Raw genomic sequence first — 72089 nt, 5'->3', positions numbered from 1 at the left:
CGCCATTGGCTATGTGAGCATATATCAATCAAGAACAATAGAAAAGATGTGTGCACGATGAAACTCCCCCACACTTAAGTTGTACATTGTCCCCAATGTACACATGCAAGCTCACTCATAATGTATATCAATGAAGAATATATGTGGGAGAAGCAATCAAAACAATACTCCCCTGACTCCTATTGTTGCGTTTGATGAAGCAAAATCCTTGGGAGTAATGTTCCGACGGGTTGTGAAGCTGACACGGCCAAGTGCCGAAGCACCTTGGCCGTGCCCATGACTAAGTCTCAATTCCCATGTTGACAAGACCATCTACACACATTCACGAGGGGGTTCAGTGAAGCTCAATAAAAACAAAATATCTCGAGTATATATAAAAGATAGACAATGAATACAACCCGAGATGCAAAATGAAAATAAACTCATAAGGAGAATCCTTTCTGAGTGAACAAGTCGAAAACTAAAATGCATAAAAGGAAAATAAAGTAAAGTCAAGTGTCGGTGTCGCCCTCGGGCTCCGGTGCTGCTGCTCGTGGTGCTAAATCGAAGGGTGCTGGCGGAAGTGGTGAGGGAGATGCCGGAGGAGGTGGTGGGGGAACTAGTGGCCCAGCCCATCAGTAGCCGCTGGATCATGTCGAAGCGGTCTAATATCTCATCATACTGCACTGCCTGGGTAGCTCGGAGCTCTGCTATCTCGGTCCGAATCTCACCCACATCGCTCTCGATCCTCTCAATACGGTCAAAAGCTCGAGGACCCTGTGCTGCGAGGGGTTTGGGAATCTGTCGGGAACCCTCCGCTCCTGGCGGTCTCTGGGGTAGCTGTAGCAATAATATAGACCCATGGCCCACATCTTCGTACCAACCCCATCATCCTGATCGTCTCAAACGCAAGAGGGGTAGGCACAAATATCCTCTCAGCACCATGTAAAGCATCCCCCAAACCCATTCCCAAAATGAGCCTTGTGATGTAAGGGCCAGCAAATAATAAACCCACTCTAGAAGACTGACCCTGGTACTTTAGAATATCTGCTAATATGCACCCCAAGTGAATCGGTACATTGCGGGCAATGGAGTCTAAAAAGAGCAAATCCTGCCTGGTCAGAGCAGTTGTTTTATCAGGTCGACCTAACACAGACCTACTGATAACTGCGTGCAAATACCTGTAGCTCAACTGGGATAGGCTAGTGGCCTTCGACATCCCCGGTTCATACTCCCCATGGCCACACACAATCCTATACACATGATGTCAAGTTACTGATACTGGAAAATTCTGCAGGCAACTGTCCATACTCCATTGTACCTGTATATGCGACATCGTACAGGCCCATCTGAATCAAAAACTCAGTGACGCTCATGGAAAATGGATGTTCGAATACCCACAACTGTATCGCCTCCGTAGTGTCAAATCTCCCATGCATCAGATGAAACTCAAAAGACGCTAAAACCACAAGCGTCAATGCGCGGTAAGCTGGCTCACTGATCATCAGTAGTCTCCTCCAGCTTCCTACTGGTAGCATCTCATCAATCTCATCAGCTAGCTCATCACCCCGCTGAATATCTCTTAGCACTTGCAAATCCACAAAACAAGTCTGACCAAAACCAAGTGCTGAAAGTTTGTCAAATCGAGTCTGATGCTCGGGATTTGAGAAATCCATGTGTATTGGTTTGGATGGGGTGACTCTGAGACGGTTAACTTCATTCTTCCTCACTCGAGGTGCCATATCTGGAGTAAAAAAAGAGGAAAACGATCAAAGAAGCTCAAAAATAGTATACTGCAGAATTCCACATGGGCTTGTGGAAATCACCCACGCCCGTGTGGACCTGCAGGGCGTGAAAAACCCGCATGGGTGCACAACAATTCTCAAGAATTCAACTTAAAACCGCGTCTAGACGCTTTCTAAACATGCACCATGCATTTTTAAATGAAAATTCATGCTCATGAAGATATTTAATCCACGAAAAACAAGAGTTGGCGAAGAAAAAAGGTTTCCGATGAAATAGATGCAAAAACTCTGAAAATCGGCACGATATGCGACGAAAAATCCTCCAAAACAACGGTGATCGGTCGAGAAGATAATCAGAAGTAGTTTTCAGGTGACTGGAGATGAGGAATGAGACGGTTCATAAGGTTTTCAAGGAAAAAATCGCGTCTCTTGGAATTCTATGCATTCACACGGGCGTGTGGAAATTGCCTACGCCCGTGGGCCCCATTACAAGAGAGCCACAGTAGCGCACGCACGGCCCTGTGCGCTCTCGGGAAAACACCCCTTCGACTCTGACAGCTCTCGCACGGGCGTGTGGAAAATACCCACGGCCATGCACCCGATCCACAGGGGCAGCCGCACGCCCATGTGGCTTCCCTGGACATCCGAGAAAAATGCCAAGTGTTTTACACGCCCGTGCGGAAATTCCGCACGGGCGTGGACATTCACATGCCCAACTCACAGGGGTAGCCGCACGCCCCTGTGTTTTCTCGGGGTGTAGAGAAGTCCTTTGCAGAGTTTCTCACGGGCGTGTGGAAATTACCCACTCCCGTGTGTGGTTCACAAGGTTGCCCAAAAGGGCAAGTCCACGCCCCTGTGTGCTCTCGGGATAATCTGCCCAACTCTGCAGGAATTCACACGCCCATGCGGAAATTACCCACGGGCGTGTGACAGTCGCATGGTCATTCACAGGGGCAGCCGCACACCCCTATGCCCTCTCTGGGTGAGCTCGCAATACAAATCCATGGGCGAGCGGAAATTCCACACGCCGGTGCGTCTTCACTGGATACCTTGGAAAAACCTGCAGGCTCTATAAAAGTTTCTTAACATGTTTACACACTCAGAGCCTGCCCTAGTATGCGAGTTTTACCTGGGAAAAACATGGAATAAAGCTCAAACGGCATAACTTCTCCAATTCCACATAAAAACACATGATTAATATTCAAAGTTCACAAGGAAATCTCAACACAAGCATCTAAAAATCAAGACACCAACACTTAACAATTTATTCATGCAAAACACTACATTATTCAACTAAGAAAAATAGTAACCACTTGGGTTGCCTCCCTAGAAGCGCTTGTTTAACGTCACTAACCTTGACGTACTTTGTCTTACCTCACGGGGGTTAATAGATGAAGGTTGCCCTCTTACCCATGGCTTTAAAGCATGATGTGCACAATCTCTTGAAAGTAGAGGGTGTATTATCGTGCTTGGGACCACTTAGCAATGACTCATCCAACTCCTTCCATTCACATACGTCTCCAACATCCTTGGAGTGTTTCCGGTGGTGTCTCCTAGCCTTCTTCATTTTCTGGAGCACCTTCTTCAGGATCCCCGGGGTAGATGGTATTTCTTCCGTCGCACCAAGCATCATTACTTCTTCATAATCCTCCTCTTGGTCGAACAAACCCTCGTATGGGTCCGGATTGAATATTTCCTGCATGTATTCATCAACAATCTCATCAGTAGTGTCTAGAAAGTATAAAGTATCATCAAAATCAAGGGAATGCCGCATGGCTTCAGCAAGGCAGTATGTGAGCTTGTCATGTCCAACTCTTAGTGTGAGCTCTTTGCCGTCCATGTCAATCAATGCTTTGGAAGTCTGCAAGAACGGTCTCCCACGTATCAAGGGTACATCCGCATCCTCATCGACATCTAGCACTACAAAGTCAACCGAAAAAATGTACTTGTCCACCTTGACAAGAACGTCTTCAATGATGCCTCTCGGATGTCGCACTGTTCGGTCCGCTAGTTGCAAGGTCATCCGAGTAGGCCTACGCTCGCCCAAGCCTAGCTTTTGAAAGAAAGTGTATGGCATGACGTTGATACTAGCCCCTGAGTCTGCCAATGCTATTTCCTCACCTAAATTGCCAATATTACACGGAATGATGAAGCTTCACGGGTCTTTCTTCTTGTTCGGCATGTTCTTTTGCAATACCGCAGAGCATGAAGCATCTAAAATCACTGAAGCACTTTTCTCCAACTTCCTCTTGTTAGTCAACAAATCTTTCAAGAACTTCGTATACTTAGGCATTTGGGCCAATGCCTCAACAAAAGGAATATTGATGTGGAGTTGCTTGAACAAACTCAGGAACTTCTTGTACTGTGGGGGTGCCACCTCTTACTCTCCCTTGGTCATTTTTCAATCTAGAGGGATAAGGGATTCTTGGCTTGAAATGTGGGGGTGCCACCTCTTTCTCTTTGCTTGTTCCCTCTTCTACCTCTATAACCTCGGGTGCGTGTTCTTGTGGCTTCTCACTCGGAAGCCTACCTTTAACCTCACGACCACTTCTCAAAGTGATCGCCTTCACGTGCTCTCTAGGGTTGGTCTCTTTATTGCTCGGCAAGCTTCCATGTGGCGTTTTGGAGAGAGACTTCGCAATTTTCCCCACCTGATTTTCAAGGTTATGCAAAGAGGCGGTGTGGTTGCGAAGTATAGTCTTGAGTGATTCAAACCTTGTATTTGCAGATTGCACAAATCTAGCCAAGTGCTTCTCTAAGTCAGTCCTTCCGGGTTTCCAAACCTGAGACTCTGTTTTCCACCTGAGGGGCTTGTTGTTGTTGGAAACCTAGTGGCCCCATGGCCTTTTGTGGACCCTGATTACTCCATGAGAAATTGGGATGATTCTTCCAACCCGAATTGTAGGTATTGCTATATGGGTTTCCTTGAGGTCTCATGCCATTACCTACAAAATCAACGTTCTCCACCGAAGAACCATCACCAATAGAGATTGGGCAATCGGAGGGAGAATGTCCTCCACCACACCCGTTGCAATTAGTCACGGCCGCCACTCTATTTGAAGTTAGAAGATCTAACTTCTTACTCAAATTTTCCACTTGAGCTGCCAATGAAGTTACTGCATCTATTTCATGGAGATTGGCAACCTTTTTCTTCTCCCTAGCATTCCATTGGTAGCTGTTTAACCCCATTTATTCAATTAACTGACGGGCCTCATCTGGGGTCTTGCTACCTAAGGTACCTCTTGCTACCGCATCCAAAAGTTGCCTTGTACTCAGATTCAAACCATTATAAAAAGTCTGAACAATCATCCACTTCCAGAATCCGTGTTGTGGGCACTTTCTCAGGAGCTCCTTGAACATTTCCCATGTCTCGAATAGAGACTCCAATTCCAACTGAACAAAGGATGAGATCTCATTCCTAAGCTTTGCATATTTTTCGGGAGGGAAATAACAGGCAAGAAAAGCTTCTACCATCTCCTCCCATGTGGTGATCGATGCTCTAGGTAATGAGTGTAGCCACTGTTTTGCTATCCCCTTTAGGGAAAATGGGAAGGCTCTCAACTTGATGGCATCATCCATCACTCCGTTTATCTTGAGCATATCACACACCTCAAGAAAACTCTCTATATGACTGTTTGGATCCTCATCGGCCAAACCGTTGAACTGTGCGGATTGCTATAACATGTGGATGAATGCCAGTTTCAACTCAAAGTTCTGAGCTGTAATCGGGGGACACACAATACTTGATTGTGTCCCCAACACTGAAGGTCTGGCATAATCGGATAATGTTCACTGTTGCTCATTCTGTTATGCCATGTTTTCAGATCCTTCCACTTCCAAATCAGCTAAATTAGACTGTTCTTGCACAGGCTTTTTCCATTTTCTTCTAAGTGTACGTTCAAGCTCAGGATCTCCTTCAATCAATATTGAGGGATTACCTCGGGTCATAACCTGGACCTACAATCAAAAAGAAAGAAAAAGAAATCAGAACGATGATAGAATAAGAAGATATGAAATAGAATGTATGGTGAAATAGCGAAGAAAACAAAGTGCAAAGTATCTCTAATCGCCGACTCCACGGCAATGGCGCCAAAAACTTGACAAGGTCACCTTCCTTATATCCCGCAAGTGCACGGGTTTGTCGAAGTAATAATCCCGGATGAGCAGGTATCGAATCCACAGGGAGTAGGGAATAAAAACACTTAATTCGCTTTTTAGCTATGTGAAAGATCAATAGTGATAAGTGTGACAATGATTCAATTCTCAAAGGTAAAAGCACCAAGTAAGAGGGCACGAGTAAAGGAGAAGGTAAGGCAATCGATAAAGATGGGGTACTCGGATAATGCTCCGCCTCGGATGATCGCTTCAAGTGCAAGAATCCTCTATTATGCTTCCTAATCAATGCAATAGTGAGTCGTGGAAATCCTTCATTACATAGTCCCAAATCTAAGGTGAACTATGCCTAACTCCATACATGTCCCGGAGGAGAAATCGAACAATCTCAACACCTCGCACTCGCATAGAGTTGCAATGAGCTCTAGGGATTCCAAGTGATAAATCTCTTCCTAATTATAGACCTAACCCTTTGGTCCAGGTGGAAGGTCCCTAATAACGATTAAGCCCTAGATACTAAGATCAACTCAACGCTTCACTCCGTTGCACTCGCAACTAAGCCCCAGCGGAGGGTCATCCCTTAGAACATTCACTCTGTTATGGCCGCAAAGAACTCGAGGAACGAAGGTAGAATCTATCACGTCAGAGGGGAAAGGGGACGCTCCTGTACCTCTCAACTCACCCTCTCAACCCTCTCCAACCTAGCTTTGTCTAACACTCATGGTGTGTCACTCACTCACAAGGTTACCAACAAGAACTCTCAACCCTAGTGTCACTTTGGGGGAAATGTTCATACAATCAAGCATTGAAGGTTGGAACTCATAATAAACATCAATTAATTGAAAGCATAATAAAGAGATTCAATAAAACGAATACATCCTAGGGTTCACAAATACCCAAGTACCCACTAGGGGTTTAGCTCTCCATGGAGCTAAGTGCAATCAAAAAAATAGAATGTAAATGCAATGAAAAAATCCATAGAAAAACCCCTCTCGATGGTCGTGTCGATGGTCTTGTGGAGAGTCCTCTACTCGTCGTCCAAGGATTCCCTCGTCCGGTATATGATACGCCTCGACGGAAGCTTCCCTACCAACCTTCTTCCTAAGGAATGAAGCTGTCGGAGCCATAGAACCTCTCCAAAACCCTAGCCAATACCCCTGAAAACCCTAGCCGAAGCCCTCTCTCAAGTTGGGGAAAAGATGGAGAAGAGAATGCTGAAATCAGGGCTGAATCTGCTTTAAATAAAGCTGGAATCGGGCGACTTCATGGGCCTATGGATTTTTCACACGCCCATGTGGAATTTCCACACGGGTGTGGATAATTTCCACATCCCCATGTGGATTCTCTGAATTCCTATTTTCTCGGCCGTCTGTGAACAGTGCTGTTACAGTATTCACGAATAGCTTCCCGAATCCATACTTTCACCGGGGTAACGCAAATGGGCACACGTACACGTCATGGATCACTTGCTTCTTCAATGATAGACAAGTTGGTGGAGCTCTTCTTCTATGTACATAAGTTGGAATGCTCGAGTGTGACTGCCCTTGTGCCCCTCCAAATGGATGGGCCAACTAGAATACGAGGAGGTTGGCACACACTCTAGCATCTCACACCCGACCTATGTCTTCGCGTTTGAACCTTAGCAAGGTTTCCTCCAAAATCGGTGCATTGTGTTCTACATTGGCTTCATTCCTTCATAATCATCCTCACAACCCCACCTACACGAAAGTAACATAAAAACACACATATTAGTGTAAAAACTTGAGAGAAGTAATGCTCAACATAAGGAATGAACGCTTCGCCTTCATATCGCACAAGCACTTATCAGTTTCCAGAGTGGATGATCATTCGTACTTTTTACAATGGTTTAAACCCAAGTACAAGACAGTTACTTGATGTAGAAGGAGGAGATACCTTAGGTAGCAAGACTCTCGGAGAAGCCCGGCTGTTAATTGAAGAAATGGGTTTGAATAGCTACCAATGGAATGCTAGGGAGAAGAAGAAAGTGGGCAGCATCCATGAGATTTATGCAGTTACATCATTGGCGGCCCAAGTGAAAGCATTGAGTAAGAAGTTAGATGCTCTAACTTCTCCTAGATTGGTGGCCGTAACTAGTTATGATAGATGCAGAGGGGGACATGCCCCATCCGATTGCCGTAGCCATTGGTGGTACATTCTCCGTTGAGCAAGTTGACTTTGTGGGTAATGCAATGAGAAACCAAGGCAATCCTTATAGCAACACCTATAATCCGGGTTGGAGGAACTACCCAAATTTTTCCTAGAATCGCCAAAGGCAATAAAAGGCCACAACACCACTGGGTTTCCAACAACAAGCCCCGAACATGGAGAAACCAAGTTTCAGGCTTAGAAACCCGAATGACCGACTTAGAGAAAGCCTTGACTAGATTTGTGCAATCATCAGATATACGGTTTCAATCGGTCGAGGCTATACTTCGCAACCACACCGCTTCATTGCACCGAGACTAACCTGAGAGAACATGTGAAGTCGATCACTTTGAGAAATGGTCGTGAGGTTGAAGGTAGGCTTCCAAGTAAGAAGACTAATTTTCAAGCACATGAAGTCATGGAGGTTGAGGAGAGAGCTAACAAAGAGAAAAAGGTGAAACAAGCCAAGAATCCCTTATCCTTCAATATTGAAGAGAGACCAAAATGATGAGCAATACAAGAAGTTCTTGGGTCTATTCAAACAATTGTATATTAACATTCCTTTTGTGAAGGCGTTGTCTCAAATACCTCGGTATGTAAATTTGTTAAATTACCTGTAGACCAACAAGAGGAAGTTGGAGAAGAGTGCATCGGTGATCATAGATGCCTCTTGTTCCGTGGTGTTGTAAAAGAATATGCCGAACAAGAGGAAACACCCTGGAAGCCTTGTGATTCTGTGCAGTATTGGCAATTTGGTTGAACAGATGGCATTAGCAGATTTAGGGCCAGTATCAACATCATGCCATACTCTTTCTTTCAGAAGCTAGGCTTGGGATGGTGACATGACCAAATATGTGTGTAAACCGCAAGTGCACGGGTGTCAAACTAATAATACCCTGGTGAGAGGGTAGTCGAATCCACAGGGAATAGTGCTTAGAACCACCAAGATTTGCTATTTAACTAGAATGAAAATATGTTGGAAGTGATATGAAAACAAACTCAATGCAAATGAAAATAAGAAATGATAAAGGAGGCGAAAGTAAAAGATAGGGGAGGCAATCGACGATAAATGGGGTACCCGGATATTGTTCCGCCTAGGACAATCGTTTCAAGTGCAAAACCCCCTATTATGCTTTCTAACTAATGCATTAATGAGTCGTGGCGATCCTTTAATACATTGTCCCAAATCTAAGGTCAACCATGCCTAACTCTAAACATGTCCCGGAGGAGAAATTGAACAACATCTCAACCTTGCACTCGTATAGAATTGTAATGAGTTCTAGGGATTCCAAGTGATAAACCCTATTCCTATGTATAGACCTAAAATTTTGGTCCAGGTGGAAGGTCGCTAACCACAATTAAGCCCAAGGTGCTAAAATCACTTCAACGCTTCACTCCGTTGTACTAGCAACTAAGCCCCAGCGGAAGGTCATGCATTAGCCCATTCACTCTACTATGGCTGGAAAGAACTCTTGGAATGTGTAGGTAGGATAGATCACACCGGAGGGGAAAGAGAACACTCTGCTACATCTCGACTCACCCTCTCAACCCTCTCCAATCTAGCTTTGTCTAACTCTCGTGGTGTGTCACTCACTCACAAGAGTTACCAACAAGAACTCTCAACCCTAGTGTCACTCTAGGGGAGTCTTCAAACAATCAACCCAATAAGATTGGAACTCACAATAAACATCAATTGATTGAAAACATAATAAAGAGATTCAATGAAATGAATACATCCTAGGCTTCACAAATACCCAAGTACCCACTAGGGGTTTAGCTCTCCATGTAGCAAAATACAATAGATAATGAAATCAAAAGTAAAGAGATGCAATCCATGAATAAAAAACCCCTTGTGTTCATGTCGAAGGTCTTGTGGATCGACCGCATCTTCTTCAAAGGTCCTCTCGTCAAACCTATGGTACACCTCGCCGGATCGGTGTCGACGAAAGCTCCCCCAATAGCTCTTTTCCGAAGGAAACGTTGTGTCAAAGGCCGTCAAACCTCTCCAAAGCCTTGCCAAACCCTCTCCAAACCCTAGCCGCCGGTGCCTCCAAATATGGCGAAAGGTGGAAGAATAGATAGGGGAAAAGATGGACAAAAGAATGCTGAAATCGGGGTTGAAATCAGTTTTTAAAAGGCTGGAATCGGGAATCTACATGCCCATGTGGGCGCCCCTGTGGATTTTCCACACGGGAATTCACATCCCAATGTGGGCGCTCCTGTGAATTTTTCACACAGGCGTGTGGAATTTCCACACGCCCGTGTGGATTCTCTGTTTTGTTGTTTTATTGGCCGGGTGTAAACAGTGCTGCTACAATATTTTTGCTACAATGTTTTCTACAATACCTTGCTATAGTACCATCCAGAAATACTCCCGAATCCATACTTTCATCGAGGTAGCGCAAACGAGGACACATTTACGTCGTGCATCGCCTTGCTTCTTTAATAACAGACATGTTGGTAGAGATCTTGTTCTATATGCACAAGTCAGAATGCTTGAATGTTACTGCCCTTGTGCCCCTCCAAATAGTTTTGCTAACTTGAGTACGAGGAGGTTGGCACACATTCTTGCATCTGGAACCCGATCTATGTCTTCGCGTTTGAACCTTAGCAAGATTTCCTTTTTAACCCACATTGGCTTCTTTATCTCATAATCGGCCTCACAACCCTACCTGCATGAAAGTAACATAAATACACCCATATTAGAGTTAAAACCCGAGAAAAGTAATGTTCAATACAAGGAAAGAACGCTTCGCATTCTTATTGCACAAGCACTTATCAAACTCCCCACAATTAATCTTTTGCTTGTACTCAAGAAAAGATTAAAACATTATGTGCATGGATGAAGGAAATATTGGAAGTGCTTATCCTTAGGTTCACCAAAGCATATAAAGAGGACATTCTACAAGTAAGGGAAATTTCAACACTAAATACTAAAAATCAATGCTCTAGCTAAAAACTTGAATTAAAAAGAACAACAAACCCGAAATCGTGTGAGTGTGTGAACTCACTCAAGTCAACCCAAAGTATACTCCTCGAAGTTCTACGTACAAGGGACTTATTTATCTACAAAAGTTAACAAAAATTCAAAAAGGGTAGTAGCTTCACACATCTTCTAAGGTAGCCCTTTCCAAAGCGGCCGCTAAGGTGGCTTTCACACTTTCGAGGTGGTAGCTCTTTCTACCAGGGTGGTAGCTTTCACACATCCCATGAGATAGCTCTTTCTCTCATTAGGGCATAACTAGTATCCGACTTATGAGAGTAGCTTCATACGTCATAGGTGGTAGCTCTTTCCACCCAACAAGCACAACTAAACAACAAAACTATTTTGTTCTTTCTTTTCATTTTTCCATTTTTTTTCAGAATTAACACAAGAAACAACTATAACTAGTCCTTTATACATCAAACATGAGTTTCCAAAAGAGTTCAAAGAGTGAATAGTGCAACAAGTGTCAATCAGGAAAAAATTCCTAGAAATTCAAACAAAAACTAGAGCATGAAAACTTTCAATGTTAAAAATTCTCCTAAACACAAGAATACAATCAATACAACTAAGGTGAACCACCATTGGTTATGTGAGCATGTATATCAATCAAAACTACTATAAAAGAGATGCGTGCACTATGAAACTCCCCCCCCCCAACCCCCCACACTTAAGTTGTACATTGTCCCCAATGTACACATGTAAGCTCATTCATAATGTAAATGAATTCAATTCAGATGTGAGAGAAGCAATCAAAACAATACTCCCCTAACTCCTAGTGTTGCATTTGATAGAGCTAAGTCCTTAGGAGTGTTGTTCCAACGGGTTGTGAAGCGCACACGGCCAAGTGCCGAAACACCTTGGTCGTACCCATGACAAAGTCTCAGTTCCCAGGATGACAAGACCATCTACACCCATACACGAGGGGGTTCAGTAAAGCTCAATAAAAATAAAACAACTCGAGTATATAAAAGATGAAACAATGAATACAACTCGAGACAGCGAAATAAAAGATAAACTCAGAAGGGGAGTCCTTTCTGAGTGTACATTCCAAAATAAAATGCAGAAGTAAAAGACGAAGAAAAAAAAATCAAGTGTTGATGTCATCCTCTGGCTCTGCTGCTGCTGCTGGTGATGAAGTACATGGTGGGTCAACCGGTGCTGCAATAGGGGATGGAGGTGCAAGAGATGCTGGGGGATTTCTCTTCCGCAGGATAAATGACGAGGCGATGTCTCGCTCTAAGATCTGCTGTAATATGTCAAAACGTGCTATGAACTCCATATACTATGGGGTCTGTGCATCCCTAATATAGGCAATCTCAGCTCGGGCCTCTGCTACCGCTGTCCGTATCACCCCCACAGCGCTCTTGAGCCTCTCAAAGTGATCCTGAGCTCGAGATGGTGAAAACATGCCCACAGGGGGTGGGTCCTCTGTCACCAGAGGTGCCTCGGTCTCCATAGGTGTTGACTGAGGCTCTAGGGCAGGCTGGGAAGCCTTGGCATCATCACCCTCCTCCTCGGCTATCTCTGGGACTAGTAGAACGAGTGCATAAGCCTCGTCCAAGCCCTACGTACCATGCTCATCAACCTCATCGTCTGAGAGATCAGGGGCGCAGGTATACTCGTCTTCTCTACCCCGCGAATCGCGCCCAAGAGACCTATACCCAGAGCTAATCTCATAATGTATGGACCCGAGAAGATCGCTCCCAATCTAGCATACTGGACCTAATGTCGAATTTACTCATCGACGATATGCCCTAGATTGATTGGTATGCGCTACATCATCAAATACAAGTACAGAAGCTCCTGCGGGCTCAGAACGCCAGTGGTATCACCACGGCCATTCACCGAGCTGCTCATGATGGCATGTAGATATCGATACGCAGGTCGGGAAAGACACGTGGCCTTGGACACCACCGGCTCATACTGGCCCTGACCACATAATGCTCTGTAAGCTCTCTGCAGGTTAAGGCTACAGGATAATCTTTAGGTAACTCAGAATACTCCCCAGCGACTATAAATGCCTCCACGTACAAGCCGAGCCGAACTGAAAACTAACTGATATTCAGACTATAGTAATGTCCAAGTGCTCTGAACTGAACTACATCGAGGTCGTCGAATCTCGCATAGGATCTGTCAAACTTGAATGTTGACAGAACCTCCAGTACAAGCTCCCGGATGGCTGGCTCTTTAATTGGTAATAACTGCCTCCAACCGAGTCATGTCCGAACTGAAGTCTCGACAGGTACTCAAAATGAGCCTGATTCTATGGGATAGTGAATCTCATGCTCTCCGACTCAGGAAAAGACTCTTGCGATCGCTTATCACCTTGCTTCTTTGACTTGGGTGCCATAATCTGCAAAATTAGAAAGAAAAACGATCAAACAAGTTAATTAAGCATAGTTGCAAAAATCCACACGGTCGTGCGGAATTTCCGCACGCCCGTGTGGATCTACCAGCCGTGAACAAATGCACGGCCATGCCTCAAATTCCATAAATGCACCATTACAACACTTTTACTTTGTTCTGAATATAAATAACCATTCTAATTGAAGAAACAAAGCATTATTGACTAGTTTCATTGATGAAAATCATGAATATGCGAAGGAAATCAAAGATAGGGATTACCATCGAGTTGAGATGAGAAAGCTTTGAAAATAGCCGGAAAACCAAGCAAAATCCTTCCAAATTGGCGATATGAGGTCGGGTAACAATATAGGAGTGCTCTCAGAAAAATGGAGGATAATAGGGTGAAGAGAAACGATAATCCTTTTAAAAGGACTCGCACCTCTTGGCATTCTGTACATTCACACTGGCATGCAAAAATTACCCACGCCCGAGCGTCTCCATAGGAAAGCCTCACAGGGGCAGATGCACGCCCCTCTGTGCTCTCAGGAAAGTACTCACTGCCTGTGAACGTTAATACACGGGCGTGTGAGAAATATCCACGCCCGTGTGCCTGAACTACAGGGGCAACTACACACCGCTGTGGCATCTCTGGACATCCAAGAAAATTTGCTAAGTGTTCAGCACGCCCGTGTTGAAATTCCTCACGGGTGTGGACAATCACAGGCCCAACTCACAGGGGCAAGCGCACACCCCTGTGACTTCTCGGAATGGAGAGAGCTTCTTTGTAGAGATTCAGACAGGCGTGCAGAACTTACCCAAGCCCGTGTGATTTTCACAAGGTCGCCCATAGGGACGAGTCCACGGCCCTGTGTGCTTTTGGGATAATCTGCCAATCTCTGCAGAATTCACACGCTCGTGTAGAAATTACCCACGGGCGTGCGAGAATCGCATGGTCTTTCAAAGGGGCGAGTCCACACCCATGTGCCTTCTATGGATGAGCTCACAATGCAAATTCATGGGCATGTGGAAATTCCACGCACTTAGCATTTTCTCGAGATGCCTTAGAAAATTCTGCAGGCTCTGCAGAAAATTTCTAAACATGTTTACACACTCAGAGCCTGCCCTAATATGCAAATTTTACCAGTGAAAAACATGAGAAATAGCTCAAACGGCCCAACTTCGCCAAATCCACATGAAAACACACGATGACAATTCATAACCCACAATAAAATCGCAGCATAAGTATATAAAAATCAAGACACCAACACTCAACACTTTATTCATGCACACACTAAACTACTAAACTACAAAAACAGTAACCACTTGGGTTGCCTACCAAGAAGCACTTGTTTAACATCACTTAGCTTGACGTACCTTCTCTTACCTCACGGGGGCTCATAGATGAAAGTTGCCTTCTTACCCATGGCTTTGAAGCATGAAGAGCAAAATCTCTTGAGGGTAGGGGTGAGTTATCGGGCTTGGGACCGCCTAGTAGTGATTCACCCAGTTTGTTCAGTGCACGCACGTCCCCAATAGCCTTGGAGTGTTTCCAGTGGCGTCTCCTAGCCCTCTTCAATTTTCGGAGCACCTTCTTTAAGATCCCTGAGGTAGATGGTAGTTCTTCCGTATAACCAAGCATCATTACTTCTTCATTGTCCTCCTCTTGGTCGAATAGACCCTCATACGGTCTACATTGAATATTTCCTACATGTATTCATCAACAATGTCATCAGTAGTGTCTAGAAAATACAAAGTATCATTGAAATCAAGAGAATGCCGCATGGCTTCAACAAGGCGGTATGTGAGCTTGTCATCTCCAACTCTCAAAGTTAGCTCTCCACCGTCCATGCCAATCAAGGCTTCAGAATTCCACAAAAATGACACCCAAGTATCAAGGGTACATCCGCATCCTCATCGACATCTAGCACCGCAAAGTCCACAGGAAATAAATACTTGTCTACCTTAACAAGCACATCTTCGATGATACCCGTCGGATGGCTCACCGTTCGGTCCGCCAATTCCAAAGTCATCCGAGTAGGCCTAGGCTCACCTAAGCCTAGCTTTCGAAAGAAGGTGTATGGCATGAACTTGATACTGGCCCCTGAGTCCGCCAATGCCATTTCTTCGCCTAGATTGCGAAAACTTGACATGACCAAATATGCATTTAAACTGCAAGTGCACAGGTCTCGAAGTAATAATTCCCTGGTGAGAGGATAGTCGAATCACAGGGAATAGTGCTTAGAGCCACCAAGATTGCTATTTAACTAGAATGAAAATATGTTGGAAGTGATGTGAAAACAAAGTCAACGCAAACAGTGCTGCTATGTGGGCGCCCCTGTGGATTTTTCACACAGGCGTGTGGAATTTCCACACGCCCTGTGTGGATTCTCTGTTTTGTTGTTTTATCGGCAAGGTGTAAACAGTGCTGCTATAGTGTTTTTACTACAGTTTTTCTACAAATACCCTGCTACAGTACCATCCATAAATACTCCCGAATCCATACTTTCATCGAGGTAATGCAAATGAGGACACATTTACGTCGTGGATCGCCATGCTTCTTTAATAACGGACATGTTGGTAGAGATCTTATTCTATATGCACAAGTCGGAATGCTTGAATGTGACTGCCCTTATGCCCCTCTAAATAGTTATGCTAACTCGAGTACGAGGAGGTTGGCACATATTCCTGCATCTGGAACCCGACCTATGTCTTCGCATTTGAACCTTAGCAAGAATTCCTCCAAAATTAGTGCATTATGACCTACATTGGCTTCTTTCTCTCATAATCGGCCTCTGATAAGTGCTTGTGCGATATGAATGTGAAGCGTTCATTCCTTATGTTGAGCATTACTTTTCTCAGGTTTTTACACTAATATGTGAGTTTTTATGTTACTTTCATGTAGGTAGGGTTGTGAGGCCAAGTATGAAGGAAAGAAGCCAATGTGGATTATAATGTACTGATTTTGGAGGAAATCTTGCTAAGGTTCAAACGCGAAGACATAGGTCAATGTGAGATGCTAGAGTTTGTGCCAACCTCCTCGTATTCGAGTTGGCACATCCATTTGGAGTAACAGAGTACTGTAGAAACACGGCAGAATTTACTGTAGCAGCACTGTTCACACCCTTCCGAGAAAACAGGAGTTTAGAGGATCCACACGGGCGTGTGGAAATTATCCACGCCTGTGTAGAAATTCCCCACGGGCGCGTGAAGCATCCACGCCCATGTAGTCGCCCGATTGCAGCCCTATTTAAAGCCGAATCAGCCCCGATTTTAGTATTCTTTTCTCCATCTTTTCCCCAACTTGAGAGAGGGCTTTGGCTAGGATTTTGAAGGGTATTGGCCAAGGTTTTGGAGAGGTTCTATGGCTCTGACATTGTCATTCCTTAGGAAGAAGGTTGGTAGAGGAGTTTCCGTCGAGGCGTATCCTATACCGGACGAGGGAATCCTTGGACGACGAGTAGAGGACTTTCCATAAGACCATCGACATGACTATCGAGGGGGTTTCTTTATAGATTCATTATTTTTACATTCTATTTCTTTGATTGTACTTAGCTCAATGGAGCGCTAAACCCCTAGTGGGTACTTGGGTATTGTGAACCCTAGGATGTATTCATTTCTTTGAATCTCTTTATTATACTTTCAATAAATTGATGTTTATTGTGAGTTCCAACCTTGAATGCTTGATTGTATGAACATTTTCCCTAGAGTGACACTAGGGTTGAGAGTTCTTGTTGGTAACCTTGCGAGTGAGTGACACACCGCGAGCGTTAGATAAAGCTAGGTTGGAGAGGGTTGAGAGGGTGAGTCGAGAGGTATAGGAGCGTCCCCTTTCCCCTCCTACGTGATAGATTCTACCTCCTTTCCTCGAGTTCTTTGTGTTCATAATAGAGTGAATAGTCTAAGGGATGAACTTCCGCTGGGGCTTAGTTGCAGCGTTAAGGTGATCTTAGTATCTACGGCTCAATTGTGGTTAGGGACCTTCCACCTGGACCAAAGGGTTAGGTCTATAATTAGGAAGAGATTTATCACTTGGAATCCCTAGAGCTCATTGCAACTCTATGCGAGTGCGAGGTGTTGAGATTGTTCGATTTCTCCTCCGGGACATGTATAGAGTTAGGCATAGTTGACCTTAGATTTGGGACTATGTAATTAAGGATTTCCACGACTCACCATTGCATTGATTAGGAAGCATAATAGAGGGTTCTTGAACTTGAAACAATTATCCTAGGCGGAGCATTATCTGGGTACCCCATCTTTATCGATTGCCTTATCCCCTTCTTTAATTTTGCTCTCTTACTTGTTGCTTTTATTGTTGAGAATTGAATCATTGTCATACTCATCATCATTGATCTTTCACATAGCTTAGAATAGAATTAAGTATTTTTGTTCCCTACTCCCTGTGGATTCGATACCCGCTCACCCGGGATTATTACTTCGACAAACCCGTGCACTTGCGAGATATACGCAAGGGGACCTTGTTAAATTTTGGCGCCGTTGCCGGGGAGTAGGCGTTTAGAGATACTTTGCACTTTGTTTTCTTAGCTATTTCACCATACATTCTATTTCATATCTTCTTATTCTATCATTGTTCTAACATTTCCTTATTCTTTTTATTGTAGAAAATGATTAACATGTTTGAGTCATTTGACACTATCATGAGAATGGTTGAACACGTGGAGCAGAAAGTCCAAACAATTGCATCACACGACATGACGTGTTATTCTCACCATGAGCAGTGTACAACTCAACAGCCAATAGAAGAATCGGTTGAAGAGTACATCGCCAGGATTCAAGGGCAAAACTATGAATTAGATAATGTGGTAAAGCAGTTTGAGGAATCCACGTCGGTGTCAATGAGCGACCATTTGGAGGAAAGTTTAGACAGAATCCTTGCTCAGTTTGATTCTTCCTATGAAGATCAAAGGCAGGAACTCTGTTCAGTTGGAGTTGCTATTTCAAAAGTGGAACTATGTGGAATGGACACGCTGATATCCATCACAGATTGTAAAGAAATAGATACCCAATTAAAAGAGGAGGAGAATAAGTGTGAACATGAGGTGAATGATTTCGAGGAGATTGATAAATTGAAGGAGGACAATTTACGCCCATCAATTGTTGAACCACCAGAACTTGAGCTGAAAACTCTTCCAACACATTTGGAATATGCATTCTTAATGGAGGACTCTAAAGTCCCTGTGATTGTAGCTTTAAACTTATCTGCGGAGCAGAAGGATAAGCTTGTTAGCATGCTGAAAAAGCACAAATCAGCTATTGCATGGAAGATCTCCAACATTATGGGTATAAACCCATCATTCTGCACTCATAAGATCCTAATGGAAGATGACTACAAATCTGTGATCCAACCTCAGCGAAGATTGAACCCGAATATGAAGGAAGTCGTTAAGGCGGAGGTAATAAAACTTTTGGATGCAGGAATTATCTATCCCATATCAGACAGCAAGTGGGTGAGCCCAACCTAAGTTGTCCCGAAAAAAGGAGGAATGACAGTAGTGAAGAATGAAAAGAATGAGTTAATCCCCACTAGGACAGTTACTGGTTGGTGAGTTTGCATTGACTATAGAAGACTGAATGATGTCACTAGGAAAGATCACTTTCCTTTGCCATTTATTGACAAAATGTTGGAATAACTAGCGGGGCATCATTTCTACTGTTTCCTTGATGGCATGTCGGGATACTTTCAAATCCCAATAGCTCCAGAAGATCAGGAGAAAACCATATTTACTTGCACGTATGGTACTTTTGCTTATAGAAGAATGCCTTTCGGGTTGTGTAATGCTCCTGCAACATTCCAGCGCTGCATGACGGCTATTTTTGTTGACTTTCTTGAAAATATTATGGAAGTTTTCATGGATAATTTTTCAGTGTTCGGGGACTCTTTCAATGCTTGCTTAAATAATTTGGAAAGAGTTTTAGTGAGATGTGAAGAGGCGAATCTCGTCCTCAACTGGGAGAAGTGTCACTTTATGGTGCAAGAAGGCATTGTCCTTGGACATAAGATTTCCCAGGCAGGTATGGAGGTGGATAAGGCGAAGATTGAGATAATTGAAAAGCTTCCTCCACCTACGAATGTTAAAGGGATCCGCAGTTTCTTGGGTCATGCAGGTTTTTACATAAGGTTCATTAAGGGACTTTTCGAAGATCTCCCAACCGTTAACAAAACTCTTGGAGAAGGATACTCCTTTTGATTTCAGAAATGACTGTCTGAATGCATTTAATGTGCTGAAAGAAATGTTAGTGCAAGCACCAATCCTGACAACACCGAAGTGGGATGAGCCGTTCGAAGTAATGTGTGATGCTAGTGATTATGCAGTGGGAGCGGTCTTTGGGTCAGAGAAGAAGCAAGCAATTTCAACTGATTTATTATGCTAGCAAGACTCTCACAAGTGCACAAGAGAATTACACCACTACTGAAAAGTAATTATTAGCAGTAGTGTTTGCTTTTGATAAATTCAGACCATATCTCATCCTATCTAATGTCACAGTGTTCACAGATCACTCTGCACTCCGTTATCTCATAAACAAGGCAGATACAAAACCGAGATTGATTCGCTGGATATTGTTATTGCAAGAATTTGATATGGAAATAAAAGATAAAAAGGGGACAGAGAATATGGTTGCAGATCATTTGTCGAGATTAGAAGATTGCGAAGGGCAAGAACCGTAAGCAAGGAAATTAATGATTTCTTCCTTGAAGAGCATCTATATGCGGTACAGGTATCGGAATCGAAAGATGTTCCATGGTTTGCAGATTTTGCGAATTATCTGTCAGGGAGGGTATTGAAGCAGGGTTTGAGCTTTCACCAAAAGAAGAAATTTTTCAGTGACCTTAAGAACTTTTTCTAGGGGGAAGACCCTTACCTGTTCCGTATTTGTGTAGATCAGGTGGTGCGAAGGTGTGTTTCTAGGGAGGAAGGTTGGAACATCATCGCGCATTGTCACTCAGGTCCAGTGGGGGGGAGGCATTATGCTTCAAGTCGAACTGCAGAGAAGGTTTTAGCCGCTGGGTTCTATTTGCCAACCTTATTCCAAGATGTTCATCAATTCGTTTTACGATGTGATAGTTGTCAAAGGGCTGGAAATTTATCATGAAGGGATGAGATGCCTCAAAATCCCATGCAATTCTGTGAGGTATTTGATGTGTGGGGGATTGATTTTATGGGACCATTTCCGAAGTCCAATGGAAATCAATACATTCTAGTAGCAGTTGATTATGTTTCCAAGTGGGTAGTGACAAGTACCCCTTGCTTATATCCCGCAAGTGCATGGGTTTGTCGAAGTAATAATCCCTGGTGAGCGGGGTCGAATCCACAGGGAGTAGGGAATGAAAATACTTAATTTGGTTCTTAGCTATGTGGAAGATCAATAGTGATTGGTGTGAAATTGATTCAATTCTCAATAATAAAATAAACAAGTAAGAGGGCAAGAATAAAGAAAAGGGTAAGGCAATCGATAAAGATGGGGTACTCGGATGATGCTTCACCTAGGAAAATTGTTTAAAGTGCAAGAACTCTCTCTATTATGCTTCCTAATCAATGCAATGGTGAGTCGTGGAAATCCTTACATACATAGTCCCAAATCTAAGGTCAACTATGCTTAACTCTACTCATGTCCCGGAGGAGAGATTAAATAACCTCTCAACCTCGCACTCGAATAAAGTTGCAATGGGCTCTAGGGATTCCAAGTGATAAATCGCTTCCTAATTATAGACCTAACCCTTTGGTCCAGGGGGAAGGTCCCTAGCCACAATTAAGCCCTAGATACTAAGATCCACTCAACGCTTCACTCCGTTGCACGCGCAACTAAGCCCCAGCGGAAGTTCATCCCTTAGACCATTCACTCCATTATGATCGCAAAGAACTAGAGGAATGGAGGTAGAATCTATCACGTCAGAGAGGAAAGGGGAAGCTCCTATACCTCTCGACTCACCCTCTCAACCCTCTCCAACCTAGCTTTGTCTAACGCTCGTGGTTTATCACTCACTCACAAGGTTACCAACAAGAACTCTCAACCCTAGTGTCACTCTAGGGGAAATGTTCATACAATCAAGCATTCAAGATTGGAACTCACAATAAACATCAATTTATTGAAAGCATAATAAAGAAGTTCAATGAAACGAGTACATCCTAGGATTCACAATCACCCAAGTACCCACTAGGGGTTTAGCTCTCCATAGAGCTAAGTACAATCAAAGAAATTGAATGTAAAAGCAATGAATCCATAAAGAAACCCTCTCGATGGTTGTGTCAATGGTCTTGTGGAAAGTCCTCTACTCGTCGTCCAAGGATTCCTTCGTCCGGTATAGGATACGCCTCGATCGAAGCTCCCCTACCAACCTTCTTCCTAATGGAATCACGATGTCAGAGCCGTAGAACCTCTCCAAAACCTTGGCCAATACCCCTCGAAACCCTAGCCGAAACCCTCTCACAAGTTGGGGAAAAGATGGAGAAAAGAATACTGAAATCGGCTTTAAATAGGGCTGGAATCGGGCGACTACACGGGCGTGTATGATGTCACACGCCCCTGTGGAATTTCCACACGGCCGTGGATAATTTCCACATGCCCGTGTGGATTCTCTGTTTCTTTGATTTCTTGGCCGGGCTGCTACAGTACTTGCTACAATGTTTTCCTAGGATACCCTGCTACAGTACTCTGCCGGAAGTACTCTCGAATTCCATACTTTCATTGGGGTAACGCAAACGGGCACATGTTTACGTCGTGAATCACTTGCTTCTTCAATGATGTACACGTTGGTGGATCTCTTGTTCTTATATGTATAAATCAGAATGCTCGAGTGTGACTGCCTTTGTGCCCCTCCAAATGAATGTGCTCACTCGAATACGAGGAGGTTGGCACACACTCTAGCATCTCACACATGACCTATGTCTTCGCGTTTGAACCTTAGCAAGATCTCCTCCAAAATAGGTGCATTATGATCTACATTGGCCTATTTCCTTCATACTCGGCCTCACAACCCTACCTGCATAAAAGTAACATAAAAAACACACATATTAATGTAAAAACCTGAGAAAAGTAATGCTCAACATAAGGAATGAACGCTTCGCATTCATATTGCACAAGCACTTATCAGGTAGAAGCCCAGGCTCTCTCAACTAATGATGCAAGAACAGTGATGAAGTTTTTGAAGAAGCTATTCACTCACTTTGGAACTCCAAGAATTATTATCAGGGATCGAGGAACCCATTTTTGTAATACACAATTGGCGAAAGTGTTAAAGCGTTATGGAGTTCATCATCGTCTTGCTACTCCTTACCATCCGCAAACAAGTGGGCAAGTGGAGGTTACAAACAGAGAGCTCAAGAGAATATTAACCAAATCAGTGGAACAAGGGAAATGAGATTGGTCTGAAAGGTTGGATGACACACTTTGGGATCATAGAATAGCATACAAAACCCCAATAAAGACCACTCCCTTCAATTTAGTGTATGGAAAATCTTATCATTTGCCTGTGAATTAGAGCACAAAGCATACTGGGCAATTAAAGTGATGAATTTTGACTTGTGCAAATCTGGAGAGCAATGAATATTACACCTCAATGAGTTAGATAAATGGAGGATGAAGGCATATGAGAATGCAAGGATATACAAGGAAAGAATTCGGAAGTGGCATGACAAGCATATTAAGATGCCGAAGGATTTCAAAGCAGGCGATCAGGTGTTACTATTCAACTCTCATCTACGTTTATTTCCGGAGAAACTAAAATCAAGGTGGTCTGCTCCATATACCATAACCGAAGTTTCATCCCATGGAGCCATTGAGATTAACCATCCGGAGAAGGGCACATTTAAGGTGAATGGACATAGGCTGAAACCATACTATGGTGGAGAGGTTTGCAGTGATAATAAAGAAGTACTTTTCCTGAATGAACCCTCGTGAGGTAAGACAAGGTACGTCAAGCTTAGTGACGTAAAACAAGCGCTTCTTTGGAGGAAACCCAAGTGTTTACTATTTTCTTAGCTTTAGTTCAGTTTGTTTGCATGAATAATTTGTTAAGTGTTGGTGTCTTAATTTTTTAGATGCTTGTGCTGAGATTTCCTTGTGAACATTGAATTTTAATCATGTGGTTTCATGTGGAATTGCCAAAGTTTGGTCGTTTGAGCTCTATTTCATGTTTTTCACTGGTAAAAAATTGGATAATAGAGCAGGCTCTGAGTGTGTAAACATGTTCAAAAATTTTCTGCAGAGCCTGCAGATTTTTCTAAGTCATCCAGAGAAAGCACACGGGCGTGTGGAATTTCCGTACGCCCGTGGATTTGCACTGCGAGCTCAACCAGAGAAGCCACAAGGGCGCGCGACTGCCCCTGTGAACGACCATGCGATTAGCACAGGCCCGTGGGTAATTTCCGCATGGACGTGTGAATTCCTACAGGGTTTGGCGAATTTTCCCGAGAGCACATAAGGGCGTGGACTTGCCCCTGTGGGCAACCTTGTGAACCATGCACGGGCGTGGGTAATTTCCACACACCCGTGCGAAACTCTGTAGAGGAGTTCTCTCCATCCCGAGAAAACACAGGGGCGTGCGGCTTCCCCTGTGAGTTGGGCATGTGAATGTCCACGCCCGTGTGGAGTTTCCACACGGGCGTGTATAACACTTGGTATTTTTCTCGGATGTCCGGAGAAGCCACAGGGGCATGCGTCTTCCCCTATGGGTCGGATGCACGGGCATGGGTATTTTCCATATGCCCGTACGATAGAGTTAGAGTCGAAGGGGTATTTTCCCGAGAGCGCACAGGGGTGTGCATGCGCCCCTGTGGCTCTTTTGTAATGAAGCGCATGGGTGTGGGTAATTACCGCAAGCCCGTGTGGATGCACAGAACATCAAGGGTCGCAAGTCCTTTTTAAAGAAGATTAGTTTCTCTCCCCCTTCACGACCTCTATTCATCTGAAAACAATCTCACATCGGTCTCTGATTTCATAACGCTACATTGATAGGATTTTTGTGAGGTTTTCCGGTCGGTTCGTCATTTTCTCATCCCATCTCGTCGGTAAGCTCTATTCATTGTTTTCTTTGCCAATTCATGGTTTCCATCAATTAATCTGGTTAATAATGCTTCGTTTCTTCAATTAGAAGGATGATTGATGTTTAGAACAAAGTTAGAAGTATTTTTAATTTGTATTGTTGAATTTTTGGAGTGTGACCGTGCGGTTTTCACGCCCCGTGGATCCACACGGGCATGCGGAAATTCCACACGACTGTGTGGATTTCTGCAGTATTATTTTATCAACTTGTTTGATCGATTCGTTTCAAACTTTGCAGATTATGGCACCTCAATCGAAGAAGCAAACTGATAAGAGGCCGCATGAGTCATCCCCTGAGCCTAAGGGCATGAGGTTTGCTATTCTAGAGCATCAGGTTCGCTATGAGCGCTTGTCGAGACTCCGCTTCGGACAAACTCAATTCCTGGACACAACTATACTGCGAGATCTACAGCAGGGAGATGAGTTCGCTGATGAGGTAGAGGATCTCGTTTCAGCAGGTGGTTGGCAGCAATTATTGAAGATTAGAGAGCCCACCATACGAGAGTTTGCACTGGAGGTACTATCATCATTCGAATTTGATAGATCTTACACAAGCTTTGACAGTTTGGATACCATTTAGTTCAGAGTATTTGGACACCACCATACGTTGAGCGTCACTCAGTTTTTGGTATGACTTGGCTTGTATGAGGAGACATTCATAGATACGGAGGAGTACGCTCAGTTACCGACTGATTATCCTGGTACTTTGACCCCGCAGAGAGCTTACAGAGTGCTATGTGGTCAAAGTCAGTATGAGCCGGGGGTGTCCAAGGCCACGTGCCTTTCCAGACCTACTTACAGATATTTACATGCCATCATGAGTAGGTCGGTGAGTATGCATGTAGATGGTCTTGTCTCCTCGAGAATTGAGACTTAGTCATGGGCACGGCCAAGGTGCTGAGGCACTTGGCCGTGTGAGCTTCACAACCCGTCCGAATACCACTCCCATGGAATTAGCTTCATCAATCGCAACACTAGGAGTCAGGGGAGTATTGTTTTGATTGCTTCTCCCACATTTGCTTTTGAATGAAATATATTTTGAGTGAGCTTGCATGTGTACATTGGGGACAATGTACAACTTAAGTGTGTGTGTGGGGGGGGGGGAGTTTCATAGTGCACACATCGTTTCTAGTGTTCTTGATTGTTATATACTCACATAGCCAATGGCGGTTCACCTTAGTTGCAAGGATTGTATTCTTGAGTTTAGGAGAATTTCTAACATTGAATGTTTTCATGCTCTAGTTCTTGCTTGAATTTCTAGGAATTTTTTTGACCCGATTTACACTTAGTGCACTACTCACTCTTTAAACTCTTTTGAAAACTCAAGTTCGATGTTAAAGGAACTAGTTATAGTTGTTTCTTGTGTTAAATTCTGAAAAATAAAAATAAAAAATAAAAAAAAAAAAAAATAGTTTTATTGTTTATTTGTGCTTGTTGTGTGGAAAGAGCTACCACCTATGAAGTATGAAGCTACTCTCATAAGTCGGATACTAGTTATGCCCTAATGAGAGAAAGAGCTATCTCATAGGAAGAGTGAAAGCTACTACTCCACTAGAAAGAGCTACCACCTCGAAAGTGTGAAAGCCACCTTAGTGGCCGCTTTGGAAAGGGCTACCTTAGAGGATGTGTGAAGCTACTACCATCTTTGAAATTGTTGTCACTTTTGTAGATAAATAAGTCCCTTGTACTTAGAACTTTGAGGAGTATACTTTGGGTTGACTTGAGTGAGTTCACACACGTACACGACTTCGGGTTTTGTTTTCCTTTTTGATACAAGTTTTTAGCTAGAGCATTGATTTTTCGTATTTAGTATTGAAATTTCCCTCACTTGTAGAATGCTCTCTTTGTATATTTTGGTAAACCTAAGGCCAAGCACTTTCAATATTTTCTTCATTGATGCACATAACGTTTTAATTTTTTGCTTGAGGACAAGCAAAAGCTTAAGTGTGGGGGAGTTTGATAAGTGCTTGTGCGATATGAATGCGAAGCGTTCATTCCTTATGTTGAGCATTACTTTTTCTCAGGTTTTTACACTAATATGTGTGTTTTTATGTTACTTTCGTGCAGGTAGGGTTGTGAGGCCAAGTATGAAGGAAAGAAGCTAATGTGGATTACAATGCACCGATTTTGGAGGAAATCTTGCTAAGTTTCAAACGCGAAGACATAGGTCGATGTGAGATGCTAGAGTGTGTGCTAACCTCCTCCTATTCGAGTTGGCACATCCATTTTGAGCGGCATAAAGGCAGTCACACTCGAGCATTCTGACCTATGCACATAGAACAAGAGCTTCACCAACGTGCCTATCATTGAAGAAGCAAGTGATCCACGATGTGAACGTGTGCCCATTTGCGTTACTCCGATGAAAGTATGGATTCGGGAAGCTATTCAGGATGGTTACTGTAGCAGTACTGTAGCAACATGGTAGAAATTACTATAGCAGCACTGTTCACAGCCGGCCGAGAAAACAGGAGTTCAGAGGATCCACACGGGCGTGTGGAAATTATCCACGCCCGTGTGGAAATTCCCCACGGGCGCGTGAAGCATCCACGCCCGTGTAGTTGCCCGATTCCAGCCCTATTTAAAGCCGAATCAGCCCTGATTTTAGTATTCTTTTCTCCATCTTTTCCCCAACTTGAGAGATGGCTTCGGCTAGGGTTTTGAGGGGTATTGGCCAAGGTTTTGGAGAGGTTCTACGGCTCCGACATCGTCATTCCTTAGGAAGAAGGTTGGTAGGGGAGCTTCCGTCAAGGCGTATCCTATACTAGACGAGGGAATCCTTCGACGATGAGTAGAGGACTTTCCACAAGATCATCAACACGACTATCGAGGGGATTTCTTTATGGATTCATTGCTTTTACATTCTATTTCTTTGATTGTACTTAGCTCCATGGAGAGCTAAACCCCTAGTGGGTACTTGGGTATTGTGAAACCTAGGATGTATTCGTTTCTTTGAATCTATTTATTATGCTTTCAATAAATTGATGTTTATTATGAGTTCTAACCTTGAATGCTTGATTGTATGAACATTTCCCCTAGAGTGACACTAGGGTTGAGAGTTCTTGTTGGTAACCTTGCGAGTGAGTGACACACCACGAGCGTTAGACAAAGCTAGGTTGGAGAGGGTTGAGAGGGTGAGTCGAGAGGTATAGGAGCGTCCCCTTTCCCCTCCTATGTGATAGATTCTACCTCCGTTCCTCGAGTTCTTTGCGGTCATAATAGAGTGAATGGTCTAAGGGATGAACTTCCGCTGGGGCTTAGTTGCGCGTGCAACGGATTGAAGCGTTGAGGTGATCTTAGTATCTAGGGCTCAATTGTGGTTAGGGACCTTCCACCTGGACCAAAGGGTTAGGTCTATAATTAGGAAGAGATTTATCACTTGGAATCCCTAGAGCTCATTGCAACTCTATGCAATTCGAGGTGTTGAGATTGTTCGATTTCTCCTCTGGGACATGTATAGAGTTAGGCATAGTTGACCTTAGATTTGGGACTATGTAATTAAGGATTTCCATGACTCACCATTGAATTTATTAGGAAGCATAATAGAGGGTTCTTGCACTTGAAACAATTATCCTAGGCGGAACATTATCCGGGTACCCCATCTTTATCGATTGCCTTATTCCCTTCTTTACTTTTAGCTCTCTTACTTGTTGCTTTTATTGTTGAGAATTGAATCATTGTCACACTCATCATCATTGATCTTTCACATAGCTAAGAATCGAATTAAGTATTTTTATTCCCTACTCCTTGTGGATTCGATACCCGCTCACCCGGGATTATTACTTCGACAAACCCATGAACTTGCGGGATATACGCAAGGGGACCTTGTCAGCCTCACAACCCTACCTGCATGAAAGTATCATAAATACACCCATATTAGCGTTAAAACCAGAGAAAAGTAATGCTCAACACAAGGAAAGAATGCTTCGCATTCTTATCACACAAGCACTTACCTAGGCCTACTCAGATAACATTAAAATTGGCAGACTAAATAGTATGACATCCGAGGGCATCATTAAAGACGTGCTTGTCAAGGTGGACAAGTATATATTTCCTATATACTTCATAGTGTTGGATGTCGATGAGGATGTAGATGTTCCATTGAAACTTGGGAGGCCATTCTTGCGCATTTCCAGGGCACTTATCGACATGGACGGCGGGAAGTTAACACTGAGGATTGGAGATAACAAGCTTACATACTACCTTGCTGAAGTCATGCAACATTCTCTTGACTTTGATCATACTCTATATTTTCTTGACACTACCGATGAACTAATCGATGAGTATGTGTAGGAAATGATGAATCCAGACTCGTACGATGGGTTGCTTGACCAAGAAGTAGAGAACGAAGAGGTGATGATGCTTGCCCTAGAGGAGAAGGTACCATCTACTCTAGGGATCGTCAAGAAGATGCACTAAAAGATGAAGCAGGCAAGGAGACAACATAAGAAATGCCCCAAGGCTATTGGGGATGCGCAATAACGGAATGGGGATAACAATCCCTCCAGTGGTAACCAGCTCGACAACTCTCCCTCTACCTTCAGAAGACTATATTCATCATGCTTCCAAGTCATGGGTAAGAGGGAAACCTTTATCTATGAACCCCCGTGAGGTAAGACAAGGTACGTCAAGCTAAGTGACATAAAACAAGTGCTTCTTGGGAGGCAACCCAAGTCTTTACTGTGTTCTAGTGTTTAGTTTAGTGTTTGCATGAATAAGGCTTTCAGTGTTGGTGTCTTGATGTGTAAATGCTATTGATGGAATTTTCTTGTGGTTTATTTGGTGTTGTCGTGTGCTTAAATGTGTTTGTCAAAGTTTCTGGTCTTTTGAACATGTTGTGCATGTTTCTCTGGTATATTTTGCATCATAGTGGCATGCTTTGAGTGCATTTCCATGTTCAAAAATTTTTTGTAGAGCCTACAAATTTTTTTTAAGTCATCCAGGGAAAACGCACGGCCATGTGGAATTTCCACATGCTCGTGGATCTCTACTGTGAGCTCATCTCGAGAGGACACAGGGGTGTGGACTCTCCCCTGTGAGCGACCTTGTGACGGTCTCACACCCATGGGTAATTTTCACATGGGCGTGTGTCTTCCTGCAGAGACTTTGAGATTTTTCCCGAGAAGACACACTGGCATGGATTCGCCCCTGTGGATGACCCTGTGATAACCACACGGACGTGGATAATTTCCACACGCCCATGTGGATCTTTGCAGAAGAGCTTTCCTTCATCTCAAGAATACACAAGGGCATGTGGGTTCCCCTGTAAACTGGCTCTGTGATTGTCCACACCCGTGGGGAATTTCCACACGGTTGTGTGAAACACTTAGAAGAATTTCTAGGGTTGAACAGAGGAGCCACAGGGACGTGCGTCTGCCCCTGTGGGTCGGGACACAGACCTGTAGAATTTTCACATGCCCGTGTGGCTGCGTTCAAAAGCATTGAGTGTTATCCCGAGAGTACACAGGGGCTTGCGTCTTGCCCTGTGGGTCTCTCCTATGGAGTCACACGAGCGTGGGTAATTTCCACACGCATGAGCCACGGGTTTTCTTTAAAATCCCTTTGTTCTTCTTCATTCTCACACTCCCAATCACTCAGAGAACACTCCTAAACCCTCTCCCGACATTGCACCATTAATTTAGAGAAGTTTACTCGAGTTTTCTGGCCGAATTCAAAGTTTCTAATTTCATCTCTTCGGTAAACCTTTATTCTCTTTTTTCTTTGTCATACTTGATTTTAATCGATTAGAATGATGAATGTTGATTCATTTCTATAATTAGGTGGGTTATACTATGCTTAGAAAGAATTAGAAACAATTTTTAAGATGTATTGTTTGGAGTTTTACCATGCGGCGGTGCGGTTTACACGCCCCGTGGATCCACACGGTCATGCGGAATTTCCACACGATAGTGTGGATTTCTACAGCGTTACTTTGTGAGTTTCTTTGATTGATTTTTCTTTAATTTTTGCATATATGGCACCCTAATCAAAGAAACAAGCTAATAAGCATCCCCGTGAGCCATCCCCTGATCCAGAGAACATGGGATTCGCTATCCCCAAGCACCATGTGCGATTTGAGAGGTTGTCGAAGCTTAGGTTCAGACGGTCTCACTTCCTAGATACGAGCTTATTACGAGATATACAATAGGGAGATGAGTTGGCGGATGAGGTAGAGGATCTCCTCTCAGTGGGAGGTTGGGCACAGTTACTATCGATTAGAGAGCTTGCCATACGTGCGCTGACACTCGAGGTGCTGTCATCATTTGAGTTCGACAGTTTTTATGCTAGATTCGACAGTGTCAACGCTATTTAGTTTAGAGCATTTGGACATCACTGCAGCATGAGCGTGACACATTTTCCCCAACTTGAGAGAGGGCTGCGGCTAGGGTTTTGAGAGGTATTGGTTAGGGATTGGGAGAGGTTCTACGGCTCCGACATCGCGCTCCGTTTGGAAGAAGGTTAGTGGGAGAGCTTTCGTAGACACCGATCCGGCGAGGTGTATCCTAGGCTGGACAAAGGGACCTTTGGACTAGTAGAGGACTCTCTACAAGACCATCGTCATGATTATCGAGGGGGTTTTCTACGAATTGATTGCTTTTACATTCAATTTTATTAATTGTAATTAGCTCCATCGAGAGCTAAGCCCCCTAGTGGATACTTGGATTGTGAACCCTAGGATGTATTCGTTTCATTGAACTTTGTTATTATGCTTTCATTAATTAATGTTTTTATTGAGTTCCAATCTTGAATGCATTGATTGTAGGAATACTTCCTTAGAGTGACACTAGGGTTGAGAGTTCTTGTTGGTAACCCTTGTGAGTGAGTGACACACCATGAGAGTTCGACAAAGCTAGATTGGAGAGGGTTGAGAGGGTGAGTTGAGAGGTAGTGGAGCGTCCCCTTTCCCCTCTGGTGTAATTTATTCTACCTTTAATTCCTCGAGTTCTTTGCAGTTATAATAGAGTGAATGGGCTAAGGGATGACCTTCCGCTGGGGCTTAGTTGCGAGTGCAATAGAATGAAGCGTTGAAGTGATTTTAGCATCTAGGGCTTAATTATGGCTAGGGACCTTCCACCTAGACCAAAGGGTTAGGTCTACATATAGGAAGAGGATTTATCACTTGGAATCCCTGGAACTCATTGCAATCCTATGCTAGTGCGAGGTTGAGAGATTGTCCAATTTTTCCTCCGGGACATGTATAGGGTTAGGCATGGTTGACCTTAGATTTGGGACCATGTATTATAGGATCTCCATAACTCATTAATGCATTAGTTAGGAAGCATAATAGAGGGTTTTTGCATGAGAAACGATTATCCTAGGCGGATTGACAAGTGTCTAAATGTACGTATTTTAGTATATATATTTATTATATTTAGCATGTATTTCTATAAGGATTGATGCCCGTTTTGTACATAATCATATGTTATTTTCTTTGCAAGGTACAGAAACGCCATGGAGAACATGAAGATACAATTTGGCAGAAAAAGAGAAGAAAACCAGGTCATAGTACTGTAGCATATTCACTGTAGTAGGTTACTGTGGCTGAAATACTGTAGCAGTGGTACTGTAGTGTTGGAAATTACTTAGCCCCTTAGCTTAAGTGGTAAGGTTAGAAAGTAAGTGATGGAGGAGTAATAGGAGCTCCTTAGCCTTGTGGAATATGATCCTTAGGCTTTTACATAAGGTATTACTTGGCGACCCTGTACACTTGCGGCCAATCAATCACGGATCAATATCTGAGTACCCCATTTGTATCGATTGCCTTTCCTCTCCTTTACTTGTGCTCTCTCTCTCTTGTCTCTTTTACTTTTGTTTGCATTACATCTTGTCACACAATTAACTATTCTTATTTCTCTATGTTAAGAAACAATTTAAGTATTTTTACCTACTCCCTGTGGATATGATACCACTCACCTGGGATTTTATTACTTTGACAAACACGTGCACTTGTAGGACATACGCAAGGGGCGTTGTCATGTTTTTGGCGCCGTTGCCGGGGAGTAGGCGTTTAGAGATACTTTGCACTTTGTTTTCTTAGCCATTCATTTATTCATTCTATTTCACATCTTCTTTTCTATCATCGTTCTGATTTATTTCCTTTCTTTTTGTGCAGATCCAGGTTCATGACACGAGGGAACCCTTCAACATTGATTGAAGGAGATCCCAAGCTCGAACTTACACTTAGAGGAGAAGGGAAAGAACCTGTGTAAGAATAGTTTAATCTAACTGATTTGGAAGTTGAAGGGTCGAATAATATGGTGGAACAAAATGAGCAACATAGGACATTATCCGATTATACCAGACCTTCAGTATTGGGGGTACAATCGAGTATTGTGCATTCCCCGATTACAGCTTAGAACTTTGAGCTAAAGTCGGCATTCATCCACATGTTGCAGTAATCCGCATGATTCAATGGTTTGCCCGATGAGGATCCAAACAGTCATATAGAGAACTTTCTTGAGGTGTGTGATATGCTTAAGATAAATGGGGTGACAGATAATGCCATCAAGTTGAGAGCCTTCCCATTTTCCTTAAAGGGGAGAGCGAAGCAGTGGCTACACTCATTATTTAGAGCATCAATTACCACATGGGAGAAGATTATAGAAGTTTTTCTTGCCCGTTATTTCCCTCCCTGAAAATCTGCAAAGCTTAGGAATGAGATCTCGTCCTTTGTATAGTTGGAATTGGAGTCTCTATTTGAGATGTGGGAAAGGTTCAAGGAGCTCCTGAGAAGTGCCCGCAACATGGATTCCCGGAGGGGATGATTGTTCAGACCTGTTACAACAGGTTGAATCCAAGTACAAGGCAACTCTTGGATGTGGTAGCAAGAGGTATCTTAGGTACTAAGACCCTTGGTGAGGCTCATCAACTAATTGAAGAAATGGGGTTAAATAGCTACCAATGGAATGCTAGGGAGAAGAAGAAGGTGGCGGGGCTTCATGAGATAGATGCAATAACTTCATTGGCGGCTCAAGTGGAATCATTAAATAAGAAGTTAGATATTCTAACTTCGAATAGAGTGGCGGCCGTGACTACTTGCACCGGGTGTGGTGGAGGACATGCTCCCTCCAATTGCCCGATCTCCATTAGTGATGCATCTTCGGTTGAGAATGTTGATTTTGTGGGTAATGCGATGAGGAATCAAGGGAATCCATATAACAACACCTACAATTCGGGTTGCAAGAATCATCTCAATTTCTCGTGGAGTAACCAAGTTCCACAAAAGGCCATAGGGCCACTGGGTTTCTGATAAGTGCTTTGAGTAGACGTATTTTTATATATGTTTTACATGCATTGAGCATCATTTTTACTGTGGTTTATGTCTCATATTGTGTATTTGGTGTTCTTTTATGCATATAGGTTGTGAATGCCTTGAAGAGTAAAAAGGAAGCAAAGATAGGCTATAAAGACACAATGTTGGGAGTTCTTGTTCAATTCAAGGATCAAGACATGAGAACAGTTCATAAACGTGGAGATGTGTGCCAATTTCCAAGAAGATTCAAGTCAATTCACTATTTGGAAGGGCACAAAGGTAGCCACATCTTCATATTCCTTCTCTTTGTGAAGATTGCAAGACCTCTCAAAGATATGTCGATGAAGAAAAGTTTTATAGCCCACCACATGGACGTGTGCCCCGACATGTGGCCTTAAGAGAAGAGTGTTCGGAACGCGTTTTGGAAATTTCTACAGCCCACGCGGCCGCGTGGAAAATCCACACGGGCGCGTGAGGGCACGTGACAGACGTGATCTAAGGCCTATAAATAGCCGTTTTGCCCTATTCTTTCTCATCTTTTGTGCGCCTCTTGAGGGGTGAGACGGCTAGGGTTTGGAGAGGAGGTCTTTGCGGCTTTGGAGGCGCTTTGTCACCAACTTTGATCGATTCCTCCTCCGTCATAGCATCAAGGAAGCCACCGGTGAACCTAGCTTCGGAGTGGGTCTTTCAAGACGTCGAAGCTCTCCATCAAGGCCATCAATTCATATATAAGGGGGTTTATTTCTATGGTTTTAATGTACTTTCATTCATTAATGGTGTGTTTTGTATGTTGCTCCATGGAGAGCTAAAACCCTAGAGGGTATTTGGGCTTGTGAACCCTAGGATTCTCATCTTTTGTGGATTTGCTTAGTGTTTCTATTTAATCCGAGTTTGATTAAGTTTTAATCTTGTATTCTCATTGTTTGCTTGTTTAATTAATCCTTGTGGTTGATTGGATTTGCATGATTTGTTACTTTGATGTGAGAGAGGTCTCCATTAGAGTTAGAACTTCAAGGTTAAAGAGGGTTGAGAGGGTGAGTCATGAGATAGTGGAGTGTCCCCTCTCCCTTCCGATTGAGTGTATTCTATCTCCGTTCCTTCAGCTCTATGCAACCATATTTGGTGTGAGGCATGAGATTGAGAGATTTGTCCGCCGGGACCTTGTAGGGGGTTAGGATCCTTAACCGGGAATTAGGGTTGGATCAATCTTTAGGAATCGGATACAACTCTTGGAATCCCTAGAGTGCGTTGCAGTCATATGTGGTGTGAGGTGTTGAGATTGAGTGATTTCACCACCGGGACCTCGTAGTGGACTAGTATCGGTGATCGGGAGGCCGGATCCGATTATATTTGGATTTCCACGACTTAACTTACTCATCATAGAAACACTTTGCTTATTCGGTACCTAATACCTGAATCCTAGGGGGAGCATTGCCCGAATACCCAACTTTTACTGATTGAGATCTCCATCCATTTAACCCTTGCATATTCATCTCCGGTATTCACTTCTTCGCATATTAGATCACCACACCTTTCCATTTATCATTAGGTTAGAAAGTAGAGAAGAAGTTAGTACTAGTAGCCCTGTTCCCTGTGGATTCGACTACCCACTCACCCGGGTAATTATTACTTCGACACCCGTGCACTTGCGGTACATACACGCATATTCAGACACGTGTCAAGTTTTTGGTGTCATTGCAGGGGAACATGATACTAGGAACGCTAGGACTTTGTTGCTCTAGCCACTTATCTTTTTCTTTATTTTGTCTATTCCACACTTTCTTTTTCTTCCATCATTCTCATCGATTTTTATTTTGTTTTTATCTATTTCACTCTATCTTCTTCCACCGTTCTATTTGGTTTTATTTTGTCTTATTTACTTTTCCTTGCATGGAACTTGAATGATGATTAATCCAATTGTAGAATTATATTTTCAGGTTGATGCTCTCACTAGAAAAATTGATCAATTTATCAATGTTCATCAACAACACAATCCATATCGCATCAACTATCATCCAAATGAAAGGAGCTATCCAAACCTCTTGTGGGATATTGATGGACAACAATGGGAAGCACCTCAACAAGAACTTCAATGGGATGAGAAAGTTGAAGAAGATGTACTTCGGTTGGAAAGAGTGTTACCGAGGTTTATTGAAGCAACCGATGCCGGTTTCCAAAATATTGAGGCCACATTAAGTTGTCATGATGTCTCCATCGAAAACATTGAGCATCAATTAGGAGAGATCTTGGACATGCTTGCTAAGGAAAAAGAAGAATTTGACCAAGCAAGGCAAATGTCTCCGGGACATGATGAGGCTATGAGCACAATTGAAGAAGTTGGGCAACATTGGGGCAGGAAATGAAAAGCAAGAAGTTGAATATCATTTTGAGATTTTGGATTGTGTGACTGAAGATTGTGCTTGTGAGCGAGAAAATTTTCAAGGGGATTTGCTAGTGTCATGCTCCTCTCAAGTTGAAAATACACAAGAAGAAGCAAACCCCAAGGTAATGGAACAAGAAAATCTCTTTGGGATTGATCAATTCTTACAATGCAAGAAAGAGACTTTGGGAAGGGAAGAAGATATGGGTAGGAGTTTGAAGCCATCCAATGACCCACCTGTGCTAAGCTTGGACAATTCCCAACCCAAATTGTTTCCTTGGAGGCCAAAAGTAAGATGGTTGGACTCTCCAATTAATATTCCACCCCGAAAACTAGATTCTTGGTTTAAAGGAAGTAGCTATGCAATGTCTAGTCGGGAGGAACACACTCTTTTCAAGCCTCCATAAGGTAAGGAAGAGGTACGTCAAGCTTAGTGACGTAAAACAAGCGCTTCTTGGGAGGCAACCCAAGTTTTTGAATGTTTTCTAGTTTAGATTTTCAATTCTGTAGTAATAAATTGATGAGTGGGTGCTTTGATGATTTTTTGTTCGTGTTGAAGTTTTCATGGAAAATTTTGGTGATTTAAATTGATTTTCGTGTATGTGGCATGGTTGAGGGTGTAATTCATGTTTATAGTTGAAGAATTAGTGTTAATTTGAAGTTTGGAGCCTTGCGTGGACTGTCTGCAGAAATTTTGCAGCTCACACGGTCATGTGGAATTTCCACACGGCCATGTACAGTACCCACACGGGGGTGTGGAATTTCCACACCCCCATGTGGCTTATAAGATTATGAGGGGTCACTTTTCATTATCTTCACCACTTACATCCATCTTCTCCCACTTCTCCATCTTCAAGAATCTGAACTTTTGAGCACAAAAACTAATTTTCTTCAACTCCTTGGAGATTTAAAAGTGTTTTGGAAGCATTTGCATTAAGTTTCCTTCACCGATTTGCTCCGGTAAGCTTCATTTTCCCCTATCTTCTCTATGCCCTTATTTTGTCAATCCATAGAGTTTTATTGGTTTATATGTGTTATTTTTCATGGAAAATCTTGTAGAAACACTTTAAAATGTATGGATCGGAAATTTTTGGAAGCGTTGGAGCCCAATCATGGCTTCTTGGCCATGGTTAGGCACCCACGCGGGCGCGTCGGCCCACACGCCCGCATAGGCGGGTCGGCCATTCGGGTCGCGCTCCCAGCGTGGCGCGGCCAGCCCACGCGCCCGCGTGGGCTGACCAGCCGCTCGGATAGGTGACCACGCGAGCGTGCGCCCAGCCCACGCGCCCGCGTGGGCTGGCCAGCCGCATGGGCTCGCGCCACACGCTCGTGTGGCGCCCTGGCTGAGACCAGAATGTGCCCACGCGGGCGCGTGGCTTCCCCACACGTCCGCGTTGGCTGTAAAAGTACCCAATAAGGCCAGAAAAGTGCTTGGCTTGCCCTCCACGCCTGCGTGGAGCCCTGTACTCATCAAATTCATGCTTAACTGACTTCTTTTGAAGCTTTATTTGCAAGTATGACACCAAGGACCGAAAAACTTGTTCCGAAATGTTTGAATTTCATACGGTTAACCTTGGATGAGAACATTATTTTTGGCACACCGGCAACACTGGAAGACGAGCGTTGATGCTTGAGGCGTCCCACTCATGATTCTTTAGTTTTCTTTACTTTTTGTTTTTCATTTATAGTTTTTTTCTTTATTTTATTTTATTTATTTTTGTTTTTTTTAGACTTTAGTTAACTTTGTGTTTTGTTTTGTTTGTGCGAGTTTGTGATTCATGTGTTTACTTATAAGAACTCGTACATCTTTTCTATTTTGTTGAGATTCACTGAACCCCTTGTCTATGTGCAGATAGCCTTGAGAGTGATGTTGATGGTGTTTTAGTCATAGACATGATCATGTGATATTGTTACATGGTCATGTGAGCTTCACAACCCGATGAACACATACACCCATGAGTTAGGCTTCACCAAACGAAGAATGAAGAGTTCAGGGGAGTCCTATTTTAATTGCATTCCCACACACATTATGCTTCCATTGTTATTATTTTTATTGTGCTTGCATGCGTACATTGAGGACAATGTACATCTTAAGTGTGGGGGAGGGTTCACCTTATACATGACTTTTACTTGTGTTTTCATGAGCATGCTCTTGTTGCCAATGAAGGTTCACCTTAGAGTTAAGAGTTTAATTCTTAGTTTTTGGAGGTTATAAACATGGATTTTTATCATGCTATAGTTTTCATCCAATTTTTATTGAATATTTTTTTCTCCGATTGCTCTTTGTGCACTTTTTCTCGCTCATTAGACCTATGAAGACTCTAGTTCATTATGTTTGGGACTTTTAGTGTGCTAGTTTTTTTATTTGAAAAAAAGATCATCGGAGGAAAAATCAGGGAAAAAAATCAGAAAAAAATTTGAAAAAAATGGAAATTGTTTGTTGTTTGTGCATAGGGTGTGGAAAGAGCTACCACCCATGATGTATGTAGCTACTCTCATAAGTCGGATACTTGTTATGCCCTAATGAGAGAAAGAGCTATCTCATGGGATGTGTGAAAGCTACCATCCTCGGTAGAAAGAGCTACCACCTAAAAAATGTGAAAGCCACTCGGGAGGCATCTTGGGAAAGGGCTACCTTATAGGTTGTGTGAAGCTACTACCTATTCTTTCTGTTTATAAATAAGTCCAATGTTAATAAGAACTTGGTAGTGGACATAGTGTTGACATGAGTTGAGTTTTTTTCACACACACGCAATCGGATTTTTATCACATTCATTTTTTTGATTGGATTGTTTGCTAGAGCATTGATTGTTTTTGTCTAGTGTTTGATTCTCTCCATGATCGTAGAATTTTTATTCTTGTACTCATTTGGTGAACCAAAGGCCAAGCACTTGTCTTTTTCTTTCCATAGGTATAATGTTTAATTTTGCTTGAGGACAAGCAAAGACTTAAGTGTGGGGGAGTTTGATAAGTGCTTGAGTAGACATATTTTTATATATGTTTTACATGCATTGAGCATCATTTTTACTGTGGTTTATGTCTCATATTGTGTATTTGGTGTTCTTTTATGCATATAGGTTGTGAATGCCTTGAAGAGTAAAAAGGAAGCAAAGATAGGATATAAAGACACAATGTTGGGAGTTCTTGTTCAATTCAAGGATCAAGACACAAGAGCAGTTCATAAACGTGGAGATGTGTGCCAACTTCCAAGAAGATTCAAGTCAATTCACTATTTCGAAGGGCACAAAGGCAGCCACATCTTCATATTCCTTCTCTTTGTGAAGATTGCAAGACCTCTCAAAGATACGTCGATGAAGAAAAGTTTTATAGCCCACCACATGGACGTGTGCTCGGACATGTGGCCTTAAGAGAAGAGTGTTCGGATCGCGTTTTGGAAATTTCTGCAGCCCACGTGGCCACGTGGAAAATCCACACGGGCGCGTGAGGGCACGTGACAGACGCGATCTAAGGCCTATAAATAGCCGTTTTGCCCTATTCTTTCTCATCTTTTGTGCGGCTCTTGAGGGGTGAGACGGCTAGGGTTTGGAGAGGAGGTCTTTGCAGCTTTGGAGGCGCTTTGTCAGCAACTTTGATCAATTCCTCCTTCGTCATAGCATCAAGGAAGCCACCGGTGAACCTAGCTTCGGAGTGGGTCTTTCAAGACGTCGAAGCTCTCCATCAAGGCCATCAATTCATATATAAGGGGGTTTATTTCTATGGTTTTAATGTACTTTCATTCATTGATGGTGTGTTTTGTATGTTGCTCCATGGAGAGCTAAAACCCTAGAAGGTATTTGGGCTTGTGAATCCTAGGATTCTCATCTTTTATGGATTTGCTTAGTGTTTCTTTTTAATCCGAGTTTGATTAAGTTTTAATCTTGTATTCTCATTGCTTGCTTGTTTAATTAATCCTTGTGGTTGATTGGATTTGCATGATTTGTTACTTTGATGTGAGAGAGGTCTCCATTAGAGTTAGAACTTCAAGGTTAAAGAGGGTTGAGAGGGTGAGTCATGAGATAGTGGAGTGTCCCCTCTCCCTTCCGATTGAGTGTATTCTATCTGCGTTCCTTAAGCTCTATGCAACCATATTTGGTGTGAGGCGTGAGATTGAGAGATTTCTCCGCCGGGACCTTGTAGGGGGTTAGGATCCTTAACCGGGAATTAGGGTTGGATCAATCTTTAGGAATCGGATACAACTCTTGGAATCCCTAGAGTGCGTTGCTGTCATATGTGGTGTGAGGTGTTGAGATTGAGTGATTTCACCACCGGGACCTCGTAGGGGACTAGTATCGGTGATCGGGACGCGGGATCCGATTATATTTGGATTTCCACGACTTAACTTGGAGGAAAGATGAAAGTATCAGCATCATGCCATACACCTTCTTTCAGAAATTAGGCTTGGGCGAGCCTAGGCCTACTCGGATGACTTTACAATTACCGCACTGAACGGTGAGACATCCGAGCGGTATGATCGAAGATGTGCTTGTCAAGATGGACAAGTACATATTTCCTATAGATTTTGTGGTGCTAGACGTCGACAAGGATACGGATGTACCCTTGATACTTGGGAGGCCGTTCTTGCGGACTTCCGAGGTATTCATTGACATGGATGGCGGGGAGCTAACTTTGAGAGTCAGAGATGACAAGCTCACATACCGCCTTGCTGAAGCCATGCGGTATTCTCTTAATTTCGATGATACTTTGTATTTTCTAGACACTACTGATAAGATTGTTGAAGAATATATACAGGAAATATTTAATCCGGACCCGTACGAGGGTTTGTTTGACCAAGAGATGGAAAATGAAGAAATAATGATGCTTGGCTCATGGAAGAAGTACCGTCTACTACTGGGGATCCTGAAGAAGGTGCTTCGGATGATGAAGAGCATGAGGAGACTTCACCGGAAACGCTCCAAGGCTATTGGAGATGCTTGTGAATCGAACAAGTTGGATGAACCATTGCTAGGTGGTCCCAAGCCCGATAACTCTCCCTCTACCTTCAAGAGACTTTGCTCGTTATGCTTTCAAGCCATGGGCAAGATAGCAACCTTCATCTATGAACCCCTGTGAGGCTAGACAAGGTACGTCAAGCTTAGTGACGTAAAACAAGAGCGTTTTGGGAGGAAACCCAAGTGTTTACTGTTTTTCTTAGTTGTTAGTTTATTTTTTGCATTAATAATTTATTGAGTGTTGGTGTCTTGATTTTTAGATGCTTATGTTGTGTATTGTATTTTGGATTTTAATGTCATCGTGTGTTTTTATGAGGATTTGGCGAAGTTTAAGTCACTTGAGCTTAATTTTAATGTTTTCCGCTGGTGTATTTTGCATAAAAGGGCAAGCTCTGAATGTGTACACATGTTCAGGAAATTTCTGTAGAGCCTACAGAGTTTTCTAGGTCATCCAGAGGAAACGCACGGGCGTGTGGAATTTCCGTACGTACGTGGAGTTTGTATTGAGAGCTCATCCAGAGAAGGCACTGGCGTAGACACGTCCCTGTGAGTGACATTGTGATGGTACACGCCCATGGATAATTTCCGCATGGGCGTGCACCTTCCTACAGAGACTTAGCAAATTATCCCGAAAGCACACAGGGCGTGGATTCGGCCATGTGGGTGAACCCATGAAAAACAAGAAATAGAACCCAAATGACCAAACTTCCGCCAATTCCTCAAAAAACCACACGATGATTTTAAAAACCCACAATAACATCGCAGCACAAGCATATGAAAGTTAGGACACCAACACTTAACAATTTATTCATGCAAACGAACTAAACTAAAAGATAAGAAAACAGTAAACACTTGGGTTACCTCCCAAGAAGCGCTTGTTTAATGTCACTTAGCTCGACGTATCTTGTCTTACCTCACGGGGGTTCATGAATGAAAGTCGCCCTCTTACCCATGGCTTGGAAGCATGATGTGCAAAGTCTCTTGATGGCAAAGTGTGTATTATCGGGCTTCGGACCACCTAGCAAATGGTTCATCCAACTTTTTTGGCTCATGTACGTCTCCAACAGCCTTGGAGCATTTTCGGTGGCCTCTTCTAGCCCTCTTCATTCTCCGGAGCACCTTCTTTAAGATCCCCGTGGTAGATGGTACTTCATCCGTCGACCCAAGCATCATTACATCTTTATGTCCCTCCTCTTGGTCGAACAAACCTTCATACGTATCCGGATTGAACATCTCCTGCATGTATTCATCTACAAGCTCATCAGTAGTGTCTAGAAAGTATAAAGTGTCATCAAAATCAAGAGAATGCCGCATGGCTTCAGCAAGGCGGTATGTGAGCTTGTCATCTCCAACTCTCAGGGTCAGTTCTCCCCCGTCCATGTCAATCAATGCTTTGGAAGTCCGCAAAAACGGTCTCCCAAGTATCAAGGGTACATCTGCATCCTCATCGACGTCTAGCACTACAAAGTCAACCGGTAAAATGTACTTGTCCATCTTAACAAGCACATCTTCGATGATGCCTCTCGGATGTCACACCGTTCGGTCTGCCAACTGTAAAGTCATCCGAGTAGGCCTAGGCTCTCCCAAGCCTAGCTTTTGGAAGAAGGTGTATGGCATGAGGTTGATACTTGCCCCTCAATCCGCCAATGCCATTTCCTCACCTAAGTTGCCAATGTTACACGGAATGATGAAGCTTCCCGGGTCTTTCTTCTTGTTCGGCATGTTCTTTTGGAACACTGCCGAGCATGAAGCATCTAAAACCACTGAAGCACTCTCCTCCAACTTCCTCTTGTTAGTCAACAAGTCTTTCAAGAACTTCACATACTTAGGCATTTGGGCCAACGCCTCAACAAAAGGAATATTGATATGGAGTTGCTTGAACAAACTCAGGAACTTCTTGTACTGTTCATCCCCTTGGTCATTTTTTAATCTAGAGGGATAAGGGATTCTTGGCTTGAAAGGTGGGGGTGCCACATCTTTCTCTTTGCTTGTCCCCTCTTCAACCTCTATAACCTCGGGTGCATGTTCTCTTGGCTTCTCACTCGGAAGCCTACCTTCAACCTCATGACCAATTCTCAAAGTGATTTCCTTCACATGCTCTCTAGGGTTGGTTTCTGTGTTGCTTGGTAAACTTCCATGTGGCCTTTCGGAGAGAGACTTCGCAATTTGCCCCACTTGATTTTCAAGGTTATGCAAAGAGGCGGTGTGGTTGCGAAGTGTAGACTCAACTAATTCAAACCTTGTATTTGCAGATTGTATGAATATAGTCAAGTGCTTCTCTAGGTCACTCATTCGGGTTTCCAAACCTGAGACCCTGTTTTCCACTTAAGGAGCTTGTTGTTATTGGAAACCTGGTGGTCCCATGGCCTTTTGTGGAGCTTGATTACTCCATGAAAAGTTGGGATGATTCTTCCAACCTGAATTGTAGGTATTGCTATATGGATTTCCTTGAGGTCGCATGCCATTACCTACAAAATCAACATTTTCCACTGAAGAAACATCTCCAAAAGAGATCGGGCAATCGGAGGGAGCATGTCCTCCACCACAACCGGCGCAATTAGTCACGACCGCCACTCTATTTGAAGTTAAGTGATCTAACTTCTTACTCAGATTCTCTACTTGGGCCGCCAATGAAGTTACCGCGTCAATTTCGTGGAGACCGGCCACCTTTTTCTTCTCCCTAGCATTCCATTGGTAGCTATTTAACCCCATTTCTTCAATCAACTGACGAGCCTTATCGGGGGTCTTGCTACCTAAGGTAGCTCCTGCTGCCGCATCCAAGAGTTGCCTTGTACTTGGGTTCAAACCATTGTAAAAGGTTTGAACAATCATCCACTCCGGGAATCCGTGTTGCGGGCACTTTCTCAGGAGCTCCTTGAACCTTTCCACGTCTCGAATAGAGACTCCAATTCCAACTGAACAAAGGATGAGATCTCATTCCTAAGCTTTGCTGATTTTCCGAGAGGGAAGTAACGGGCTAGAAAAGCTTCTACCATCTCCTCCCATGTAGTAATCGATGCTCTAGGTAATGAGTGTAGCCACTGCTTCGCTCTCCCCTTTAGGGAAAATGGGAAGGCTCTCAATTTGATGGCATCATCCGTAACCCCATTTATCTTTAGCATGTCGCACAACTCGAGAAAGCTCTCTATATGACTATTTGGATCCTCATCAGGCAAACTGTTGAATTGTGTGGACTGCTGCAACATATGGATGAATAAACATTCTCCTCTTAAGGCCACAAATTGTTACAGTACTGCTACAATAAAACCATTACAATGCTGCTACAGTAAGCTGCTACAGTGATTTCCACAAACGCGATGATAAACATTCTCCTCTTAAGGCCACACGATCGGGCACACGATCATATGGTAGGCTATACGGCTTTTCCTTCATCAATGCGTTTTGAAAGGTCTTGAAATATTTACAAAGAGGAGGAATGTGGAGACATGGCTGCCTTTGTGCCCTTCCATTAATAAATTGGCTTGCAAAACTATGGAAGTTGGCACACATCTCCTCATACACGAACTCCTCTTGTGTCTTCCAACTTGATTTGTACAAGAACTCCCAATATTTTGCCATGATAGCCTATCTTCGCTCCCTTTTGAATTTGCAATGCCTTCACAACCTATATGCATAAAAGAACACCCAATACACGAAATGAGACATAAACCGTATAAAATATGATGCTCAATGTATGTAAAACATGAATAAAAACATGTTCACTCAAGCACTTATCATTGGCACACACTCTAGCATCTCACATCGACCTATGTCTTTGCATTTGAACCTTAGCAAGATTTCCTCCAAAATCGGTGCATTGTAATCCACATTGGCTTCTTTCCTTCATACTTGGCCTCATAACCCTACCTGCATAAAAGTAACATAAAAACACATATATAGTGTAAAAACCTAAGAAAAGTAATGCTCAATATAAGGAATGAACGCTTCGCATCCATATCGCACAAGCACTTATCAAACTCCCCCACACGTAAGCTTTCGCTTGTCCTCAAGCAAAAATTAAAATGTTATGTGCATCAATGAAGAAAATATTGGAAGTGCTTGGCCTTAGGTTCACCAAAGTATACAAAGAGAGCATTCTACAAGTGAGGGAAATTTCAACACTAAATATGAAAAATCGAAACTCTAGTTAAAAACTTGAATAAAAAAGGACAACAAATCCCAAAATTGTGAAAGTGTTTGGATTCACTCAAGTCAACCCAAGGTATACTCCTCAAAGCTCTAAGTATAAGGGACTTATTTATCTACACAAGTGACAACAATTTCAAAGATGGTAGTAGCTTCACACATCCTCTAACGTAGCCCTTTACAAAGCGGCCGCTAAGGTGGCTTTCACACTTTCGAGGTGGTAGCTCTTTCTACCAGAGTGATAGCTTTCACTCATCCTATGAGATAGCTCTTTCTCTCATTAGGGCATAGCTAGTATCCGACTTATGAGAGTAGCTTCATACTTCATAGGTGGTAGCTCTTTCCACCCAACAAGTACAAATAAACAATAAAACTATATATATATATATATTTTTTAACACAAGAAACAACTATAACTAGTCTCTTTAACATCAAACTTGAGTTTCCAATAGAGTTTAAAAAGTGAGTAGTGCACTAAGTGTAAATCGGGCAAAAATTCCTAGAAATTCAAGCAAAAACTAGAACATGAAAAATATTCAATGTTAAAAAATTCTCCTAAACTCAAGAATACAATCCTTGCAACTAAGGTGAACCGCCATTGGCTATGTGAGTATATAACAATCAAGAACAATAGAAAAGATGTGTGCACTATGGAAACTCCCTCCCCCCCCCTACACTTAAGTTGTACATTGTCCTCAATGTACACATGCATGCTCACTCAAAATGTATATCATTCAAAAGCAAATGTGGAAGAAGCAATCAAAACAATACTCCCCTGACTCCTAGTATTGCGTTTCATGAAGCTAATTCCATGGAAGTAGTGTTCCGATGGGTTGAGAGGCTCACACGGCCAAGTGCCTTAGCACCTTGACCGTGCCCATGACTAAGTCTCAATTCCCAACAAGACAAAACCATCTGCACGCATACACAAGGGGGTTCAGTAAAGCTCAATAATAAAAAATAAAACAAAAACAAAATAACTCGAGTGCATATAAAAATAAAGCAGTGATTACAACTCGATGGTGCAAAATGAACATAGACTAAGAAGGAGAATCCTTTCTGAGTGAACAAGTCTAAAATAAAATGTAAGAAAGTAATAGAAAAAAAAAACAAAATCAAATGTCAGTGTCGCGGTCGGGCGCCGGTGCTACTGCTGCTGCTGGTGAAGCACATGGTGGGTCTACCGGTGACGGGGTATGGGATGAGGGTGCTGGATCTGCTACTGCTGGGGCCTGAGGAGTCATCGGACGTAAGACAAATGATGAGGCGATGTCGCGCTCTAAGATCTGCTATAATATGTTGAAACGTGCCATGAACTCTGTGTACTGAGTGGCCTGCGTATCCCAAATCTCTGCAATTTTGGCTCGAGCCTCAGCTACCTCAGCCCGTATCACCCCAAAGCGCTCTCGAGCCTCTCAAAGCCATCATAAGCTCGAGATGGTGAAAATATACGCACGGGGGGTGGCTCCTCTACTACTGGAGGTACCTCGGTCTCCGTCGGGGCTGGCTGATACTCGGGAGAGGGTTGAGATGCCCTGGCTTCATCACCCTCATCCTCAACTATCTCTGGAGCTGGTCGCACTAACGGAAAAACCCCGGTCCGAACCCTGCAGATCATGCCCATCAGCCTCATCGTCTCTAGACTCAGGGGAGCAGGTATACTCGTCTTCTCTGCCATGCGAATCGAATCCAAGAGACCCATGCCCAACACTAATCTCGTAATGTAGGGCCCCAAGAAGATCGCTCCCAGTCTAGCATAATGCCGCTGATGCCTGATGTACTCTGCCATGATGTGCCCTAAGTGAATCGGTACGCGTTGCATCATCGAGTACAAGTACAGTAGTTCCTGATAGCTCAGAACACCAGTACTGTCACCACGGCCATTCACCGACCTACTCATGATGTCATGTAAAAATCTGTATGTAGGTCGGGAAAGGCACGTGGCCTTGGACACCCCAGCTCGTACTGACCCTGACCACATAACGCTCTGAAAGCTCTCTGCGGGGTCAAGGTTCCAGGATAATCAGTCGGTAACTGCGCGTACTCCTCAGTATCTGTGAATGCCTCCTCATACAAGCCAAGTAGTACTGAAAATTGAGTGATGCTCAAGGTATGGGGGTGTCCAAACACTCTTAACTGAATGGTATCCAAACTGTCGAAGCTCACGTATGATCTATCAAACTCGAATGATGATAGTACCTCCAATGCAAACTCTCGGATGACAGGCTCTCTGATTGTCAATAACTGTCGCAAACCACCTACTGAAATGAGATCCTCTACCTCATCAGTGAGCTCATCTCCCTGCTGTAGATCTGGCAGTATAGTTGTGTCCAAAAATCGAGTTTGCCCAAAATGAAGTTTCCACAAGAGCTCATAGCAAACCTGATGCTCTAGAATCGCAAATCTCATACCCGCAGACTCAGTAGATGACCCATGTGGCCTCTTATCCGCTTGCTTCTTCGATCGAGGTGCCATAATCTGCAAAATTTGAAACGAGATCGATCAAACAAGTTGAGAAAATATTACTGCATAAATCGACACGGTCGTGTAGAATTTCCGCACGCCCATGTGAAACCACGGGGCGTGAAAACCGCACGGCCGCGCTACCAAAATCTAAAAAATACAATGTAAAAATGCTTCTAGCTTCGTTCTAAACATGAATCATCGCTCTAATTGAAGAAACGAAGCATTATTAACCAAATTAATTGATGGAAACCATGAATTGGCAAAGAAAATGATAAATAGGGCTTACCGACGAGATGGCATAAGAAAATGGAGAACCGGCCGGGAAAAACTCGTGAAAAATCCAACCAATTGGTGCTAGGAGGTCCGGGGATGATGGGAGAGTTTTTTCAAACGAATAGAGGTCGTGAAGAGAGTGAGAAATGATTCTTCTTTAAAAAGGATTTCATGACCCTTGGCATTCTGTGCATCCACACGGGCGTGTGGAAAATAACCACGCCCATGCATCCGACCCATAGGGGAAGACGCACGCCCCTGTGGCTCCTCTGGACATCCGAGAAAAATGCTAAGTGTTATAAACGCCCGTGCGGAAATTCCACACGGGCGTGAGCATTCACATGCCCAATTCAAAGGGGCAGCTACACGCCCCTGTGTTTTCTTGGGATGGAGAGAACTCCTCTACAGAGTTTCACACGGGCGTGTGGAAATTACCCATGCCCGTGCATGGTTCACAAGGTCGCCCACAGGGGCGAGTCCACGATCCTGTGTGCTCTCGGGAAAATCTGCCCAACTCTGCAGGGATCTACACGCCCGTGCGGAAATTACCCACGGGAGTGTGACAGTCACATGGTCGATCACAGGGACCGGCGCACGCCCCTGTGCCTTCTCTGGATGAGCTCGCAGAGCAACTCCATGGGCGTGTGGAAATTCCACATGCCCGTGTGTTTTCTCTGGATACCTTAGAAAATTATGCAGCCTCTGCAGAAATTCTCTGAACATGTTTACACACTCAGAGCCTGCCCTATTATGCAAATTTTAAAACACGAAATAGAACCCAATCGACCAAACTTCCGCCAATATCTCAAAAAACCACACGATGATTTAAAAAACCCACAATAACATCATAGCACAAGCATCTGAAAGTTTGGACACCAACACTTAACAATTTATTCATGCAAACGAACTAAACTAAAAGATAACAAAACAGTAAACACTTGGGTTGCCTCCCAAGAAGCGCTTGTTTAACGTCACTTAGCTTGACGTATCTTGTCTTACCTCACGGGGGTTCATGAATGAAAGTCGCCCTATTACCCATGGCTTGGAACCATGATGTGCAAAGTCTCTTGAGGGTAGAGTGGGTATTATCGGGCTTCGGACCACCTAGCAATGGTTCATCCAACTTTTTTGGCTCATGTACGTCTCCAACAGCCTTGGAGCGTTTCCGGTGGCCTCTTCTAGCCCTCTTCATTCTCCGGAGCACCTTCTTTAAGATCCCCGTGGTAGATGGTACTTCATCCGTCGACCCAAGCATCATTACATCTTCATGTCCCTCTTCTTGGTCGAACAAACCTTCATACGGATCCGGATTGAACATCTCCTGCATGTATTCATCTACAAGCTCATCAGTAGTGTCTAGAAAGTATAAAGTGTCATCAAAATCAAGAGAATGCTGCATGGCTTCAGCAAGGCGGTATGTGAGCTTGTCATCTCCAACTCTCAGTGTGAGTTCTCCACCGTCCATGTCAATCAATGCTTTGGAAGTCCGTAAAAACGGTCTCCCAAGTATCAAGGGTACATCTGCATCCTCATCGACGTCTAGCACTACAAAGTCAACCAGAAAAATGTACTTGTCCACCTTAACAAGCACGTCTTCGATGATGCCTCTCGGATGTCGTACCGTTCGGTCCGCCAACTGTAAAGTCATCAGAGTAGGCCTAGGCTCTCCCAAGCCTAGCTTTTGGAAAAAGGTGTATGGCATGACGTTGATACTTGCCCCTGAATCCGCCAATGCCATTTCCTCACCTAAGTTGCTAATGTTACACGGAATGATGAAGCTTCCCGGGTCTTTCTTCTTGTTCGGCATGTTCTTTTGCAACACTGCCGAGCATGAAGCATCTAAAACCACTGAAGCACTCTCCTCCAACTTCCTCTTGTTGGTCAACAAGTCTTTTAAGAACTTCGCATACTTAGGTATTTGGGCCAACGCCTCAACAAAAGGAATATTAATATGGAGTTGCTTGAACAAACTCTGGAACTTCTTGTACTGTTCATCCCCTTGGTCATTTTTCAATCTAGAGGGATAAGGGATTCTTGGCTTGAAATGTGGGGGTGCCACCTCTTTCTCTTTGCTTGTCCCCTCTTCAACCTCTATAACTTCGGGTGCATGTTCTTTTGGCTTCTCACTCAGAAGCCTACCTTCAACCTCACGACCACTTCTCAAAGTGATCGCCTTGACATGCTCTCTAGGGTTGGTTTCTGTGTTGCTTGGTAAATGACACGTCCGAATATGCGTGTGTAAACCGCAAGTGCACGGGTGTCGAAGTAGTAATTACCACGGTGAGTGGGTAGTCGAATCCACAGGGAACAGGGCTACTAGTACTAACTTCTTCTCTGCTTTCTAACCAAATGATAAATGAAAAGGTGTGGTGATCTAATGTGCGAAGAGATGAACACCAGAGACGAATATGCAAGGGTAAAAATGGAAGGAGAATCTCGATCAAGAAAAGTGGGGTATTCGGGTAATGCTCCCCTAGGATTCGTGTATTAGGTACCGGATAAGCAAAGTGTTTCTATGATGAGTAAGTTAAGTCGTGGAAATCCAAACATAATCGGGTCTATCTCTAGATCACCGATGCTAGTCCCCTACGAGGTCCCGGTGGAGAAATCGCTCAATCTCAACACCTCACACCACATATAACCGCAAAGCACTCTAGGGATTCCAAACTGTGTATCCAATTCCTAAAGATTGATCCAACCCTAATTCCCGGCGAAGGATCCTAACCCCCTACAAGGTCCCGGCGGAGAAATCGAGCAATCTCACGCCTCCCACCAAATATGGTTGCATAGAGCTTAGGGAATGGAGATAGAATACACCAATCGGAGGGGAAAGGGGACACTTCACTATCTCATGACTCACCCTCTCAACCCTCTTCAATCTTGAGGTTCTAACCCTAATGGAGATCTCTCTCCCACTAAGGCAACAAATCATGCAAACCAAATAACCATAAGATCAATAAGGCAAGCAAGCATTAAACAATCAAGAATGAAACTTAATCAAACTAGGATTAAATAGAAACACAAAGCAAATCCACAAAAGATGAGAATCCTAGGGTTCACAAGCCCAAATACCCTCTAGGGGTTTAGCCCTCCATGGAGCAACATATAAAACACACTATCAATGAATGAAAGTACATTAAAACCATAGAAATAAACCCCCTTATATATGAACTGATGGCCTTGATCGAGAGCTTCGACGTCATGAAAGACCCACACCGAAGCTAGGTTCACCGGTGGCTTCCTTGATGCTATGACGGAGGAGGAATCAATCAAAGTTGGTGATGAAGCGCCTCCAAAGCCGCAAAGACCTCCTCTCTAAACCCTAGCTGTCTCACCACTCAAGAGCCGCACAAAAGATGAGAAAGAATAGGGCAAAACAGCTATTTATAGGCCTCAGATCGCGTCTGTCACGTGCCCTCATGCGCCCGTGTGGGCTGCAAGAATTTCCACGCGGGCGCGCGGAATTTCCACGTGGCCGCGTGAACAGTTTTTGCTACAGTTCTGCTATAGTGATGTTGCTACAGTACTTTTTCACGAAACGCGGTCCAAACACTCTTCTCTTGAGGCCACATGTCGGGGCACACGTCCATGTGGTAGGCTATAAAACTTTTCTTCATCGATGTATCTTTGAGAGGTCTTGCAATCTTCACAAAGAGAAGGAACATGAAGATGTGGCTGCCTTTGTGCCCTTCCAACTAGTGAATTGACTTGAATCTTCTTGGAAGTTGGCACACATCTCCATGTTTATGAACTGCTCTCGTGTCTTGGTCCTTGAATTGAACAAGAACTCCCAACATTGTGTCTTTATAGCCTATCTTTGCTTCCTTTTTACTCTTCAAGGCATTCACAACCTATATGCATAAAAGAACACCAAATACACAATATGAGACATAAACCACAGTAAAAATGATTCTCAATGCATGTAAAACATATATAAAAAATATGTCTACTCAAGCACTTATCAGTAAACTTCCATGTGGCCTTTCGGAGAGAGACTTCGCAATTTGCCCCACTTGATTTTCAAGGTTATGCAAAGAGGCGGTGTGGTTGCGAAGTGTAGACTCAACTGATTCAAACCTTGTATTTGCAGATTGTATGAATCTAGTCAAGTGCTTCTCTAGGTCACTCATTTGGGTTTCCAAACCTGAGACCCAGTTTTCAACTTGAGGAGCATGTTGTTGTTGGAAACCTGGTGGTCCCATGGCCTTTTGTGGAGCTTGATTACTCCATGAAAAGTTGGGATGATTCTTCCAACCTGAATTGTAGGTATTGCTATATGGATTTCCTTAAGGTCGCATGCCATTACCTACAAAATCAACATTTTCCACTGAAGAAACATCTCCAATAGAGATCGGGCAATCGGAGGGAGCATGTCCTCCACCACAACCGGCGCAATTAGTCACGGTCGCCACTCTATTTAAAGTTAAGTGATCTAACTTCTTACTCAGATTCTCTACTTGGGCCGCCATTGAAGGTCCCCAATACTGAAGGTCCCCAATACTGAAGGTCCTGCCATGTTTTCAGATTCTTCTACTTCCAAGTCAGCTGAATTAGACTGTTCTTGTATAGGTTCTTTCCCTTTTCTTCTAAGTGTGCGTTCAAGCTCAGGATCTCCTTCAATCAATATTGAGGGATTCACTCTGGTCATAACCTAGAGCTACACCAAAAGAAAGAAAACAAAATCAGAATGATGATAGAATAAGAAGATATGAAATAGAATATATGGTGAAATAGCTAAGAAAACAAAGTGCAAAGTATCTTTAAACGCCTAGCTCCCCGGCAACGGCGCCAAAAACTTGACAAGATCCCCTTGCGTATATCCCGCAAGTGCATGGGTTTGTCGAAGTAATAATCCCGGGTGAGCGGGTATTGAATCCACAGGGAGTAGTGATTAAAAATACTTAATTCGATTCTTAGCTATGTAAAAGATCAATGATGATGAGTGTGATAATGATTCAATTCTCAACAGTAAAAGCAACAAGTAAGAGAGCAAAAATAAAGAAGGGGGGTAAGGCAATCGATAAAGATGGGGTACCCAGATAATGCTCCGCCTAGGATAATTGTTTCAAGTGCAAGAACCCTCTATTATGCTTCCTAATCAATGCAATGGTGAGTCGTGGAAATCCTTAATTACATAGTCCCAAATCTAAGGTCAACTATGCCTAACTCTATACATGTCCTGGAGGAGAAATCAAATAATCCCAACACCTCGCACTCGGATAGAGTTGCAATGAGCTCTAGGGATTCCAAGTGATAAATCTCTTCCTAATTATAGACCTAACCCTTTGGTCCATGTGGAAGGTCCCTAACCACAATTGAGCCCTAGATACTAAGATCACCTCAACGCTTCACTCCGTTGCACGCGCAACTAAGCCCCAGCGGAAGTTCATCCCTTAGACCATTCACTCTATTATGGCCGTAAAGAACTCGAGGAACGGAGGTAGAATCTATCATGCCGGAGGGGAAAGGGGACACTTCTGTACCTCTCGACTCACCCTCTCAACCCTCTGACACCTAGCTTTGTCTAACGCTGGTGGTGTGTCACTCACTCACAAGGTTACCAACAAGAACTCTCAACCCTAGTGTCACTCTAGGGGAAATGTTCATACAATCAAGCATTCAAGGTTGGAACTCACAATAGACATCAATTTATTGAAAGAATAATAAAGAGGTTCAAACAAACAAATACATCCTAGGGTTCACAATACCCGAGTACCCACTAGGGGTTTAGCTCTCCATGGAGCTAAGTACAATCAAAGAAATAGAATGTAAAAGCAATGAATGCATAAAAAAACCTCCTCGATAGTCATGTCGATGGTCTTGTGGAAAGTCCTCTACTCATCGTCCAAGGATTCCCTCGTCCGGTATAGGATACGCCTCGACGGAAGCTCCCATACCAACCTTCTTCCTAAGGAATGACGATGTCAGAGCCATAGAACCTCTTTCAAAACCTTGGCCAATACCCCTCGAAACCCTAGCCGAAGCCCTATCTCAAGTTGGGGAAAAGATGGAGAAAAGAATACTAAAATCGGGGCTGATTCGGCTTTTAAATAGGGCTGGAATCGGGCGACTACACGGGCGTGGCTGCTTCACGCTCCCGTGGGGAATTTCCACACGGGCGTGGATAATTTCCACACGCCCGTGTGGATCCTCTCGAACTCCTTTTTTTCTCGGTCGGCGTGAACAGGTCTGCTACGATGATTTTCTACCGTCGTCCTGCAGGACTTTCGCCACAGATCTCGGCCCCGAATAGCTTCCCAAATCCATACTTTCATTAAAGTAACGTAAACGGGCACACGTTCAAGTCGTGGATCACTTGCATCTTCAATGATAGGGACGTTGGTGAAGCTCTTGTTCTATGTGCATAAGTCAAAATGCTCGAGTGTGCCTGCCTTTGTGCTCCTCCAAATGGATGTGCCAACTCGAATACGCGGAGGTTGGCACACACTCTAGCATCTCACATCCACCTATGTCTTCGCGTTTGAACCTTAGCAAGATTTCCTCCAAAATCGGTGCATTGTAATCCACATTGGCTTCTTTCCTTCATACTTGGCCTCACAACCCTACCTGCATAAAAGTAACATAAAAACACATATATTAGTGTAAAAACCTGAAAAAAGTAATGCTCAACATAAGGAATGAACGCTTCGCATCCATATCGCACAAGCACTTATCAGTTTGCCCATGTGAAGCTCTCTTGTGGAGGTATACCATGCGCAGAATTGCAAGAGATGCGAGCTTTTACTTTAAAAATCTTCTTGACTTCTCTTCTTCTTCACTTCCAATCACTAGAAGGTCAACCTTGATCAGTCTCCTGGCCCATATATCGCTGTTTTAGAGGGTTTTCCAGTCAATTTCCATGCCGAATTCGAAGTTTTCATACCTATTTGATCGGTAAACTTTTTTTTACCCTCTCTTCTTCGCTAATTCTTGTTTTTAATAGATCAAAAGTCTTGAATTGCACCAATATTTCACTTTATAATGGTTTATGCATGTTTAGAGAGTGTTTAACCATGTTTTTAAGTTGTAGTTTTGGAGAATTGATGTGCAACCGTGCAGTTTTCACACCCCTCAGATCCACACGGCCGTGGGCAATTTCCACAAGCCCGTGTGAAATTCTGCAGTATGATTTTTTTTATTTGAGCTTCTCTGATCATTTTCTTCATCATTTATCGCAGGTATGGCACCACGTTCGAAGAAGCAAGAGGGTAATCACCCTCGAGAGACTTTACCTAAATTGGCGCATATTGAATTTTTGAACCCCGAGCATCAGGCTCGATTCGAGTAAACCTGACACTTGATTTTATTTTCATTTATTTATTTGCATTTCATTTTAGACTTGTATACTCAGAAAGGAATTTCCTTCTGAGTTTATTTTCATTTTGTTGTCTCAAGTTGTATTCATTGCCTTATCTTTTATATATACTCGAGCTGTTTTTTTATTGAGCTTCACTGAACTCCATCGTGTATGTGTGTAGATGGTCTTGTCATCATGGGAATTGAGAACTAGTCATGGACACGGCCAAGGTGTTTCGGCATTTGGTCGTGTGTGCTTCACAACCAGCTAGAACACCACTCCCAACGAATTAGCTCCATCAAATGCAACACTAGGAGTTATGCGAGTATTGTTTTGATTGCTTCTCCCACATTTATTCTTGATTTATATTCATCTTGAGTGAGCTTGCATATGTACATTGGGGACAATGTACAACTTAAGTGTGGGATTGGGGGGGTGGAGGGGGAGTTCCATAGTTTACACATCTCTTTTATATTAGTCTTGATTGTTATACATGCTCACATAGCCAATGGTGGTTCACCTTAGTTGCAATGATTGTATTCTTGAGTATAGGAGAATTTTTAACATTGAATGTTCTCATGCTCTAGTTCTTGCTTAACTATTTAGGAATTTTTGCCCGATTAACACTTGTGCACTACTCACTCTTTAATCCCTTTTGGAAACTCAAGTTTGATGTTAAAGGGACTAGTTTTAGTTTTGTTTCTTATGTTATTTTGTTGAAAAAAAAATGGAAAAATGAAAAGAAAGAACAAAATAGTTTTGTTGTTTAGTTGTGCTTGTTGGGTGGAAAGAGCTACCACCTCTGATGTATTAAGCTACTCTCATAAGTCGGATACTAGTTATGCCCTAATGAGAGAAAGAGCTATCTCATGCGATGTGTAAAAGCTACCACCCAGTAGAAAGAGCTACTACCTCGAAAGTGTGAAAGCCACCTTAGCGGCCGCTTTGGAAAGGGCTACCTTAGAGGATTTGTGAAGCTACTACCCTTTTGAATTTTTGTTACCTTTTGTAGATAAATAAGTTCCTTATACGTAGAACTTTGAGGAGTATACTTTGGGTTGACTTGAGTGAGTTCACACACTTATATGATTTCAGGTTTGTTGTCCTTTCTGATTCAAGTTTTTAGCTAGAGCATTGATTTTTTCGTATTTAGTGTTGAAATTTCCCTTACTTGTAGAATGTTCTCTTAGCATGCTTTGGTGAAACTAAGGCCAAGCATTTCCAATATTTCCTTCATCTACGCATATAATGTTTTAATTTTTGCTTGAGGAGAAGGAAAAGCTTAAGTGTGGGGGAGTTTGATAAGTGCTTGTGTGATAAGAATGTGAAGTGTTCTTTCCTTACGATGAGCATTAAGTTTATTGGGTTTTAACACTAATATGTGTGTATTTATGTTACTTTCATGTATATAGGGTTGTGAAGCCAAATCATAGAAAGAAGCCAATGTAGATCATGAGTGCACCATTTGGAGGAAATCTTGAGAAGGTTTAAACACGAAGAGATAAGTCGGGTTCAAGATGCTAGAATGTGTGCCAACCTCCTTGTATTCAAGCTAGCACAATTATTTGGAGGGGCACAAGGCAGTCACATTCTAAGTATTTCGGCTTGTGCATGTGTAACAAGATCTCCATCAACGCGGCCGTCCGTTGAGGAAGCAAAGCGATCTATGACGCAAATGAGTGCCCGTTTAAGTTACCTCGATGAATGCATGGTTTCGGGAGTGTTTCAGACTAGCACTGTAGCAGAATGTCGTAGGAAAACACTGTAGTAGGTACTGTTCACAGCAGGCCGAAGAAGGAGTTAGCTAGAGAAGCCACACGGGATGTGGAAATTCCACACGCCCATGTGTTAATTGCACAAGCCCGTGTGGAATATATATAGGGCCGTGTGGATTCCCGATTCCAGCCTTTTAAAAGCTGATTTCAGCCCCGATTTCAGCAATTCTTTACTCCATATTTTCCCCAACTTGAGAGAAGGTTGCGGCTAAGGTTTTGAGAGGTATTGGCTAGGGATTGGGAGAAGTTCTACGGCCCGACATCGTGTTCTGTTTGGAAGAAGGTTAGTGGGAGAGCTTTCATCGGCACCGATCCGGCGAGGTGTATCCTAGGCCGAACAAAGGGACCTTTGGACGAGTAGACAACTCTACACAAGACCATCATTATGACTATTAAGGGGGTTTCTATGGATTCATTGCTTTTATATTCAATTTCATTGATTGTAATTAGCTCCATGGAGAGCTAAACCCCCTTGTGGGTACTTAGATTGTGAAAACTAGGATGTATTCATTTGATTGAACCTTGTTATTATGCCTTCATTAATTGATGTTTTTATTGAGTTCCAGCCTTGAATGCATTGATTGTAGGAATACTCCTTTAGAGTGACACTAGGGTTGAGAGTTCTTGTTGGTAACCCTTGTGAGTGAGTGACACACCACGAGAGTTAGACAAAGCTAGATTGGAGAGGGTTGAGAGGGTGAGTCGAGAGGTAGTGGAGCCTCCCTTTTCTCCTCCGGTGTGATTTATTCTACCTCTAATTCCTCAATTTCCTTTGCGGTTATAGTAGAGTGAATGGGCTAAGGGATGACTTTCCGCTGGGGCTTAGTTGCAAGTGCAATGGACCTTCCGCCTGCACCAAAGGGTTAGGTTTACATATAGGAAGAGGATTTATCACTTGGAATCCCTGGAGCTCATTGCAATTCTATGCGAGTGCGCGGTTGGGAGATTGTCCAATTTCTCCTCCGTGACATGTATAGGGTTAGGCATGGTTGACCTTAGATTTGTAACCATGTATTAAAGGAGCTCCACGACTCATTAATGCATTAGTTAGGAAGCATAATAGAGGGTTTTTGCATGAGAAACGATTATCCTAGGTGGATCAATATCCGAATATCCCATTTATATCGATTGCCTTACCTCTCCTTTACTTGTGCTCTCTCTCTTGTCTCTTTTATTTTTGTTTGCATTACATTGATTGATTGCCTGCAAGTGTACTGGATCGCCAAGCAATACACTGTGAGTAACACAGGGGTCGTAGTATTCCACGGGACCAAGGAAGTATTATTACTCACTCTTCATCTATTATCTAGCCTACAATTCTTAGTATGAAGAACAAATGAAATAAAATAAAATAAAATAAACTAACTAATCTATGGCCTGGTGATAAGTGCTTGTGCGATATGAATGTGAAGCATTCATTCCTTATGTTGAGCATTACTTTTCTCGGGTTTTTACACTAATATGTGTGTTTTTATGTTCTTTCGTGCAGGTAGGGTTGTGAGGCCGAGTATGAAGGAAAGAAGCCAATGTGGATCGTAATGCACCGATTTTGGAGGAAATCTTGCTAAAGATCAAACACGAAGACATAGGTCGGTTGTGAGATGCTAGAGTGTGTGCCAACCTCCTCGTATTCTAGTTGGCACATCCATTTAGAGGGGCACAAGGGCAGTCACACTCGAGCATTCCGACTTATGCACATAGAACAAGAGCTCCACCAACTTGTCTATCATTGAAGAAGCAAGTGATCCACGACGTGAACGTGTGCCCGTTTGCGTTATCCCGATGAAAGTATGGATTCGGGAAGCTAGTCAGGCAGGATACTATAGTAGAGTACTATAGCAGCACTGTTTACAGCCGCCCGAGAAAACAAGAATTCAGAGAATCCACACAGGCGTGTGGAAATTATCCACACCCGTGTGAAAATTCCACATGGGCGTGTGAAAAATCCACAGGCCCGTGTGGAAATTCCACATGGGCGTGTGAAAAATCCACAGGCACGTGTAGTCACCCGACTCCAGCCCTATTTAAAGCCGATTCAGCCCCGATTTCAGCATTCTCTTCTCCACCTTTTCCCTAACTTGAGAGAGGGCTTCAGCTAGGGTTTTGAGGGGTATTGGCTAGGGTTTTGGAGCAGTTCTATGGCTCCGACATCGTCATTCCTTAGGAAGAAGGTTGGTAGGAAAGCTTCCGTCGAGGCGTATCCTATACCGGACGAGGGAATCCTTGGACGATGAGTAGAGGACTCTCCACAAGACCATCAACACAACCATCGAGGGGGTTTTTCTATGGATTCATTGCTTTTACATTCTATTTCTTTGATTGTACTTAGCTCCATGGAGAGCTAATCCCCTAGTGGGTACTTGGGTATTTGTGAACCCTAGGATGTATTCATTTCATTGAATCTCTTTATTATGCTTTCAATTAATTGATGTTTATTATGAGTTCCAACCTTGAATGCTTGATTGTATGAACATTTCCCCTAGAGTGACACTAGGGTTGAGAGTTCTTGTTGGTAACCTTGTGAGTGAGTGACACACCACGAGTGTTAGACAAAGCTAGGTTGGAGAGGGTTGAGAGGGTGAGTCGAGAGGTAAAGGAGCGTCCCCTTTCCCCTCCGACGTGATAGATTCTACCTCCGTTCCTGGAGTTCTTTGCGGCCATAATAGAGTGAATGGTCTAAGGGATGACCTTCCGATGGGGCTTAGTTGTGAGTGCAACGGAGTGAAGCATTGAGGTGATCTTAGTATCTAGGGCTTAATCGTGGTTAGGGACCTTCCACCTGGACCAAAGGGTTTGGTCTATAATTAGGAAGAGATTTATCACTTGGAATCCCTAGAGCTCATTGCAACTCTATGCGAGTGCGAGCTGTTGAGATTGTTCAATTTCTCCTCTGGGACATGTATGGAGTTAGCACTTCAGTCTATTGTGACAGAAATGAACTCTAGGAACATAGAGGTAGGATAAATCACAGCAGAGAGGAAAGAGAACGCTCCACTACCTCTCGACTCACCCTCTCAACTCACCCTCTCAACTCTCTCCAATCTAGCATTATCTAATCCTTGACACGACTAACAATGCCCCTTGCGTATGTCCCACAATTACACGGGTTTTTCAAAGTAATAAAATTCCAAGTGAGTGGGTATCGTATCCTGACAATGCTCCCCGCAAGTGCACGTTGTTGTCGAAGTAATAAATCCCAGGTGAGTGGGGTATTGTATCCACAGGGAAAAGGGAATAAAAATACTTAATTTGCTTCTTAACTTTATGAAAGATGAATAGTGATATGTGTGACATGATTCAATTCTCAAAGGTAAAGCGACCTGAAAGAGCAAAAGTAAAGGAGAAGGTAAGGCAATCGAGAAAGATGGGTTACCCTGGTATCGATCCACCTAGGAAAATCGTTTCAAGTACAAGAACTCTCTATTATGCTTCTTAACTAATGCACTGGTGAGTCAGGGACATCCTTTTAATGCATGGTCCTGAATCTAGGGTTAACTAAGCTTAATCCTCTACATGTCCCGGAGAAGAGGTTGAACAACCTCTCAACCTCGCACTCGCAAGAAGGATTGTATTAAGCTCTGGGGATTCCAACTGATAAATCTCTTCCTAATTGTAGACCTAACCCTTTGGTCCAGAAGAAAGGTGCCCTAACCACAATTAAGCCATAAATGCTAAAATCACCTCAATGCTTCACTCCGTTGCACTCGCAACTAAGCCCCAGCGGAGGGTCATCCCTTAGCTTATTCGTTCTATTATGGCCGCAAAGAACTCGAGGAAAGGAGATAGAATCTATCACAACGGAGAGGAAAGGGGACGCTCCTGTACCTCTCGACTCACCCTATCAACCCTCTCCAATCAAGCTTTGTCTAACTCTCGTGGTGTGTCACTCACTCACAAGGGTTACCACATGAACTCTCAACCTTAGTGTCACTCTAAGGGAGTATTCAAACAATCAAAGATTCAAGATTGGAACTCACAGTAACATCAATTAATTGAAAGCATAATAAATAGATTCAATGAAACTAATACATCCTAGGGTTCACAACTACCCAAGTACCCATTAAGGGTTTAGCTTTCCATGGAGCACATTACAAACGATAATGAAATCAAATGTAAAAGAAGCCAATCAATAGGAAAAACCCCCTCGATATTCATGGCGATGTTCTTGTGGAGAGTCCTCTACTAGTCGCAAGATCCCCTTGTCCGGTATAATATACGCCTCACCAAATTAATCCAACGGAGGCTCCCTTACCAACCTTCTTCTAAAGAGATAACAATGTTGGAGTCGTAGACCTCTCTAAATCCCTAGCCAATACCTCTCAAAACCCTAGCCGCAGCCCTTCTCTCAAGTTAGGGAAAAGATGGAGAAAAGAATCCTCAAATCGGTGTTGAAATTGGCTTTAAATAGGGTTGGAATCGGGATTCCACACGCCCCTGTGGATATTCCACACAGGCCTGTGGAATTAACGTACGGGCGTGTGGAATTTCCACACGCCCGTGTGGCTCCTTTCTTTTGCTCCTTATTTGGCCGGCTGTGAACAGTACCTACTGCAGTGACAGCCCGAGATACTCCCGAATCTATGCTTTCATCGAGGTAATATAAACGGCCACACGTTCACGTCGTAGATCTTCTTGGTTCTTCAATAAACGGTCACGTTGGTGGAAATCTTGCTAAATATGCACAAGCTGGAATACTGGGATGTAACTGGCTTCGTGCCCCTCCGAATCATTGCCTTAGCTCGAATACAAGGAGATTGGCATACATTCTAGCATTCTAAACCCGACTCATGTCTCTGCGTTTGAGCCTACTCAAGATCTCCTCCAAATAATGCGTAAAACAATCTACAATGGCTTCTTTCACAAATAATTGGGCTCACAACCCAACCTGCATAAAAGTACATAAATACACACGTATTAGCGCTAAAACCTGACAAAAGTAATGCCCATCATAAGGAAAGAACGCTTCGCATTCTTATCGCATAAGCACTTATCATATCCATAGGGAGTAGGGAGTAAAAATACTTAAATTGTTTCTTAACTAAGCGAAATAGGAATAGTGATTTGTGTGACAAGATGTAATGCAAACAAAAGTAAAAGAGACAACAGAAAGAGCACAAGTAAAGGAGAGGTAAGGCAATCGATATAAATGGGGTACTCGGATATTGATCCATCTTGGACAATCATTTCAAGTGCAAAAACCCTTTATTATGCTTCCTAACTAATGCATTAATGAGTCATGGAGATCCTTTAATATATGGTCCCAAATCTAAGGTCAACCATGCCTAACCCTAAACATGTCCTGGAGGAGAAATTGAACAATCTCTCAACCTCGCACTCGTATAGAATTGCAATGAGTTCTAGGAATTCCAAGTGATAAATCCTCTTCCTATATGTAGACCTAACCGTTTGGTCCAGGCGGAAGATCCCGAGCCACAATTAAGGCTTAGATGCTAAAATCACTTTAACGCTTCACTCCATTGCTGTCACACCCCGAACCTGGTGCGCTGACAAATGGCCACAGACTCACAAGGTGGGTGATTGCTTCCACGCAAGTGTACGGGATTGCCAAGTAATACCTCCCGTGAAGACACAAGAATAGTATTCCACGGGGCTAAGGATCTCCTATTACTCCTTCTCGAGCTATTATCTAGCCTAAGATCTCAAGTGATGGATTTTTACTCTACTAAATGTAATTCAAGCTAAAACGAGATTATGACCAAATTAGAGAGAACAAGCAATAAGCAAGCAAGAAAATCAATGAGATGCAAAGGCCTATGGATGAGGATCCCCTTGAGGGGTTATCATGCAACATGGATGATGATCTAAAGATGCAAGGGTAAAATGGACCATGAGATTCCAAGATTAGAACAACCCCAATTTCTCGGCGATTGAACCCTAATCCCATACGAACATAGATAGGAATTTCTTCCAAATCTACATTCCTATGATTGCATTGAGTACGAGGAAATCTCACTTAGGATTAAACCTACTCTTCTTCGGATTAAACCTACATGGAAGGCTACCAAACACCTGATTTCTCGGCGTGATGATACAAGCATCCCCTTTTAATCCAATCATGAACTAATACATGCAAGCAAGTTACATCTACATGCATCATTCATAAAAGAGCTACGGATTTCTCCTTAGTGTATCACTTAGGATGAAAACAATGGATTAAATCTCAAAATTACCCAAGCATGGAATTAACAAGTTATCATCCAACATACATGATAAAACCCCCCCAAGGTTCACCAACACCCGGTGGCCTTGGGGGTCTAGTGTGTCATCATCCCACAACAAGCAATACAAACAAGCAAAACATGAAACAAAAGCATAAATGACACTCCCTAGATGAAATGGTGAAGGAGGAGGTGAAGAATGTGCCGAATGACACTTTCCCCACCAAAGGAGTGCCAAATGACGCTTCGTCTAGCCGTGGGTCTCCTTCCTTCAAATCGTGGTAAATCTCCCCTTGAATGATGTTGCCTTCTTGCCTTGAGAGTCTTGGACCTTGGGCTTGAATGATCTTCTAGCTTCCTTTCCCTTCTTCTCCTTCCCAAGGTCACCCAAAATCTCCCAAGTGATCTCCCCAAAATCGGCCAAGAAAAGGTCAATCAAAAAGTCCCCTTTTTCTGCCCTAAAAGTTGGTATTTATACCCCCCGAGGCATACGGGTCGTATGGGGGTCATATAGCACCCAAAAACCCTAAATTCGCGATCCATACGGGGTGCATACGGCCCCATACTGGGTAGTATGGAAATCTGGGCAGACACTCCAAATCAATCCGCTGCTACAGTGCATACGGCCCCCATACTAGGTAGTATGAGGGTAGTATGAAATTCATGTTTTCTTCTCTTTTCGCCCAAATGATATCTTCTTGTTCTCCATGGCTTCCTTATGCCCTACAAAGAAAATAATAGACGATTACGCGCAAAACGAGCATCAAACCTCACAAAATACATGCAAAGTGAATACGATATATACATGAAAACATCTACATTTAGACACTTATCAGTGGGGCCCAGTGAAATTGTAAGGCCTCAAAACCTAAACACAGACTAGGAGTAGAAAATAAACTGACAAAATATGAAATAAGAGTACAACTTAAGGTTTAAAACCAAACTTGAATACAAGGCAATGAAATACAGCATGACCTACAAGGAGGTTCTTAAACAACGATACAACTGATACAAAGACATAAGCCATAAGACTTAACTCCAAAGAAGATATCTACTGGAAGTCTTCTAAGATCCCTGGTTCTACTGCTCCTGATCTGAAAAGGATTTAAAATAAATCCATGAGCTCACTAGCCCAGTAAGTAATCCAGAAATTGTCTTAAAACAACAGGGTTTATAAATCTCGAATTCAGATATTAAGAATAATTCAAAGTTTAAACATAGTTTAAACAAATACAAAAATAATAGATATTCAAAAATGAAATAACAAAATACTAGATAATTATTTTACCGAATAAGATAATTTCTCAAATACTGAAAATACGGAGTTATCGGTGGATTACTTACATGCTACTCATCAAACTCCAACTCATCCAAACTCCAACTCAAACCTCATCAAAATCCTAGGGACATGAAACCAATTCTAAAGTCTCAATAAATACTCCTAAATGAAATTCCAACATACATGAAATTCTCATCAAGTGTAACAAAGCTGATCATCATAATCCAAGTGTTTCAAAAATACACTCCTTTGTTGGGATGTGGTAACATAGGGCATGCATGTTTCTAAAGGATCACTACCATGAAGGAGAACTTCAAATTGAACATGACTAATGAGAACCAAAGATCATGATTCCAAAATAATAAAGGACATGATAACACCAGTGAGAGTATATAAATATATATATATACATATATGTTTAAAGTACCATACTACAACACCAAAACAAGCCAAATATAAAGAGGATGCCTTTAACCCACTCTCAAATTTAAGGCTTAAAACTTAAGCATGCCCATACATAAACATTAGCTATAAACTCATGAATGGTTGGAGCTTGGGATTTACACATAAGTTTAAGAGTGTATAAAGACTTAAGGTTGTACCACCAAATTTTGAGCATGTGTACCAACAAGCTAGCATGGAAACCAACCATCATAAGGATATTGTCATCACTTAAAATACCAACCTGAAAACTTAACACTTTCCAACATATATGCAAGAAATGAAAGGCCACTAAAAATAAGAGCAACAACATGTTAAAGGGCAATACAATCAAGTAGAAGGAAGACTTACTTGGTGAGATGAGTAAGAGAAACTACACTATCAAGGTGGCAGCCATCAAGGACAGAAGCAAGGTTTCTCTTGAAGGCAGGTTTAAAGAGAAAAGTGGAGACCAACTCCGGGCTATTCGGGTCACAAGCTTTCAAGAAACCCAAGCATTCTTTTACATTCCCCATCATGAGAAGATCTCTTGCCGAAGTTTAACTTCCGGTGATAGAAATACTCAAGTAGAAAAGCATCTCACTAGATCACCAAAGGATTTGCATCTTGACAGAAAGAATGCCTTAGTTTAGAACAAGACATGCACTACATCTACTCTCACTCTCTTAAAAGACTGCACTCTCTTCTTGCTAAAGAGATCTAATATGGAGAACTTTCTTAGTTGCCTCCAATGCTCACTGGAGGTGCGGAGGTCGAAGGTTTTTCGGTACCAGAATTACATCTTTCTCTCTCTCTCTCTCTCTCTCTCTCTCTCTCTCTCTCTCTCTCTTCCAAAAAAATTGTTAGAAGATGGGGAGTCGGGCGGCTAATTTCTTTGCTCAATATGCAACCAAGATGATGGCAACAAAAATTCCACCAAACAAGGCTTAATACAAGGGTTTTGCCTGGGAAGAAGAAGGGCAGGAATCCGGTTGAGATGTTTTTTTTTTTACAAATAAATGGGGACAAAAAGCTGGGGCCCATAATTGCACTCACAACTAAGCCCCAATGGAAGGTTATCCCTTAGCCCATTCACTCTACTATGACCGCAAAGAACTCGAGGAATTGGAGGTATAATAAATCACATCGAAGGGGAAAGGGGATCCCTCCGCTACCTCTCGACTCACCCTCTCAACCCTCTCCAATCCAGCTTTGTGTAACTCTCGTGGTATGTCACTCACTCGCAAGTTCTACCAACAAGAATTCTCAACCCTAGTGTAACTCTAAGGGAGTATTCATATAATCAATGCATTCAAGATTGGAACTCAATAGAAACATCAATTAATGAAAGCATAATAACAAGGTTCAATGAAACGAATACATCCTAGGGTTCACAATCCAAGTACCCACTAGGGGGTTTAGCTCTCCATAGAGCTAATTACAATCAATGAAATCAAATATGCAAGCAATAAATCCATAGAAAAACCCCCTCGATAGTCATATTGATGATCTTGTGGAGAGTCCTCTACTCGTCCAACGGTCCCTTTGTCCGACCTACGATACACCTCTCCGGATCGGTGCCGATGAAAGCTCTCCCACTAAACTTCTTCCAAACAGAGTGCGATGTCGGAGCCATAGAACCTCTCCCAATCCCTAGCTAATACCTCTCAAAACCATAGACGCAGACCTCTCTCAAGTTAGGGAAAAGATGGAGAAAAGAATTCTGAAATCGGGGTTGAAATCGGCATTAACTAGGGCTGGAATCTGGAATCCACACGCCCATGTGAGTGCCAGTGTGGATTTTTCACACAGGCGTGTGGAATTTCCACATATCCGTGTGGATTCTCTATTTTGATCCTTCTTCAGCCGGCTGTAAAAAGTACCTGCTGCAATGTTTTGCTACAGTGCTTTGCTACAGTGCATGCCCAAAACACACCCGAATCCATGCCTTCATTAGGCAACGTAAACAGGCACACATTTACGTCGTAGATCGCTTTGCTTCTTCAATAACGGGCATGTTGGTGGACATGTTACTATACATGCACAAGTTGGAATGCTTGAATGTGACTGCCCTTGTGCCTTCCAAATCGTTGTGCTAACTTGAATACGAGGAGGTTAGCACACAATCCTTCCTTTCGAACCCGACTTATGTCTTTGCATTTGAACCTTCTCAAGATTTACTCTAAATGGTGCATTTACGATCCACATTGGCTTTTTTTTCTAATACTCGGCCACACAACCCTATCTGCATGAAAGTAACATAAATACACACATATTAGCGTTAAAACCTGATAAAAGTAATGCTCATCATAAGGAAAGAACACTTCATATTCTTATCACACATGTACTTATCAATGATCAAATATGTGTGTAAACCACAAGTGGACGGGTGTCAAAGTAATAAATCCCTGGTGAGTGAGTATCGTATCCATAAGGAATAGTAAATAGAAACACAACAATTGCCATCTAACTATGATGATAATAAATCGATGGTATGATGAATGAGATTGATATAAAAAGAGATAAAAGAAATAAGAGAGAGAGGGCACAATAATTGAGAGAAAAAAGGCAATCGAATATTGTTCTGCCTAAGATTATTGCTTCAAGTGCAAAACCAACTATTATGCCTCCTTACTAATGCATTAATGAGTCATGAAGATCCTAAGATACATGGTCACATATCTAAGGTCAACCATGACTAACTCTACACCAAGTCCTGGTGGAGAAATCGATCAATCCCAACACCTGACACTGTGTACAGTTGCTAGACGCTCTAGGGATTCCAAGTGATAAACCTTATTCCTATATGTAGACCTAACCCTTTGGTACAGACGGAAGGTCCCTAGTCACAATTAAGCCCTAGGTGCTAATATGACTTCAACACTTCACTCTGTTGCCTTTGCAATTAAGCCCCAGCGGAAGGTCATCCCTTAGCTCGTTCACTCTACTATGACCGCAAAGAACTCTTGGAACATGGAGGTAGAGTAAATCAAATCGAAGGGGAAAGAGGGATGCTCCACTATCTCTTGACTCATCCTCTCAACCCTCTCCAATCTAGCTTTGTCTAACCCTCATGGCGTGTCACCCATCCACAAAGGTTACGAATCTACACTCTCAACCCTAGTGTCACTCTAAGGGAGAAATCATTCAACAAGCATTCAAGATTGGAACTCAATTAAAACATCAATAAAGGAAAGCATAATAAAAGGTTTAAAGAAATAATAGCATCCTACGGTTCACAAATCCAAGTACCCACTAGGGCGATTTAGCTCTCCATGGAGCTAGTTACAATCAACAATAAAATTGAATGTAAAAACTAAGTAATCCATAGAAAACCCCCTCAGTGTTCGTGTCAATAATCCTATGTATGTAAGGATTTCCACGACTCACCATTGCATTGATTAGGAAGCATAATAGAGAGTTCTTGCACTTGAAGCGATCATCCTAGGTGAAGCATTATCCGAGTACCCCATTCTTTATCGATTGCCTTACCCTCTTCTTACTTTTGCTCTTTCACTTGTTGTTTTTATTGTTGAGAATTGAATCAATTTCACACTTATCACTATTGATATTCCACATAGCTAAGAATCAAATTAAGTATTTTCACTCCCCACTCCCTATGGATTCGACCCCACTCACCTGGGATTATTACTTCGACAAGCCCGTGCACTTGCGGGATATAAGCAAGGGGACCTTGTCAAGCTTTTGGCGCCGTTGCCGGGGAACTAGGCGTTTAGAGATACTTTGCACTTTGTTTTCTTAGCTATTTCACCACACATTCTATTCCATATCTTTTTATTCTATCATTTTTCTGATTTTGTTTTTCTTTTTCTTTGGTACAGCTCCAGGTTATGACCCGAGGGAATCCATCAATATTGATTGAAGGAGACCCTGAGCTTGAACGTACACTTCGAAGGAAAGGGAAAGAACCTGTACAAGAACAGCCTAATCCAGCTGATTTGGAAGTAGAAGGATCTGACAACATGCCGGAATAGAATGAGCAACAACGGACACTATCCGATTATGCCAGACCTTCAGTGTTGGGGACACAATCGAGTATTGTGCGTCCCCCAATTACAGCTCAGAATTTTGAGCTAAAGCCGGCATTCATCCATATGCTGTAGCAGTCCGCACAATTCAACGGTTTGACCGATGAGGATCCAAACAGTCACATAGAGAGCTTCCTCGAGGTGTGTGACATGCTGAAGATCAATGGTGTGATGGATGATGCCATCAAATTGAGAGCCTTCCCATTTTCCTTAAAGCGGAAAGCAAAACAGTGGCTACACTCATTGCCTAGGGCATCAATCACTACATGGGAGGAGATGGTAGAAGCTTTTCTAGCACGTTATTTCCCTCCCGGAAAATCAGCCAAGCTTAGGAATGAGATCTCATCCTTTATGCAATTGGAATTGGAGTCTCTATTTGAGACATGGGAACAGTTCAAGGAACTCCTGCGCAAGTGTCCGCAATACAGATTTTCGGAGTGGATGATTGTTCAAACCTTCTACAATGGGTTGAATGCAGGTACAAGACAACTCTTGGATGCGGCGGCAGGAGGTACCTTAGGTAGCAAGACCCCCGACGAGGCTCGTCAATTGATTGAGGAAATGGGGTTAAATAGCTACCAGTGGAACGCGAGGGAGAAGAAAAAAGATGGCCGGTCTCCATGAAATTGATGCGGTAACTTCATTGGCGGCCCAAGTGGAGAGTTTGAGTAAGAAGCTAGATCTTATAGCTTCGAATAGAGTTGCGGCCGTAACCAATTGCACCGGTTGTGGTGGAGGACATGCTCCCTCCGATTGCCCAATCGTCATTGGTGATGTTTCTTCAGTTGAGAATGTCGACTTTGTAGGTAATGGAATGAGACCTCAAGGGAATCCATACAGCAACACCTACAATTCAGGTTGGAAGAATCATCCCAACTTTTCATGGAGTAATCAAGGACCACAGAAGACCATGGGGCCATCGGGGTTCTAACAACAACAACAAGCCCCTCAAGTGGAAAATAGAATTTCTGGCTTGGAAACCCAAATGACGGATTTGGAGAAGCATTTGGCTAGATTTGTTCAATCGGCAAATACAAGGTTTGAATCAATCGAGGCTACACTTCGCAATCACACCGCCTCCTTGCACAACCTTGAAAATAAAGTGGGGCAAATTGCGAAATCTCTTTCCGAAAGGCCACATGGGAGTTTACCAAGTAACACGGAAACCAACCCGAGAGAACATGTGAAGGTGATCGCTTTGAGAAGCGGTCATGAGGTTGAAGGGAGGCTTCTGAGTGAGAAGCCGAAAGAACACGAACCCGAGGTCGTAGAGGTTGACAAGGGAGCAAGCAAGGAGAAAGAGGTGGCACCCCCACCTTTCACGCCAAGAATCCCTTATCCCTCTAGATTGAAGAATGACCAAGGGGATGAACAGTATAAGAAGTTCCTGAGTTTGTTCAAGCAACTCCACATCAACATTCCTTTTGTTGAGGCTTTGGCTCAAATACCTAAGTATGTGAAGTTCCTTAAAGATCTATTGACCAACAAGAGGAAATTGGAGGAGAGTGCTTCAGTGGTGCTTGATGCTTCATGTTCGGAGGTGTTACAAAAGAACATGCCAAACAAGAAGAAGGACCCGGGAAGCTTCATTATCCCGTGTAACATCGGCAACTTAGGTGAGGAAATGGCATTGGCGGATTCAGGAGCGAGTATCAATGTCATGTCATACACTTTTTTCCAAAAGCTAGGTTTGGGCGAGCCTAGGCCTACTCGGATGACTTTACAATTGGCGGACCGAACGGTACGACATCCGAGAGGCATCATTGAAGACGTGCTTGTCAAGGTGGACAAGTATATTTTTCCGGTTGACTTTGTAGTGCTAGATGTCGATGAGGATGCAGAGGTACCCTTGATACTTGGGAGACCATTCTTGCGGACTTCCAAACCATTGATTGACATGGACGGCGGAGAGCTCACATTGAGAGTCGGAGACGATAAGCTCACTTACCGCCTTACTGAAGCCATGCAGCATTCTCTCGATTTTGATGACACTTTGTATTTTCTAGACACTACTGATGAGATTGTTGATGAATATATACAAGAAATGTTCAACCCGGATCCGTATGAAGGTTTGTTCGACCAAGAGGAGAGCAATGAAGAAGTACTGATGCTTGGTTCGACTGGAGAGGAAACATCTACCCCGGGAATCTTGAAGAAGGTGCTCCAAAAAATGAAGAGGGCTCGAAGACGCCACCGAAAACACCCCAAGACTGTTGGAGACGTACATGAGCCAAGGGAGTTGGATGAACAATTGCTTGGTGGTCCGAAGCCCGCTAGTACACCCTCTACCCTCAAGAGACTTTGCTCATCATGCTTTCAAGTTATGGGTAAGAGGGCAACCTTCATTCATGAACCCCCGTGAGGTAAGAAAAGATACGTCAAGCTTAGTGACGTTAAACAAGCGCTTCTTGGGAGGCAACCCAAGTGTTTACTATTTTCGTACCTTTTAGTTTAGTTTGCTTGCATGAATAAATTGTTAAGTGTTGGTGTTTCAATTTTTGAGTGCTTGTGCTGCGATTTTATTGTGGATCTTTAAAAGAATTCATTGTTGGTTTTGTTGTGAGTTGGTGAAGTTTGGTCGTTTGAGTTTTATATTGTGTTTTCCTCTGGTAAATTTTGCATAATAGAGCAGGCTCTGAGTGTGTGGACATGTTCTGATTAATTCTGCAGAGCCTGTAGGTTTTTCTAAGTCATCCAGAGAAAACACACGGGCGTGTGGAATTTCCACACGCCCGTGTATGTTCACTGTGAGCTCATCCAGAGAAGGCATAGGGGCGTGCGGCTGCCCCTGTGGACGACCACCCAACTGGCGCACGCCCGTAGGTAATTTCCGCACGGGCGTGTGAATTTCTGCAGAGTTGGGTAGTTTTTCCCGAGAGCACACAGGGGCATGGACTCGCCCCTGTGGGCAACCTTGTGAACCACGCACGGGCGTGGGTAATTTCCGCACGCCCGTGCAAAACTCTGCAGGTTGCTCCCTCCATCCCGAGAAAACACAGGGGCGTGCGGCCGCCCCTGTGAGTTGGGTCATGTGAATGACCACGCCATGGGGAATTTCCGCACGGGCGTGTGTTAGACTTGATATTTTTTCTCGGATGACCAGGGAAGCTACAGGGGCGTGCGTCTTCCCCTGTGGGTCTAGCGCACGGCCGTGGGTATTTTCCGCACGCCCGTGTGAATGCACAGAACGCCATAAATCGCGAGTTTTGTTTAAAAAGGGGATGATTTCTCTC

At 43.2% G+C, this 72089-nt stretch overlaps 4 non-coding genes across 4 annotated transcripts; 2 read left to right on the top strand and 2 right to left on the bottom strand.

The window, feature by feature from the left end:
- Positions 1-5043: 5043 nt before the first annotated feature.
- LOC120252174 lies at positions 5044-5150 on the top strand. The gene has a single exon (XR_005533718.1). It is a non-coding gene; the product is annotated as a small nucleolar RNA R71 (small nucleolar RNA).
- Positions 5151-33035: 27885 nt separating this feature from the next.
- On the bottom strand, positions 33036-33141 carry LOC120252240. The gene has a single exon (XR_005533786.1). It is a non-coding gene; the product is annotated as a small nucleolar RNA R71 (small nucleolar RNA).
- A 10673-nt stretch (positions 33142-43814) lies between these two features.
- On the top strand, positions 43815-43920 carry LOC120252363. Its single transcript, XR_005533898.1, has one exon. It is a non-coding gene; the product is annotated as a small nucleolar RNA R71 (small nucleolar RNA).
- Positions 43921-69180: 25260 nt separating this feature from the next.
- On the bottom strand, positions 69181-69287 carry LOC120252191. Its single transcript, XR_005533733.1, has one exon. It is a non-coding gene; the product is annotated as a small nucleolar RNA R71 (small nucleolar RNA).
- Between the last annotated feature and the right edge of the window lie 2802 nt (positions 69288-72089).

This window comes from Dioscorea cayenensis, chromosome 20 (assembly GCF_009730915.1).
Source record: "Dioscorea cayenensis subsp. rotundata cultivar TDr96_F1 chromosome 20, TDr96_F1_v2_PseudoChromosome.rev07_lg8_w22 25.fasta, whole genome shotgun sequence".
In the NCBI taxonomy this organism is placed as follows: domain Eukaryota; kingdom Viridiplantae; phylum Streptophyta; class Magnoliopsida; order Dioscoreales; family Dioscoreaceae; genus Dioscorea; species Dioscorea cayenensis.
This window is presented reverse-complemented; position numbering and strand designations above follow the sequence as displayed.